The sequence below is a fragment of the Oncorhynchus masou genome, chromosome 8 (genome assembly GCF_036934945.1).
Source record: "Oncorhynchus masou masou isolate Uvic2021 chromosome 8, UVic_Omas_1.1, whole genome shotgun sequence".
Lineage (NCBI taxonomy): Eukaryota > Metazoa > Chordata > Actinopteri > Salmoniformes > Salmonidae > Oncorhynchus > Oncorhynchus masou.
This window is the reverse complement of record NC_088219.1, coordinates 42,116,585-42,187,565: the sequence shown is the minus strand read 5'-3', so window position 1 is coordinate 42,187,565 and position 70,981 is coordinate 42,116,585. Positions and strand designations below refer to the sequence as shown.

Below are 70,981 nucleotides of genomic sequence, written 5' to 3'. Positions count from 1 at the left end.
CAGATTGATTCTGGCCCAAGGCAGGACTCAGACTCAGTGGGGATAGGCTGTAAATGGCCTCGTAACATCCAGCACCTCCTGGAAAAAAATGTGGGTTTCTTTCGACGGAGTGCCAAAATCGATTGTCTCTTTTTGTGACGACAGTGGACATGAAATGCTGTAGAGGTCATGGGGTCACACCGGGGGGATAATGTGCATGTGAGGGAATTGGGATGAGCTCACACACTCTACCCCATAGAAGTAGAACAGGCTTGGAACCTCTAACCCTGGCCATTTGACTGGTAAACACATTGGTACGCTCGCGATGGCTGCCTGATATTGGGACGCAATCATTTTCAAGGTAATGTAGAAATGGCGCTATCTTATGTGGTTCATGCAATGAAATGTATTTTTTGTGATGTCAGTTGAATTGATTCAACAAATTACAGCGCAGATTGATGAGTAGTCTTCCTGCTTTTACTTCCTGCTTTTACTTCCTGCTTTTACTTCCTGCTTTTACTTCCCGCTTTTACTTCCTGCTTTTACTTCCTGCTTTGCTCCTATGTGTACACTCGCAATTGCCGCCGGTCCACCCATTATGCCCATTGAATGGGGACGCCCGTTCTCTACATCCAGCGCTCACCCCTCCTCTTCATCCCCTGCTCTCACGCTTGTATTCTGGAGAATAGATTGGGCTGTTGAGTGCGAGGGAGATGAATAGTGTCACTGGGCGGGCAGCGTTTCAAGGAGTTCGGACGTCTATCACAGTAACCGTTAGCGCAGACGCTAATTACTCAGCCCAGCGCAGGCCTCCACTCCAGCAGGTTAGCGTTTTTCGTGGTGAATATTGTTCTGCAGCTCCGCGGAGTGGTCACTAGCTGGCACCGTCATAAAGTCCCATTTTTAACCTAACCTAACCTTAACCACACTACGAACCCTAATCCCTAACCTTAAATTAAGACCAAAAGCACATATTTGTTTTCATGAATTTTTATAATATGGCCAATTTTGACTTTGACAGCTTAGTTCTGCCTCAAGGACTCGTTCCAATCAAACTGCTCCACTCCACTACCATGGCAAGAGCCCGTAGGCTAGGAGAACGCTGCAGAGACGATGGCGCTCGCCGTGGCGAGGATGGCACTGCCCCGTCTGTCGAACTGTGTCCCCAAGTCTGTGTTTTTGTTTCCTCACCCCTCAGGGGTTGTAGCTGTCATTTGTCATGTTGTGATTATACCAACATATCCTTCTTTCCCCCCAAAACAGCAATACAAACAGAAGGTAAATATGGGTTATGAAAAGTGGTGACTGTGTTTCAACGTGACCTGTATTTTGTCCTCTCTCTCTCCCTGTTTGTCGGACAGGCCAGCCAGCTGGGAGTGTACCGGGCCTTTGTGGACAACTACGAGGTTGCCGTGGAGACGGCGGAGAAGTGCTGCCAGGCAAACACGCAGTTCGCTGAAATCTCTGAGGTAATGTGAACTGGCACGGAGGTAGAGGGGGAGGAGGGAGGGTTTTGTTCTTTCATCTTGACTCTGGGGGCCAGGGGGTACACCTCTTGACTTGGGGGTGGCAAGAAGCAAACATCCCTCCACTGAAAGTACACCGACACGCTCAGCCTCCCGTCTCCGTACTCAAAGGGACGGTTTGAACAAAGATGTTCTGCTTCTCTTCCTGAGAGGAAAGCAGCTCTTTCTCCAGTTCTTAGGAAGCGCCTTTGTGGCCCAGCCCCAGGTCACTCTGCCTCGCTGCGTAGCGAGACCGACTGAGAGGAAGCGTTGTACACTGAAAGTGGGTGAAAGTGGGCCATTAAGCACACAGAGGGAAATCTTTGGGAGAACATTTCACAGCTACCCGGTGTAAAGAGGAGAGTGGGGTATCAAAGGCACCACTCAACAGCTGGGAAGCTTCAACAGCTTTTCTAGGTAGTCTCACCTAACCAGGGAAAGAGCTTTGGGCAGTCTCACCTAACCAAGGAAAGAGCTTTGGGCAGCTTCCCAGCCACCTAATATCCCAGTCATTGCCATTTGAACACATTTGAATACTGTACAACACAGGAGGTTGGTGGTAGCTTAACAGGGGAGGACGGCCTCGTGGTAATGGCTGGAGCGGAGTAGGTGGAATGGTAACAGATACGTCAGACACATGGTTTCTATGTGATTCCATTCCATGAGCTCCGTTCCAGACATTACCCAGAGCCGTCCTCCCCTCACCAGCCTCCACTGCTGTACCCAACCAGAAGGGAGAAGTGTGTGTGTGAGCTGTGTGTTCAGCCGTGATGTGGAACAATGCAGAGGGTGTGGTGGTTAATATTTTGGGTTTCTGGTTGCTTTGTGAGCCCCCCGGCGGCCAGAGGCCCTGAAGTAAGGAAATGCACTCCATCTCACCTATGTGCAGATGAAGCAGGACAGGCTAATATATTCATTAATCCTCCCCCCAAACTGAGCTTCTACAGGTAGCCTGAAGGGCCCAGCCATGCTAGTGGAAGAACGTCTCTCTCAGATAGGATGTGGAATTACTTGAACAGGAAAGCATAATGTCAGGGCAAGGACACTAACTAAACATGCCTGTGGTGCTGTCGTGCTTTGGGAGAAACAGTTTGACAACGGCGTACGAAGCTGAGGTAAGTCTTGGTGTAAGGCTTCATTTCTTGTCAGACTACGGGAGTCCGTGAGATAAACAATCAAATCAAAATTTGACTAAGATCTCTTGACTAGCAGGGGGGCTTGTTTTGGACTAATATTCTGAAGTCCTTGTGTAGCCACGATCGCGGCTACGTAAAATCTTGTGCCAAAGCTACCGGTGAACATTTGAGGATGGTGCCTGGATTTGAGGGAGAGAATCAATCAATCAGTGTTCTTATTGAGATATGCAGTCATGCATTGTCTCTCTCCCATTTGAATGTGACAGTGGGAAAAAATGCTGATGTGTGTTTATTGGTACAGGATGAGACAAATGAGGCTGAGGTAAGTGTCTGTCCTCAGTGCTGGAGGCCTCTCTGCGTTCTCAATGGCACTCTGTTCCATTTATAGAGCCTTACCTTTGGCCAAGCCAAGGGCCAGGCTACTACTACTATTTATCAGCGCCAGAATGATTGTTCATGGATGAGGCATGTTGATTAGTTTCAGGTTTTTACATTTTTCCCACTGTTCACTCATTCTGTGTCCCTACAGAACCTCAAGGTGAGGAGCACCAAGGACTTGAAGGACCAGTCAGCCAAGAACTCTCTGGAGAGTAAGTAGCCCACAGCATTACTGAACCTGGAAGGTACAGTAAGAAAATAGGCCGAAACGAGGAAGGACCTACCTGTTGCAGAGTGTTTTGGTACGGTGCAGAGCGTTTTGATACGGTGTGCACTAATGAAGACAACCCGTGAAATCACTGCCACAGGCTCGTTCACAGGTTCTTGGCCTATCTAGTGGAAACAGCATGGCAGTATTTGACTGGGGTCATGTCATATTGCTCTGACTTCGGTTGTAATGTAATTCATGCTGCTGTCTCTCCTTTCTCTCTTGAAGCTCTCCTGTACAAGCCAGTGGACAGAGTGACCCGAAGCACCCTGGTTCTGCACGTGAGTACAGGGCAGCCAGCAAAGCACGCAGTTTGCCTTTTTGTTTTTTTTATGTCCCGGTAACTCTCTGAACCTCACACCACGAGATTTTGTCTTGGTTTTAACAGCCGATCCCAATACTGTAACATCAAGCTCTGCTTGTCTGTGTCTCTGTCGTTGCACTCTGCAGGACCTGCTCAAGCACACGCCCTGCAGCCACCCGGACCACCCCCTGCTCCAGGACGCGCTTCGCATCTCCCACAACTTCCTGTCCAGCATCAACGAGGAGACCACGCCCAGACGCCAGTCCATGACCGTCAAGAAGGGAGAGGTGAGGAGCAGCGCTGATCTAGGAGCAGTTATTCCTGTTAGGTCATAATGAATAAGATTACATGGACAGGTGACCCTAGATCAGCACTCCTCCTCCGAGACGCTTTATGAATAGAGGCTCGGCTGTATCTCTGTGTTGTTGAATGTTCTTAAGCAAAGCAGAGCTTTATCTTCTTTTGGCTCAGGGCCATTGTGATGTTATGTTATTCTAGGTTTATAGTGAGGGTATGGTATTACATAATTGACCAGTAACCCAACACTGGTAGATTGAACCTTGCCCTGCCCTCATAACGACCTGTAGTGATTCCACTGAAGGGGAGGGTATGGCATGACCTAATATGGTGTCAAACGCAATACATGCCCAAATATGGCAATAATAGAAAGTCCCCTGCACATGCCTGTTAGGAACCCCAGCTCTGTGTGCTGGCTCTCCGTCCCTCCAGCCCCGACATCTCCCCCCCTAGAGACCACCTGAGTTGGAGTTGCACATGAATGGATGTCATTTGATTGACAGCTGGCGTGACACCGGCGTTCATAGAGCCTCTTATCGCTGACGGGGGAGTACAGATTCATTATTCATGTTGAGGCACCTCCGAATGCACATGGGATGTCATTACTGCACCCCAACGTTAGCCCCCCCACCCCCTTATCCTCATAGGCCCCATTCACAGCTCTGCCTGCCCAGACCACACTGATCATCTAATAGTGATCATGGATACATGGAAGGAGTGCATGGAATCAATGGTCCCTGTTATATTGGGCTTTAGCAGCTAGTGTGTGTGTGTGTGTGTGTGTGTGTGTGTGTGTGTGTGTGTGTGTGTGTGTGTGTGTGTGTGTGTGTGTGTGTGTGTGTGTGTGTGTGTGTGTGTGTGTGTGTGTGTGTGTGTGTGTGTGTGTGTGTGTGTGTGTGTGTGTGTGTGTGTGTGTGTGTTTTAACCCCACTATGTTAAGATATACACAAATATAGCATGTGTCCCAAATGGCACCGTGTTCCCTATCTAGTGCACTACTTTTGGCCAGGGCCCATGAGGTTGTGCACTATGTAAGGCATTAGGGTGCCATTGAGGACTCGTTCACAGTCGCCTTGGGATATCTGACAGGAATGTTCAGTCACTACAGTTCATTGAGGCTTCAAGGACCTAATTACATGGTGCTATTTCAGCTTTTTGTTGTTGCTATTTGAGCCTCTTATACACAATGAATTACTATCATTGGCTACTCGGTAGAACGCTAAATCGATAACGCTCTCTGAAAGCTGTTGAGGACTGAATAGCAGTGGTCCTGTGGTTGACTCTGCTTCTGGACCGGCTCTTAAGGTGGTCCTGTGGTTGGCTCTGCTTCTGGACCGGCTCTTTAGGTGGTCCTGTGGTTGGCTCTGCTTCTGGACCGGCTCTTTAGGTGGTCCTGTGGTTGGGCTCTGCTTCTGGACCGGCTCTTTAGGTGGTCCTGTGGTTGGCTCTGCTTCTGGACCGGCTCTTAGGTGGTCCTGTGGTTGGCTCTGCTTCTGGACCGGCTCTTTAGGTGGTCCTGTGGTTGGCTCTGCTTCAGTACTGGCTCTTAAGGTGGTCCTGTGGTTGGCTCTGCTTCTGGACTGGCTCTTTAGGTGGTCCTGTGGTTGGCTCTGCTTCTGGACTGGCTCTTAAGGTGGTCCTGTGGTTGGCTCTGCTTCTGGACCGGCTCTTTAGGTGGTCCTGTGGTTGGCTCTGCTTCTGGACCGGCTCTTAAGGTGGTCCTGTGGTTGGCTCTGCTTCTGGACCGGCTCTTAAGGTGGTCCTGTGGTTGGCTCTGCTTCTGGACCGGCTCTTTAGGTGGTCCTGTGGTTGGCTCTGCTTCTGGACCGGCTCTTTAGGTGGTCCTGTGGTTGGCTCTGCTTCTGGACCGGCTCTTTAGGTGGTCCTGTGGTTGGCTCTGCTTCTGGACCGGCTCTTTAGGTGGTCCTGTGGTTGGCTCTGCTTCTGGACCGGCTCTTTAGGTGGTCCTGTGGTTGGTCCTGACGTGAGTGTCAGCGTGTAACCGTGGTGAAGGAACTGTGTCCACTGATAACCAGCGATAGTAGAGAGGTTGTGATGATGTCATCTGGAGCAGGGCTGGAGAACCTCCAGTGTAGTGGGCAGAACCGTAGGTTTAAAGGGGTTGCTGTCCGGATCTGAGCCACTGAGCCGTTGTGTGACATTCCCTTTAAGAGGGTCCAAAGTGACATGTAAATGTACATTTTTGGACAGGTTCAAATAAAAATGACACGAAAGTATTTCTGTTTTAAGTCTGATGAGGAAATGGAGTTGTACTGACTCAACTAACTGATGGTCCGCTCAAACCAGCGACCTGGCCTTTCTGTTACCGGCCCAACGCTCTTAACCGCTAGGCTCCCTGCCGCCCCTCCACATTACACAGTAGTGTCATGCAGTAGATTGTAACCTGTTGTGCTTTGTTCAGTGGAGGCGTGCAGGAGGAGAGCAGCACAAGTGTCACCCAGGGGCCCTGCCCAGCCAGATGGGGGGTGTAGAGGGGTGGGGGCCATAAAGAAGATGCTTAATTAAAATGCAAATGAGCCTGGTGGCCTCTGAAGCCTGACTCTCTCTCTCTCCCTCTCCGACCTCACCCTCTCCATCTCCGACCTCACCCTCTCTCTCCCTCTCCCTCTCCGACCTCACCCTCTCTCTCCCTCTCCCTCTCCGACCTCACCCTCTCTCTCCCTCTCCCTATCCATCTCCGAACTCCCTCTCTCTCTCTCTCTCTCTCTCTCTCTCCCTCTCCCTCTCCCTCTCCCTCTCCGACCTCTCCCTCTCTCTCTCTCTCTCTCTCTCTCTCTCCCTCTCTCTCTCCCTCTCTCTCTCTCTCTCCCTCTCCCTCTCCGACCTCACCCTCTCTCTCTCTCCCTCTCTCCCTCTCTCTCTCTCCCTCTCCCTCTCCGACCTCACCCTCTCTCTCTCTCTCTCTCTCTCTCTCCCTCTCCCTCTCCCTCTCTGACCTCACCCTCTCTCTCCCTCTCCCTCTCCGACCTCACCCTCTCTCTCTCCCTCTCTCTCTCTCTCTCTCCCTCTCTCTCCCTCTCCCTCTCCGACCTCACCCTCTCTCTCTCTCAGCCAGTGAGGAAGTTATTTATCACAGACCATCATGGCTGCCTTCATTATCTATCTAATGAATAATTAGAGCTGCCATTGGGAATTAGTAAATTAGCAGCGTCTCATCTCCTTGGCAGGGATATCACACTGCATGTCAATCAGGCTGAAGGCTGCACAGAGCAGGTGTCCTGCCGTGCCTCTGTGGTGCCTGTGTGATGTGTGGCTTCCTGGATCTGAGCCATTGTGTGACATACATTTTAAGAGGGTTCCACATCATAGAATTTGGAGTACTAGAATGGACATTACAGGGGGATGAAGGTCAGCCATGTTGGTCAGGGAGCTGTCATCAGATATTGTGTCAAATAATGAATTTGAAGAATTGATCTGCACTGCATGTTTGTTAGCTAGCTAGCCAGACAGTTTTAGAGGAATGATTCCACACATTTTTCTAGTGAACTGCCAATATGCCAACATTCCAGTCAAACGCAGTCAATCCACAGCCACACTGTACGTAGGCTGAAATATATAATAATAATTTAATAGGATCTCTATGGTCTACACATACTGAATGGTACAGTAACGCCCCTGCATTTTGCCGGGGGAGACCCTGTTAGCTGTGTGTGAGCATGGATGACTCACACACACACAGAAGCATATTCTCTTCCTCACCGTTGTTATGTCAGTGGTAATGACTGAGCGTTCAGGAGAGGCACCCTCGGGGGGGGGGGCAGGTTAACATTTATTGTAATGACTCATGTACTGGAGGTAGCTCTGCAGAGTGGTCACTAGCTGGCACACCCACAAAGTCATCAAGTCATTAAACCTCACCCTAATGCCTAACCCTAAATTAAAAAGAATACGTTTTTGTTTTCATGAATTTGTAAGATATAACCAGTGTTGCAGCTGGCCTATCTAGTGGAAACTGCACAGTTCTGCATCCTGGGCAAGACCTATAACAATACATGTCAGAGGGGGAGGGCTACGATTGGCTGGGACTGGCTGTGACATCATGCTTCGCAGGGCCTGCTGCCACGGTGATGTGAGGCTTGGGGATCGCTGGTGCCTTGCCAGTTGGGAGAGGGGTTGAGGGGGCGATGAAGGGTGGGGGGGGGGGTTGCTTGTGTACCTCTACCCTTCCGGTCTCGCACTATAAAACCATTCATTGTAGGGAGTGCAGTAAATCTGTAAAATAGTGATGTGTTTTACCTCTTCAGAAATGCAATCTATATGTCCTCACACGGTCTATAGTAGGTGCTTTGATCAGTTTTGTCCTCTTTATATTATGTTTGAACACAGTATGCTTTACGTAGAACACCCACCTCACGTGCTGTAGACTTTCTGTCCCTGTTCTCAAATGTACCCCCTATAGTCCTTCACGAGTTCAGACAAGGGTGTCATATAGAACACTGCTCTGACGTCGGCCCTCTCCTGATGCTGTTTTATTTCATACCCAGAGCTGTCACTATACAGCTGTGTGGAAAAACAACATCACTGCCCCCTTCTGGTTCATGGTGGCACAACAGGCCACACAGTATCTCAACCAGTGCAGATGAGGACGTTGAGGATATTGATGTGTAGATTTGTTCTGCTGGTGCTTCTGTAGAACCGCCAGCTGCTGAAGGACAGCTTCATGGTGGAGCTGGTGGAGGGAGCCACACAGTATCTCAACCAGTGCAGATGAGGACGTTGAGGATATTGATTGATTAGCTGATGTATAGATTTGTTGGTGGTGTGATTCTGTAGAACCGCCAGCTGCTGAAGGACAGCTTCATGGTGGAGCTGGTGGAGGGAGCCACACAGTATCTCAACCAGTGCAGGACGTTGAGGATATTGATGTATAGATTTGTTCTGCTGGTGTGATTCTGTAGAACCGCCAGCTGCTGAAGGACAGCTTCATGGTGGAGCTGGTGGAGGGAGCCACACAGTATCTCAACCAGTGCAGGACGTTGAGGATATTGATTTGTTCTGGTGGTGTGATTCTGTAGAACCGCCAGCTGCTGAAGGACAGCTTCATGGTGGAGCTGGTGGAGGGAGCCACACAGTATCTCAACCAGTGCAGATGAGGACGTTGAGGATATTGATGTGTAGATTTGTTCTGCTGGTGATTCTGTAGAACCGCCAGCTGCTGAAGGACAGCTTCATGGTGGAGCTGGTGGAGGGAGCCACACAGTATCTCAACCAGTGCAGATGAGGACGTTGAGGATATTGATGTGTAGATTTGTTCTGCTGGTGATTCTGTAGAACCGCCAGCTGCTGAAGGACAGCTTCATGGTGGAGCTGGTGGAGGGAGCCACACAGTATCTCAACCAGTGCAGATGAGGACGTTGAGGATATTGATGTGTAGATTTGTTCTGCTGGTGATTCTGTAGAACCGCCAGCTGCTGAAGGACAGCTTCATGGTGGAGCTGGTGGAGGGAGCCACACAGTATCTCAACCAGTGCAGATGAGGACGTTGAGGATATTGATGTATAGATTTGTTCTGCTGGTGTGATTCTGTAGAACCGCCAGCTGCTGAAGGACAGCTTCATGGTGGAGCTGGTGGAGGGAGCCACACAGTATCTCAACCAGTGCAGATGAGGACGTTGAGGATATTGATGTATAGATTTGTTCTGCTGGTGTGCTTCTGTAGAACCGCCAGCTGCTGAAGGACAGCTTCATGGTGGAGCTGGTGGAGGGAGCCACACAGTATCTCAACCAGTGCAGATGAGGACGTTGAGGATATTGATGTATAGATTTGTTCTGCTGGTGTGCTTCTGTAGAACCGCCAGCTGCTGAAGGACAGCTTCATGGTGGAGCTGGTGGAGGGAGCCACACAGTATCTCAACCAGTGCAGATGAGGACGTTGAGGATATTGATGTATAGATTTGTTCTGCTGGTGTGATTCTGTAGAACCGCCAGCTGCTGAAGGACAGCTTCATGGTGGAGCTGGTGGAGGGAGCCACACAGTATCTCAACCAGTGCAGATGAGGACGTTGAGGATATTGATTTGTTGGTGGTGTGATTCTGTAGAACCGCCAGCTGCTGAAGGACAGCTTCATGGTGGAGCTGGTGGAGGGAGCCAGGAAACTGCGGCATGTTTTCTTCTTCACCGACCTGCTGCTCTGCGCCAAGCTCAAGAAACAGATCGGAGGGTAAAATAGACATCTTTCTGTCTATATTTCACTCTTTTTTCCACTTGTTCTTCTAACATATTCCAGGACATCTATCACAGGACACCTAGTTAAATAAAGGTTAAATACAACATAAAAAAAATGTAAATGCTAGGATTTCATATCTCCATTTCTCCCTGTCTTACTCTGTCTCTCTCTACCCCCCTCTCTCACTCCTCTCTCCCCCCTCTCTTTTTCTCTCTCCCTCTCTTTCTCTGTCTCTCTCTACCCCCCTCTCTCACTCCTCTCCCCCCTCTCTTTTTCTCTCTCCCTCTCTTTCTCTTTCTCTGTCTCTCTCTACCCCCTCTCTCACTCCTCTCTCCCCCTCTCTTTTTCTCTCTCCCTCTCTTTCTCTGTCTCTCTCTACCCCCCTCTCTCACTCCTCTCCCCCCTCTCTTTTTCTCTCTCCCTCTCTCTCTCTTGCTCTGTCTCTCTCTACCCCCTCTCTCACTCCTCTCTCCCCCTCTCTTTTTCTCTCTCCCTCTCTTTCTCTGTCTCTCTCTACCCCCTCTCTCCTCCTCTCCCCCTCTCTTTTTCTCTCCCTCTCTTTCTCTTTCTCTGTCTCTCTCTACCCCCTCTCTCTCACTCCTCTCTCCCCCTCTCTTTTTCTCTCTCCCTCTCTTTCTCTTTCTCTGTCTCTCTCCACCCCCTCTCTCACTCCTCTCTCCCCCCTCTCTTTTTCTCTCTCCCTCTCTTTCTCTGTCTCTCTCTACCCCCTCTCTCACTCCTCTCCCCCTCTCTTTTTCTCTCTCCCTCTCTTTCTCTTTCTCTGTCTCTCTCTACCCCCTCTCTCACTCCTCTCTCCCCCTCTCTTTTTCTCTCTCCCTCTCTTTCTCTGTCTCTCTCTACCCCCCTCTCTCACTCCTCTCCCCCCTCTCGTTTTCTCTCTCCCTCTCTTTCTCTCTCTGTCTCTCTCTACCCCCCTCTCTCACTCCTCTCTCCCCCCTCTCTTTTTCTCTCTCCCTCTCTTTCTCTGTCTCTCTCTACCCCCCTCTCTCACTCCTCTCCCCCCTCTCTTTTTCTCTCTCCCTCTCTTTCTCTTTCTCTGTCTCTCTCTACCCCCCTCTCTCACTCCTCTCTCCCCCCTCTCTTTTTCTCTCTCTCTCTTGCTCTGTCTCTCTCTATCCCCCTCTCTCACTCCTCTCTCCCCCCTCTCTTTTTCTCTCTCTCTCTCTCTTGCTCTGTCTCTCTCTACCCCCCTCTCTCACTCCTCTCCCCCTCTCTTTTTCTCTCTCCCTCTCTTTCTCTTTCTCTGTCTCTCTCTACCCCCCTCTCTCACTCCTCTCTCCCCCCTCTCTTTTTCTCTCTCCCTCTCTTTCTCTTTCTCTGTCTCTCTCCACCCCCTCTCTCACTCCTCTCTCCCCCTCTCTTTTTCTCTCTCCCTCTCTTTCTCTGTCTCTCTCTCTACCCCTCTCTCACTCCTCTCCCCCTCTCTTTTTCTCTCTCCCTCTCTTTCTCTTTCTCTGTCTCTCTCTACCCCCTCTCTCACTCCTCTCTCCCCCTCTCTTTTCTCTCTCCCTCTCTTTCTCTGTCTCTCTCTACCCCCTCTCTCACTCCTCTCCCCCTCTCTTTTTCTCTCTCCCTCTCTTTCTCTTTCTCTGTCTCTCTCTACCCCCTCTCTCACTCCTCTCCCCCTTTTTTCTCTCTCCCTCTCTTTCTCTGTCTCTCTCTACCCCCTCTCTCACTCCTCTCCCCCTCTCTTTTTCTCTCTCCCTCTCTTTCTCTTTCTCTGTCTCTCTCTACCCCCTCTCTCACTCCTCTCTCCCCCTCTCTTTTTCTCTCTCTCTCTCTTGCTCTGTCTCTCTCTATCCCCCTCTCTCACTCCTCTCTCCCCCTCTCTTTTTCTCTCTCTCTCTCTCTTGCTCTGTCTCTCTCTACCCCCTCTCTCACTCCTCTCCCCCCTCTCTTTTTCTCTCTCCCTCTCTTTCTCTTTCTCTGTCTCTCTCTACCCCCCTCTCTCACTCCTCTCCCCCTCTCTTTTTCTCTCTCCTCTCTTTTCTCTTTCTCTGTCTCTCTCTACCCCCTCTCTCACTCCTCTCTCCCCCTCTCTTTTTCTCTCTCCCTCTCTTTCTCTGTCTCTCTCTACCCCCTCTCTCACTCCTCTCCCCCTCTCTTTTTCTCTCTCTCTCTCTTGCTCTGTCTATCTCTACCCCCTCTCTCACTCCTCTCCCCCTCTCTTTTTCTCTCTCCCTCTCTTTCTCTGTCTCTCTCTACCCCCTCTCTCACTCCTCTCTCCCCCTCTCTTTTTGTCTCTCTCTCTCTCTTGCTCTGTCTCTCTCTACCCCCTCTCTCACTCCTCTCCCCCTCTCTTTTTCTCTCTCCCTCTCTTTCTCTTTCTCTGTCTCTCTCTACCCTCCTCTCTCCCCCTTTCTTTTTCTCTCTCTTTCTCTTTCTCTGTCTCTCTCTACCCCCCTCTCTCACTCCTCTCCCCCTCTCTTTTTCTCTCTCCCTCTCTTTCTCTGTCTCTCTCTACCCCCCTCTCTCACTCCTCTCTCCCCCTCTCTTTTTCTCTCTCTTTCTCTTGCTCTGTCTCTCTCTACCCCCCTGTCTCACTCCTCTCTCCCCCTCTCTTTTTCTCTCTCTTTCTCTACCTTCTTTGTCCCTTCCTCTCGGCAGGAAGAGTCAGCAGTATGATTCCAAGTGGTACATCCCTCTGCCGGACCTGACCTTCCAGAACGCAGATGAGTCAGAACCTCTGCACATCCCCCAGGTGCCTGACGAGGAGCTGGACGCCATGAAGGTCAAGATCTCTCACATCAAGAGTGAGATCCAGAGAGAGAAGGTATTTCACATACAGTGTTAATGCACACACACACACACACACACACACACACACTAATCAGTAAAAATTTAGTCGACAGGTCTTTTGCAAATGTGTTGTCTTTGTCTGTGACCTCCAGAGAGCCAACAAAGGGTCAAAGGTGATGGAACGGTTGAGGAAGAAGCTGTCGGAGCAGGAGTCTCTTCTCCTGCTCACCTCCCCCGGTATGGCCCTCCGAGTACACAACAGGAACGGCAAGGTGAGCCCCCTGTCTTCCTCGTGATCATCGTCAACACCAAAGGATCATCACCATCAGCCCTCTTCGGCGTCCATCCTCGTCAACCACACCGTCATCTCTGATAGGCTGTATGTATCGTATCTGTGTTTCAGGGTTACACGTTCCTGGTGTCATCCGACTACGAGCGGGCCGAGTGGAAGGAGACGATCCGGGAACAGCAGAAGAAATGTAGGTGTCCCTCAGCATTCGACTGTTACTGATCTTGCTCTTCACTCTCTAAGCAATAGGTGTTTTGAGTACGATGAGATGAAGAAGATAGACAACAATGTGACCTGTATTCCAGTTGACTTTCTTGATGCATTGAAACCACTCATATTTGCTCACATGCAGCGTTACCTCCCATACTGTACTGTGTGGGTGACTGACCCCTGACCCTTGAGCCTGTGGTTGTATGGCCCCTCTCGCAGGCTTCAAGAGCTTCTCCCTGACCTCCATGGAGCTACAGATGTTGACCAACTCCTGTGTGAAGCTGCAGACTGTCCACCACATCCCGCTCACCATCAACAAAGAAGGTCAAGGTACCAGATGTTCCTCAATGTTCTGCTCTGAGGTTTTCTGTCAGATGCGTGAACTGTAACATTCTCCACATAGGAACAAAACAGACGTTATAACAGCTTGGTTGGTCTGTTTTTAGTTTAGTTTTCTAGAGTAAAGAGAACAGAGTTATATGACGTTCGTTATGGTTTCATTCCCCATTCCAATGTGAACCTTCATCTCTCTGCCTTGTGTTTTTCCAGAAGATGAGTCGCCTGGCCTCCATGGATTCCTGAATGTAATCGTCCACTCTGCCTCGGGCCTCAAACAGAGCCTGAGTGAGTGTCCCTCCTCCTCGGAAGGGCCTTCATACCGGACATAGTGTACAGGAGTAATACCAAAGGCCTTTGCGTTCCAAATGGCACCCTATTCCCTTCATAGGGCACTACTTTTGACCAGGTCTCTATAGGGAATAGGGTGCCATTTGGGACGACACCCCTTACTCTAAGCTTACTGGAGCTACCGCTGTTCTGTAGCACGTAAACATTAAACACACCGGTCCTGGTAAACGTCATAGAATTTGATCGAGGTTACTGATGGCACAGAAGTTTAAAACATATGTTCAACATATATCTAATGTGTTAGTGCGTTGTTCACAGCGACATCAGCAGGCGTAACTATGATGACAGTTCATTTACAGAGCTCACATTGAGAAAAGTCCCTGACCAAAATGGCAGATTTTGCTAGGATGCCAATGTGTTCTATTTAACTCTGTGGGGTATCGTCATAGAGACCACTCCTTGTGCTAGTCTTTTTGGGCGAATCTAACTGTGAATCTGTGTCTCCTCGTCTCCTCTCAGATCTGTACTGCACGTTAGAGGTGGACTCCTTTGGCTACTTTGCGAACAAAGCCAAGACGCGGGTGTATCGGTACACCACAGAGCCCAAATGGAACGAGGTAGGAACTTCTACTGTTATTACCTGCCATGTGCAGAGTACAGCATCGGCATTTATTTTTTACTACCAAGGCCACGACATCTGGTGTTGTGGCGTCAGTGTCTCAATGAGAGAAGGCCTGTATGGCCTCTTCAGTAAGGAGAAGGAGGTAACAGCAGAGAGCCCAACTGGAGCAGATGTTTCGCATCCAGGCACACACACACACACACACACAGTCAGATCTGAACACCGCGAACACAAAGTGCTGGTGCGTCATGAGCTATGTGAACGCGCACGACAGCTTTGAGACACAATCAGCGAATTTGTTCATCTGCAGCAGTTCTGCTCCAGGAACTGCCTCTGCTGCTTAACCCATTTGCTCAGTAAAGTGGAAATAGTGTCAGCTAATGAGGAGCTTCTGATGATGACTCGTGTCTGTGGAAGTGTTCACGGAATGCGCTGCGACCTGAACCATGTGGAAACCATATGCATGGTGTTCTTTCACGTGATTAACGGGAATCTCCATCAGCGGTCCATTCTGCTGTTCACAATGCGCTTACATCTACAGCACTTAACGGCTAACATATACAGACCAACACTATAGAGTATCTCTTGGAAGAGACTTTGGAAGAGACTTTCATGCCAAATACTTAACTACCAATGTAAAAAAAAAAAATGCATCTCTGCTTCTGCCTGCCCCCTTATTAGAGTCCCACATTAGGTGGGTCTCATCTTCACCTGTCCTGAAACCCCTAATTCTTTACATTGGTCCTTTGAGAAAGGACCGTAAAGCCTCTTCAGACTATGTGGTTTTGGTGTGCAGATAGGCCCCATAAATATATGTGATTTCTGTGGCGTTTTCTCTCGCTCTCTTTCTCTCTCGCTCGCTCGTTTTTAACCCTCTCTCTCTCGATCTCTTGCTACTCTTTCTTTTTCTCTCTCTTGCTACTCTTTATCACGTTTCAGGTAAGACCCAAATGCAGACTGTATCAAAGTAACAATGTTTTTTACAGCAACAGGGGCAGGAAAATGACAGGTCAAGGCAGGCAGGGGTCGATAATCCAGAGTAGTGGGGCAAAGGTACAGGACGGCAGGCAGACTCAGGGTCAGGGCAGGCAGAAAAGGTCAAAACCGGGAAAAGCAGGAACAATCAAGAGACAGGAACAGAGGGAAAAACGCTGGTAGGTTGTGACGAAACAAAACAAATTGGCAACAGACAAACAGAGGACACAGGTATAAATACACAGGGGATAATGGGGAAGATGGGCGACACATGGAGGGGGCTGGAGACAGTCACAAAGACAGGTGAAACAGATCAGGTGGTGACACTTTCTCTCTCTCCCATCTCTCTCTCTTCCCTCTCTTTCTCTCTCTCTCCCATCTCTCTCTCTCTTCCCTCTCTTTCTCTCTCTCTCTGTACTCCAGGAGTTTGAGATAGACCTGGAGGGCTCTCAGACCCTGAGGCTGTTGTGTTATGAGAAGAGCTACAACAAGACCAAGCAGATCAAAGAGGACGGAGACAGCACCGACCGCATCATCGGCAAAGGACAGATCCCGGTACGTCTCTGAGTCAAAGTAACGCTGTAGCGTCACCATGGCGACATAGCCAGATAACGTTATGGTTGTGCCAGTGTGGTGTGATTGCTGTCCTAGATGCGGACTGGACACTGCTGAGTGCTGTGCTGATTCGCTTAATGAATTAGCTTATTATGTGAGTAGTAGGATAGACTGTCTACAGTGACTAGATGTGTTTTAGATTAATTTAAAATAGACTTATCTTAGAGGGTAAAATGTCAGTAACCCATCCGGACCCTGTTTGAATCAGGGTCCATAATTCATGTGTTCAACCTGACCTGGTAACCCTGTCACTCCCACTGAGGCTCTCTCACTATCAATAGTAAATGTATGTGTACACACAGGTTTGTTTTGCTTGTGGGTTTTGAGGGATGGAGTACTGTATAGGGGGCCCACTGGTATGGGCTTTGTGTACATAGCCCGTTCTGTTTCAAGGAAAGGCAGGTAGCCTTGGTTAGTGTTTCAGAGCCATGGGGCCTCTGCTTTGATCTGGTCTACTCCTAGGGTGATTTACTGTTCCCTGTTCCCCTCCCCCACTTGGCCAGCTGTGTGTGTGTGTGCGTGTGTGTGTGTGTGTGTGTGTGTGTGTGTGTGTGTGTGTGTGTGTGTGTGTGTGTGTGTGTGTGCGTGTGTGTGTGTGCGTGAGAGAAAACCTTTCGGTATTCAGTGGTGTCCAATAACAAACATACGTTTACCGGACCTGGGGCTTGTAGGGGGAAGTTGACACGAAACACTGATCTTGGGTCAGTTTAGCATTTGCCCCACTAATGGTTAGGTAGCTGAGCCTAGATCTGTACCTATGGGGAATCCATATCCCAGAGGGAGTTATGAGGCCTGAACCGAGGTAGTTCCTCTCTGGTTTGTCGCTTGCTCGTTAAACAAGCAAAGCTAAAAAAAAATGTGGGAATACGGCTCCCTCTAGTGGTTGCCGTGGTAACCGGGATGAGTATCGCCATGCCAACTACGATGGTGGTCCAACACAGAATCGTCCCATACCCCAGTCGGTACCACCCACACCACACGTGTTTGCTTGTGTGGCTCCGGGCTCTCTCCTCCTCGGATCTATGTGCCGTGTTCCTCAGTAGTCTTACATCTGGTTGACACAGAAACACACACAGCGGGACGCCGTGTTGCCCAAGCTGAGCGGATTAGTATGAAAGTCCCAACAGATGATTCATGTATTCATTTAACCTTTATTTCGACATGGAGCCCTGGATGCACATCAATACACACTATTCAGATCAACTTTTCATCCAAACACGCGAACGCGAAGTGGGCATGTTGGTGCACTGGGCTCATCCAATGGAGGGGGGGGGGGGTGTCAAGGGAGAACAGAGGGGAGGAGACAGAGAGGCGCAGAGGGAGGGGCTTGTCATCCTGAAATGCAAATCCACACCTGTGTGTATGAGAACATACTTTAAGCTGGCGATCCTGACACACACACACACACATTCCTCAGAGCGAGCGATTCAGGTGTGTGTTGGGCGAAACAGAGCTTTCCCTGGACCACTGGAGGTCATTGTGGAGGTCATTGTGGATGGGGCTGAGTTAGGCTACACACTGGGACTGGACGCAGAGAGACTGGGACACACACCATGCTGAGGCTGCAGCTCTACTGGCGGAGGAGCAGCAGAGGAAACAAGGAGAAGAGGAGGAGGGAAGAAGAAGAAGAAGGGCAGTATGGGTCTGACAGGAGCATCTACCACCAACTCCCTGAATCTACAGAACTTGCACACTAGACTTTGTCAGTCTCTCGACACAGAAAGCCATGACAGGTGAAGTAGCTGAGGACAGAGGAGATGGGACGTAAGGCCTGCACTCTGTTGGCCAGACACTGCAGCAGGGTCAGTGTGGAGGGCAGTAGGGAGAGGGGAAAGGAGGTCCCCGGCCTGGGGCGAAGGGAGAAGTATACGCAGTGCACTGCTGAGAGGCACAGTAACCCCCCCCTCACTGTACAATGACTAATATCCAATGGTTTGACAGAAACCAATCATGTACGGGGAGGGGAACGGGCAACTGTGTGTGTTTGCTTTTGTGGTCCACATTCAGCCCATGTTAGCCGTACTTCAGGTTTCCCAGTGACATGCTGATGACCTCTGGCTCGACCCCGTACAGGCGAGGATTCCTTGTCCTTTGACGTTTTGGATGTGATCACGCGTGTTTTCCTCTGTTGAACTGATACGGACCGAAAGAGGGACCTTCTCTGTACCCTACCGGTGTACTATTACTGTACTGGCCCAGGAGATTGAAATGATTCAATTAAGTGCTGGGAACATGATCCAGCGCTGCATGTGATCAGATGGAGCTTAGCCAAGATGGGGTTGAGGGAAAAAGGTACACGATGAACTGTGGGTGGGTGTGGTGTGGTATGGTGTGCCCGGCTGAACTCAGTCCAGATGGCTGGGTCTGTTTCTCTGTTTGTCCAGAGTGGACAGGAGGACAGTCAGCTGACTAATGCAGGAGATGCTAGGGGCCAGATTTGCTGACCAACTGAAACCTGAGGTTGCACTTGATAACACGTTATAACGCCACTGTGTGAAGAAAGTTATAAACAATTGGTGTATTCAGTCCTCGGGAAGACGTCAGCTGAAAGGTCTTGTTTGTGTGTATTGGTGTCTGTGTGTATTGGTGTCTGTGTGTAGTGGTGTCTGTGTGTAGTGGTGTTTATGAGTCTTGGTGTCTGTGTGTATTGGTGTCTGTGTATAGTGGTATTTATGAGTCTTGGTGTCTGTGTGTATTGGTGTCTGTGTGTATTGGTGTCTGTGTGTATTGGTGTTTATGAGTCTTGGTGTCTGTGTGTATTGGTGTCTGTGTATAGTGGTGTTTATGAGTCTTGGTGTCTGTGTGTATTGGTGTCTGTGTGTATTGGTGTTTATGAGTCTTGGTGTCTGTGTGTAGTGGTGTCTGTGTGTAGTGGTATTTATGAGTCTTTGTCTGTGTGTAGTGGTGTTTATGAGTCTTGGTGTCTGTGTGTATTGGTGTATTGGTGTTTATGAGTCTTGGTGTCTGTGTAGTGGTGTCTGTGTGTATTGGTGTCTCTGTGTATTGGTATTTATGAGTCTTGGTGTCTGTGTGTAGTGGTGTCTGTGTGTAGTGGTGTCTGTGTGTATTGGTGTTTATGAGTCTTGGTGTCTGTGTGTATTGGTGTCTGTGTGTAGTGGTGTTTATGAGTCTTGGTGTCTGTGTGTAGTGGTGTCTGTGTGTATTGGCATTTATGAGTCTTGGTGTCTGTGTGTATTGGTGTCTGTGTGTATTGGTGTCTGTGTGTATTGGTGTCTGTGTGTATTGGTGTCTGTGTGTATTGGTGTTTATGAGTCTTGGTGTCTGTGTGTATTGGTGTCTGTGTGTAGTGGTATTTATGAGTCTTGGTGTCTGTGTGTATTGGTGTCTGTGTGTAGTGGTGTTTATGATTATTGGTGTCTGTGTGTATTGGTGTCTGTGTGTATTGGTGTCTGTGTGTATTGGTGTTTATGAGTCTTGGTGTCTGTGTGTATTGGTGTCTGTGTATAGTGGTGTTTATGAGTCTTGGTGTCTGTGTGTAGTGGTGTTTATGAGTCTTGGTGTCTGTGTGTATTGGTGTCTGTGTGTATTGGTGTTTATGAGTCTTGGTGTCTGTGTGTATTGGTGTCTGTGTATAGTGGTGTTTATGAGTCTTGGTGTCTGTGTGTATTGGTGTCTGTGTGTATTGGTGTTTATGAGTCTTGGTGTCTGTGTGTAGTGGTGTCTGTGTGTAGTGGTATTTATGAGTCTTGGTGTCTGTGTGTAGTGGTGTTTATGAGTCTTGGTGTCTGTGTAGTGGTGTCTGTGTGTATTGGTGTCTCTGTGTATTGGTATTTATGAGTCTTGGTGTCTGTGTGTAGTGGTGTCTGTGTGTATTGGTGTTTATGAGTCTTGGTGTCTGTGTGTATTGGTGTCTGTGTGTAGTGGTGTTTATGAGTCTTGGTGTCTGTGTGTATTGGTGTCTGTGTATAGTGGTATTTATGAGTCTTGGTGTCTGTGTGTATTGGTGTCTGTGTGTATTGGTGTTTATGAGTCTTGGTGTCTGTGTGTATTGGTGTCTGTGTATAGTGGTGTTTATGAGTCTTGGTGTCTGTGTGTATTAGTGTCTGTGTGTATTGGTGTTTATGAGTCTTGGTGTCTGTGTGTAGTGGTGTCTGTGTGTAGTGGTATTTATGAGTCTTGGTGTCTGTGTGTAGTGGTGTTTATGAGTCTTGGTGTCTGTGTAGTGGTGTCTGTGTGTATTGGTGTCTCTGTGTATTGGTATTTATGAGTCTTGGTGTCTGTGTGTAGTGGTGTCTGTGTGTATTGGTGTTTATGAGTCTTGGTGTCTGTGTGTAGTGGTGTCTGTGTGTAGTGGTGTCTGTGTGTATTGGTGTCTGTGTGTATTGGTGTCTGTGTGTATTGGTGTCTGTGTGTATTGGTGTCTGTGTGTATTGGTGTCTGTGTGTATTGGTGTCTGTGTGTATTGGTGTTTATGAGTCTTGGTGTCTGTGTGTATTGGTGTCTGTGTGTAGTGGTATTTATGAGTCTTGGTGTCTGTGTGTATTGGTGTCTGTGTGTAGTGGTGTTTATGAGTCTTGGTGTCTGTGTGTAGTGGTGTTTATGAGTCTTGGTGTCTGTGTGTATTGGTGTCTGTGTGTAGTGGTGTCTGTGTGTAGTGGTGTCTGTGTGTATTGGCATTTATGAGTCTTGGTGTCTGTGTGTAGTGGTGTCTGTGTGTATTGGTGTCTGTGTGTATTGGTGTCTGTGTGTATTGGTGTCTGTGTGTATTGGTGTCTGTGTGTATTGGTGTTTATGAGTCTTGGTGTCTGTGTGGATTGGTATTTATGAGTCTTGGTGTCTGTGTGTAGTGGTGTTTATGAGTCTTGGTGTCTGTGTGTATTGGTGTTTATGAGTCTTGGTGTCTGTGTGTAGTGGTGTCTGTGTGTATTGGTATTTATGAGTCTTGGTGTCTGTGTGTATTGGTGTCTGTGTGTATTGGTATTTATGAGTCTTGGTGTCTGTGTGTATTGGTATTTATGAGTCTTGGTGTCTGTGTGTAGTGGTATTTATTAGTCTTGGTGTCTGTGTGTATTGGTGTCTGTGTGTAGTGGTGTTTATGAGTCTTGGTGTCTGTGTGTAGTGGTGTCTATGTGTATTGGTATTTATGAGTCTTGGTGTCTGTTTGTAGTGGTGTCTGTGTGTATTGGTATTTATGAGTCTTGGTGTCTGTGTGTAGTGGTATTTATGAGTCTTGGTGTCTGTGTGTAGTGGTATTTATGAGTCTTGGTGTCTGTGTGTAGTGGTATTTATGAGTCTTGGTGTCTGTGTGTAGTGGTGTCTGTGTGTAGTGGTGTTTATGAGTCTTGGTGTCTGTGTGTAGTGGTATTTATGAGTCTTGGTGCCTGTGTGTATTGGTGTCTGTGTGTAGTGGTGTTTATGAGTCTTGATGTCTGTGTGTAGTGGTATTTATGAGTCTTGGTGTCTGTGTGTATTGGTGTTTATGAGTCTTGGTGTCTGTGTGTAGTGGTGTTTATGAGTCTTGGTGTCTGTGTGTAGTGGTGTTCATGAGTCTTGGTGTCTGTGTGTATTGGTGTCTGTGTATAGTGGTATTTATGAGTCTTGGTGTCTGTGTGTATTGGTGTCTCTGTGTATTGGTATTTATGAGTCTTGGTGTCTGTGTGTAGTGGTGTTTATGAGTCTTGATGTCTGTGTGTAGTGGTATTTATGAGTCTTGGTGTCTGTGTGTATTGGTGTTTATGAGTCTTGGTGTCTGTGTGTATTGGTGTTTATGAGTCTTGGTGTCTGTGTGTAGTGGTGTTCATGAGTCTTGGTGTCTGTGTGTATTGGTGTCTGTGTATAGTGGTATTTATGAGTCTTGGTGTCTGTGTGTAGTGGTGTCTGTGTGTATTGGTGTTTATGAGTCTTGGTGTCTGTGTGTAGTGGTGTCTGTGTGTAGTGGTGTCTGTGTGTAGTGGTGTCTGTGTGTATTGGTGTCTGTGTGTATTGGTGTCTGTGTGTATTGGTGTTTATGAGTCTTGGTGTCTGTGTGTATTGGTGTCTGTGTAGTGGTATTTATGAGTCTTGGTGTCTGTGTGTATTGGTGTCTGTGTGTAGTGGTGTTTATGAGTCTTGGTGTCTGTGTGTAGTGGTGTTTATGAGTCTTGGTGTCTGTGTGTATTGGTGTCTGTGTGTATTGGTGTCTGTGTGTAGTGGTGTCTGTGTGTAGTGGTGTCTGTGTGTATTGGCATTTATGAGTCTTGGTGTCTGTGTGTAGTGGTGTCTGTGTGTATTGGTGTCTGTGTGTATTGGTGTCTGTGTGTATTGGTGTCTGTGTGTATTGGTGTCTGTGTGTATTGGTGTTTATGAGTCTTGGTGTCTGTGTGGATTGGTATTTATGAGTCTTGGTGTCTGTGTGTAGTGGTGTTTATGAGTCTTGGTGTCTGTGTGTATTGGTGTTTATGAGTCTTGGTGTCTGTGTGTAGTGGTGTCTGTGTGTATTGGTATTTATGAGTCTTGGTGTCTGTGTGTATTGGTGTCTGTGTGTATTGGTATTTATGAGTCTTGGTGTCTGTGTGTATTGGTATTTATGAGTCTTGGTGTCTGTGTGTAGTGGTATTTATTAGTCTTGGTGTCTGTGTGTATTGGTGTCTGTGTGTAGTGGTGTTTATGAGTCTTGGTGTCTGTGTGTAGTGGTGTCTATGTGTATTGGTATTTATGAGTCTTGGTGTCTGTTTGTAGTGGTGTCTGTGTGTATTGGTATTTATGAGTCTTGGTGTCTGTGTGTATTGGTATTTATGAGTCTTGGTGTCTGTGTGTAGTGGTATTTATGAGTCTTGGTGTCTGTGTGTAGTGGTATTTATGAGTCTTGGTGTCTGTGTGTAGTGGTGTCTGTGTGTAGTGGTGTTTATGAGTCTTGGTGTCTGTGTGTAGTGGTATTTATGAGTATTGGTGTCTGTGTGTATTGGTGTCTGTGTGTAGTGGTGTTTATGAGTCTTGATGTCTGTGTGTAGTGGTATTTATGAGTCTTGGTGTCTGTGTGTATTGGTGTTTATGAGTCTTGGTGTCTGTGTGTAGTGGTGTTCATGAGTCTTGGTGTCTGTGTGTAGTGGTGTTTATGAGTCTTGGTGTCTGTGTGTAGTGGTGTTTATGAGTCTTGGTGTCTGTGTGTAGTGGTATTTATGAGTCTTGGTGTCTGTGTGTAGTGGTATTTATGAGTCTTGGTGTCTGTGTGTAGTGGTATTTATGAGTCTTGGTGTCTGTGTGTAGTGGTGTTTATGAGTCTTGGTGTCTGTGTGTATTGGTGTTTATGAGTCTTGGTGTCTGTGTGTAGTGGTATTTATGAGTCTTGGTGTCTGTGTGTAGTGGTATTTATGAGTCTTGGTGTCTGTGTGTAGTGGTGTTTATGAGTCTTGGTGTCTGTGTGTAGTGGTGTTTATGAGTCTTGGTGTCTGTGTGTAGTGGTGTTTATGAGTCTTGGTGTCTGTGTGTAGTGGTGTTTATGAGTCTTGGTGTCTGTGTGTAGTGGTATTTAGGAGTCTTGGTGTCTGTGTGTAGTGGTGTTTATGAGTCTTGGTGTCTGTGTGTAGTGGTGTTTATGAGTCTTGGTGTCTGTGTGTAGTGGTGTTTATGAGTCTTGGTGTCTGTGTGTAGTGGTGTTTATGAGTCTTGGTGTCTGTGTGTAGTGGTGTCTGTGTGTAGTGGTGTCTGTGTGTAGTGGTGTTTATGAGTCTTGGTGTCTGTGTGTAGTGGTGTCTGTGTGTAGTGGTATTTATGAGTCTTGGTGTCTGTGTGTAGTGGTGTTTATGAGTCTTAGTGTCTGTGTGTAGTGGTATATATGAGTCTTGGTGTCTGTGTGTAGTGGTGTCTGTGTGTATTGGTGTCTGTGTGTAGTGGTGTTTATGAGTCTTGGTGTCTGTGTGTAGTGGTATTTATGAGTCTTGGTGTCTGTGTGTAGTGGTGTTTATGAGTCTTGGTGTCTGTGTGTAGTGGTGTTTATGAGTCTTGGTGTCATGTGTGTAGTGGTGTTTATGAGTCTTGGTGTCTGTGTGTAGTGGTGTTTATGAGTCTTGGTGTCTGTGTGTAGTGGTATTTATGAGTCTTGGTGTCTGTGTGTAGTGGTGTTTCTGAGTCTTGGTGTCTGTGTGTAGTGGTGTTTATGAGTCTTGGTGTCTGTGTGTAGTGGTGTTTATGAGTCTTGGTGTCTGTGTGTAGTGGTATTTATGAGTCTTGGTGTCTGTGTGTAGTGGTGTTTATGAGTCTTGGTGTCTGTGTGTAGTGGTGTTTATGAGTCTTGGTGTCTGTGTGTAGTGGTGTTTATGAGTCTTGGTGTCTGTGTGTAGTGTTATTTATGAGTCTTGGTGTCTGTGTGTAGTGGTGTTTATGAGTCTTGGTGTCTGTGTGTAGTGGTGTTTATGAGTCTTGGTGTCTGTGTGTAGTGGTGTTTATGAGTCTTGGTGTCTGTGTGTAGTGGTGTTTATGAGTCTTGGTGTCTGTGTGTAGTGGTGTTTATGAGTCTTGGTGTCTGTGTGTAGTGGTGTCTGTGTGTATTGGTGTCTGTGTGTAGTGGTGTTTATGAGTCTTGGTGTCTGTGTGTAGTGGTATTTATGAGTCTTGGTGTCTGTGTGTAGTGGTGTTTATGAGTCTTGGTGTCTGTGTGTAGTGGTGTTTATGAGTCTTGGTGTCTGTGTGTAGTGGTATTTATGAGTCTTGTTGTCTGTGTGTAGTGGTGTTTATGAGTCTTGGTGTCTGTGTGTAGTGGTGTCTGTGTGTATTGGTGTCTGTGTGTAGTGGTGTTTATGAGTCTTGGTGTCTGTGTGTAGTGGTATTTATGAGTCTTGGTGTCTGTGTGTAGTGGTGTTTATGAGTCTTGGTGTCTGTGTGTAGTGATGTTTATGAGTCTTGGTGTCTGTGTGTAGTGGTGTTTATGAGTCTTGGTGTCTGTGTGTAGTGGTGTTTATGAGTCTTGGTGTCTGTGTGTAGTGGTGTTTATGAGTCTTGGTGTCTGTGTGTAGTGGTGTTTATGAGTCTTGGTGTCTGTGTGTAGTGGTGTTTATGAGTCTTGGTGTCTGTGTGTAGTGGTGTCTGTGTGTATTGGTGTCTGTGTGTAGTGGTGTTTATGAGTCTTGGTGTCTGTGTGTAGTGGTATTTATGAGTCTTGGTGTCTGTGTGTAGTAGTGTTTATGAGTCTTTGTGTCTGTGTGTAGTGGTGTTTATGAGTCTTGGTGTCTGTGTGTAGTGGTATTTATGAGTCTTGGTGTCTGTGTGTAGTGGTGTTTATGAGTCTTGGTGTCTGTGTGTAGTGGTGTCTGTGTGTATTGGTGTCTGTGTGTAGTGGTGTCTGTGTGTAGTGGTGTCTGTGTGTATTGGAGTCTGTGTGTAGTGGTGTTTATGAGTCTTGGTGTCTGTGTGTAGTGGTATTTATGAGTCTTGGTGTCTGTGTGTAGTGGTGTTTATGAGTCTTGGTGTCTGTGTGTAGTGGTATGTATGAGTCTTGGTGTCTGTGTGTAGTGGTGTTTATGAGTCTTGGTGTCTGTGTGTAGTGGTGTTTATGAGTCTTGGTGTCTGTGTGTAGTGGTGTTTATGAGTCTTGGTGTCTGTGTGTAGTGGTGTTTTAGAGTCTTGGTGTCTGTGTGTATTGGTGTTTATGAGTCTTGGTGTCTGTGTGTAGTGGTATTTATGAGTCTTGGTGTCTGTGTGTAGTGGTGTTTATGAGTCTTGGTGTCTGTGTGTAGTGGTGTTTATGAGTCTTGGTGTCTGTGTGTAGTGGTGTTTATGAGTCTTGGTGTCTGTGTGTAGTGGTGTTTATGAGTCTTGGTGTCTGTGTGTAGTGGTGTTTATGAGTCTTGGTGTCTGTGTGTAGTGGTGTTTATGAGTCTTGGTGTCTGTGTGTAGTGGTGTCTGTGTGTATTGGTGTCTGTGTGTAGTGGTGTTTATGAGTCTTGGTGTCTGTGTGTAGTGGTATTTATGAGTCTTGGTGTCTGTGTGTAGTAGTGTTTATGAGTCTTTGTGTCTGTGTGTAGTGGTGTTTATGAGTCTTGGTGTCTGTGTGTAGTGGTATTTATGAGTCTTGGTGTCTGTGTGTAGTGGTGTTTATGAGTCTTGGTGTCTGTGTGTAGTGGTGTCTGTGTGTATTGGTGTCTGTGTGTAGTGGTGTCTGTGTGTAGTGGTGTCTGTGTGTATTGGAGTCTGTGTGTAGTGGTGTTTATGAGTCTTGGTGTCTGTGTGTAGTGGTATTTATGAGTCTTGGTGTCTGTGTGTAGTGGTGTTTATGAGTCTTGGTGTCTGTGTGTAGTGGTATGTATGAGTCTTGGTGTCTGTGTGTAGTGGTGTTTATGAGTCTTGGTGTCTGTGTGTAGTGGTGTTTATGAGTCTTGGTGTCTGTGTGTAGTGGTGTTTTAGAGTCTTGGTGTCTGTGTGTATTGGTGTTTATGAGTCTTGGTGTCTGTGTGTAGTGGTGTTTATGAGTCTTGGTGTCTGTGTGTAGTGGTGTTTATGAGTCTTGGTGTCTGTGTGTAGTGGTGTTTATGAGTCTTGGTGTCTGTGTGTAGTGGTGTTTATGAGTTTTGGTGTCTGTGTGTAGTGGTGTCTGTGTGTATTGGTGTCTGTGTGTAGTGGTGTTTATGAGTCTTGGTGTCTGTGTGTAGTGGTGTCTGTGTGTAGTGGTGTTTATGAGTCTTGGTGTCTGTGTGTATTGGTGTTTATGAGTCTTGGTGTCTGTGTGTATTGGTGTTTATGAGTCTTGGTGTCTGTGTGTAGTGGTGTTTATGAGTCTTGGTGTCTGTGTGTAGTGGTGTTTATGAGTCTTGGTGTCTGTGTGTATTGGTGTTTATGAGTCTTGGTGTCTGTGTGTAGTGGTGTTTATGAGTCTTGGTGTCTGTGTGTAGTGGTGTTTATGAGTCTTGGTGTCTGTGTGTAGTGGTGTTTATGAGTCTTGGTGTCTGTGTGTATTGGTGTTTATGAGTCTTGGTGTCTGTGTGTAGTGGTGTTTATGAGTCTTGGTGTCTGTGTGTAGTGGTATTTATGAGTCTTGGTGTCTGTGTGTAGTGGTGTTTATGAGTCTTGGTGTCTGTGTGTAGTGGTATTTATGATTCTTGGTGTCTGTGTGTAGTGGTGTTTATGAGTCTTGGTGTCTGTGTGTAGTGGTGTTTATGAGTCTTGGTGTCTGTGTGTAGTGGTGGACTAACCGAGGATCTTCTTCTGGCTTTTCTCCATCCAGCTGGATCCGCAGACACTCCAAGGCAAAGACTGGCAGAGGACGCTTATCCCCATGAACGGGGTGAGTGTGTCAGCGCCGTTAAACGGATGAGTCTGTGTTTGTGCCATGCCATGTGATCCTTTAAATGTGTGCTTCTTGTCATACTTAGCCATCTCTTGTCAGTGTAAACGGGTTTAGACTGTCATTTAATCTCCTTCGGCTCCAGATGGAGGTGAAGCTCTCTATGAAGTTCACCAGCCGGGAGTTCAGTCTGAAGAGGATGCCGTCACGGAAACCCATGGGCGTGTTCGGAATCAAGATCTCCACGGTGACCAAGTGAGTTCAATAGTACCCTCATATAAATACACCCCCGGAACACACTCCCTGGCCATCTATACAGTAACCATGGAGAAAGCCTGCCGTAAGACAGCTGGTGAACGCAAGTGACCCAAGTGAATGTCACAGCCTAATCTAAGAGAACCAGAGAATCTCTCTGAAAGGAGGAGGGAGAGGAGGGAGTGGGGGGGGGTGACAGATGGACAGGACTCCATGTTGAGATGGTAAGCCTCTCATCCCAGATAATCCAAACTACATTTCCGTGTCACTATTCACTCCCCCGGGTACAAGCCCTGGGCTACCAGACCCGTTCCCCTTCTCCTTTAGTCTACTCAGAGAACAAAAACATTGTTTCTGGTGTACAGCTGGCAAAGCTTCTGTCAAGCCACTGATTAGAGTGGTCTCTGTCTGCGTCCCACCTCCTCCTTATACAGTGTACTACTGTTGACCTGGTCAAAGGAGGGAGACTGATTTTAGGGATGGTAAATGTTATTGACAAGATGTCAACTCACATAGTCTCCCATAGATGGAAAAAAACGATTTTCCTACTTGCATTTCTGCTTGTGGACACTGAGGTTGTCAACAGAGAAAACAGAGAGGGAGAGGGGTAAATAGGGACCATGAAAGAGGGGGTGAAGGGACGTTCAGATAGAGTGCAATGTGTAGTTCAACAGTAAAGGGCAGTTGAGGCATAGCAGCTGGGTCTGGTCTACTTAGTTCATTGACTTCCATTGAAACAGAAACAATTAGGGAGTGGGATATCTCGCTTCCTCTTCCGTCTCTGGCTGAGGCCAGGCTTGTGGCCAATGTTGGTGAGTGACGCTAATTGGATTGCTGGTAACGAGCGGACTAATAAGGTTTAACAGCAGAACCAATTAAGGTTGTAGAGACAACAGGCCCCCAATAACACCAACAGAGAACCACCACCATCACTAAGAACAACTACATAGTCACACAAGGCTGCCTGCCAGCTCAACCTGCTCATTTGTAGTACATGAAGCCACAACAAAACACACAGTGGTAATTGTGTATTTTGTATCCATAATAATTAATGAACATGATAAAGTACACAGCCGAAGTGTTTTTATTTTGGGTTCACAGCCTACAACAATGCAGCGAGAGCCAGCAGTACAGTACAGTACACACGTTATTGTCAGTGGGAACATACAGTACCAGTCAAAGGTTTGGACACAGCTACTCATTCAAGAGTTTTTCTTTGTTTGTACTATTTTCTACATTGTAGAATAATAGTGAAGACATCAAAACTATGAAATAACACATATGGAATCATGTAGTAACCAAAAAAGTGTAAAACAAATAAAATATAGTTTAGATTTTAGATTCTTCAGAGTAGCCACCCTTTCTTTGCCTTGATGACAGCTTTGCACACTCTTGGCATTCTCTCAACCAGCTTCACCTGGATTGCTTTTCCAACAGTCTTGAAGGAGATTCCACCTATGCTGAGCACTTGTTGGCTGCTTTTCCTTCACTTTGCGGTACAACTCATCCTAAACCCTCTCAATTTGGTTATATACATATAGCCCTTACACAGCCTGGAGGTATGTTGGATCATTGTCCTGTTGAAAAACAAACCAGATGGGATGGGGTATCGCTGCAGAATGCTGTGGTAGCCATGCTGGTTAAATGTGCTTTGAATTCAAAATAAATCACAGACAGTGTCACTGGCAAAGCACCCCCACACCATCACATCTCCTCCTCCATGCTTCACAGTGGGAACCACACATGCGGAGATCATCCGTTCACCTACTCAACGTCTCACAAAGACGCAGCGGTTGGAGCCAGAATTCTCTCATTTGGACTCATCAGATCAAAGGACAGATTTCCGCCGGTCTAATGTCCGACCCTGCTGTCTCCCCTCACCTTACTTTCCCCGGTCTAATGTCCGACCCTGCTGTCTCCCCTCACCTTACTTTCCCCGGTCTAATGTCCGACCCTGCTGTCTCCCCTCACCTTACTTTCCCGGTTCAATGTCCGACCCTGCTGTCTCCCCTCACCTTACTTTCCCCGGTCTAATGTCCGACCCTGCTGTCTCCCCTCACCTTACTTTCCCCGGTCTAATGTCCGACCCTGCTGTCTCCCCTCACCTTACTTTCCCCGGTCTAATGTCCGACCCTGCTGTCTCCCCTCACCTTACTTTCCCCGGTGTAATGTCCGACCCTGCTGTCTCCCCTCACCTTACTTTCCCCGGTCTAATGTCCGACCCTGCTGTCTCCCCTCACCTTACTTTCCCCGGTCTAATGTCCGACCCTGCTGTCTCCCCTCACCTTACTTTCCCCGGTGTAATGTCCGTCCCTGCTGTCTCCCCTCACCTTACTTTCCTCGGTGTAATGTCCGACCCTGCTGTCTCCCCTCACCTTACTTTCCCCGGTGTAATGTCCGACCCTGCTGTCTCCCCTCACCTTACTTTCCCCGGTCTAATGTCCGACCCTGCTGTCTCCCCTCACCTTACTTTCCCCAGTCTAATGTCCATTGCTCATGTTTCTTTGCCCAAACAAGTCTCTTCTTATTATTGGTGTCCTTTAGTAATGGTTTCTTTGCAGCAAATCAACCATGAAGGCCTGATTCACGCTGTCGCCTCTGAACAGTTGATGTTCAGATGTGTCTGTTACTTGAACTCTGTGAAGTGATAGTATTTGTTTTCTTTCAAATAATTGCCTGGTGCAATGGAACCCAATGTAATAGTCCCCAAAGTGCAACCCCCACTCAGGCTCAGTCAAACGCTCAGCGCATTTGATGAGGTAGGTAAATTGGGTGGGCTATTTACCGATAGACTATGTACAGCTGCAGCGATCGGTTAGCTGCTCAGATAGCAGATGTTTGAAGTTGGTGAGGGAGATAAAAGTCTCCAACTTCAGCGATTTTTACAATTCGTTCCCAGTCACAGGCAGCAGAGAACTGGAACGAAAAGCGGCCAAATTAAGTGTTGGCTTTAGGGATGATCAGTGAGATACACCTGCTGGAGCGCATGCTACGGGTGGGTGTTGCCATCGTGACCAGTGAACTGAGATAAGGCGGAGCTTTACCTAGCATGGACTTGTAGATGACCTGGAGCCAGTGGGTCTGGCGACGAATATGTAGCAAGGGCCAGCCGACTGTAGCATACAGGTCGCAGTGGTGGGTGTTATAAGGTGTTTTAGTAACAAAACGGATGGCACTGTGATAAACTGCATCCAGTTTGCTGAGTAGAGTATTGGAAGCTATTTTGTAGATGACATCGCCAAAGTCGAGGATCGGTAGGATAGTCAGTTTTACTAGGGTAAGTTTGGCGGCGTGAGTGAAGGAGGCTTTGTTGCGGAATAGAAAGCCGATTCTAGATTTGATTTTAGATTGGAGATGTTTGATATGAGTCTGGAAGGAGAGTTTACAGTCTAGCCAGACACCTAGGTACTTATAGATGTCCACATATTCTAGGTCGGAACCATCCAGGGTGGTGATGCTAGTCGGGCGTGCGGGTGCAGGCAGCGAACGGTTGAAAAGCATGCATTTGGTTTTACTAGCGTTTAAGAGCAGTTGGAGGCCACGGAAGGAGTGTTGTATGGCATTGAAGCTCGTTTGGAGGTTAGATAGCACAGTGTCCAAGGATACCACCCCTACCTTGTCACAACACAACTGATTGGCTCAAATGCATTAACTTTTAACAGGGCACACCTATTCATTGAAATGTATTCCAGGTGACTACCTCATGAAGCTGGTTGGGAGAATGCCAAGAGTGTGCAAAGCTGTCATCAAGGCAAACGTGGCTACTTTGAAGAATCTCAATTGTTTAACACTTTTTTGGGTTACTACTTTATTCCGTATGTGTTATTTCATAGTTTTGATGTCTTCACTATTGTTCTACAATATAGAAAATAGTACAAATAAAGACAAACCCTGGAATGAGTAGATGTCCAAACTTTTGACTGGTACTGTATGTTGTTATTGTTTTAATAATTGCACACACATTTTTGGATACGAACACAGTTAAAGATGCAATTTGTGTGCATCCAACAGAAAAACTCTTCGGTGTGTGTGTGTCATTGTATATGTATCCCCATGCCCTCTGGTATGCCATTCCTTAATTGTGTGTTTCCCCATGCCAGACGGGAGCACTCCAAGGTGCCCTACATCGTCAGACAGTGTCTGGAGGAGATTGAGCGGCGGGGGATGGAGGAGGTGGGCATCTACCGGGTCTCAGGGGTGGCTACAGACATCCAGGCCCTGAAGGCTGCCTTTGACACCAGTGAGTACCAACACCTTACTTTCCCCTGACGCTCCCTCTCAGTGGAGCCCTGGATGTGAGAATAGGCTACAGTATAGCATTCTCTGTGGACGTTCTGGAGCTTGGTGGAACCAACCTTGATACGTGAAGCGAGATAGAGCGATGAATGCAGCCGTCCGTCTGGTTCCGTCAGACTAGCCTCCTGTCCCATGTAAATTCAAGTCTGTTGGACTGACTACTATTAAATCCATGTGTCCTACCCTGCTGTCTCCCCTCAGGTGAACTTCTGATTTATGCCGCTCCGTTTTTGGGAATCATGGGTACATTTTCTGGTTTTGCAACAACAACAAAAAAAAGACTAAAAGAGTTTGTGCTTAAGTCAGTTTTCTTTCTTCATTTAGACATACTAATTCCTATGTGTGGGTGAGCTTGCGCGTCTGTGCGTTTCTTCATTTAGACGTACTAATTCCTATGTGTGGGTGAGCTTGCGCGTCTGTGCGTTTGTGTGAGTGGTGATTTCTCTGATTACGACACATACAGCTTGCTTTGGGGAGCATGTTGTGTCCTCGGCCTCTCTGTCAACGGACTGAGGCGCAGTGTGATTTTAGTGAATGGCAGAAATGACCGAGGCTATCCGTCAACCCTGCTCCGCTATTGCCATGGCTACACTTTCTGCCCGTCTTTCTGAGCTCTGCCCCCCGTCTTTCCCACAGACAACAAAGACGTGTCTGTGATGATGAGTGAGATGGATGTGAACGCCATCGCCGGGACTCTGAAGCTGTACTTCAGAGAGCTGCCAGAACCCCTCTTCACCGATGACCTGTACCCCAACTTCGCAGGAGGCATTGGTCAGTCACATGGCTTTGACCGGGCCAACAGCCACATCTACCATTTATCACGTTATCGTGGTATAACTCAGCACTCAGGTTAATGTGTGAATGACGGTCTCTCTTTCTGCAGCCCTGTCTGACAGCGTTGCCAAAGAGAGCTGCATGCTGAATCTACTGTTGTCGCTGCCAGAACCCAACCTGGTCACGTTCCTTTTCCTGCTGGATCACTTGAAGAGGTACACACAGACATACACACAGACATCGAGCCACACTTAGACAAGCGCAGGCATTTAGAGACAAGCCGATCCCAAGCAAGCAAGCAGATGCTCAACTCCTTATGTGTTTGAGTAACAGAGGGATTGTTATGTTCTTTCACATGGTGTGTTACCACGAGCCACCATTCACCCTCGGTCTCTGCCCGCTCCCCAGGGTGGCTGACAAGGAGAGCATCAACAAGATGTCCCTCCACAACCTGGCCACGGTGTTTGGCCCCACCCTGCTGCGTCCTGCAGAGAAAGACAGCATGATCCCCACCAACCCCACGCAGCCTATCAGCATGGGAGACAGCTGGTCCCTGGAGGTCATGTCACAGGTAGTCTGTCTCTCTCTCTCTCTCCCCACCCCTCGTCTTTGGTATGATCGTCCCTCTCACTGCCCGTCTGTCCCCCCAGGTCCAGGTGTTGCTGTACTTCCTCCAGCTGGAGACCATCCCCACGCCGGACAGTAAGCGTCAGAGCATCCTGTTCTCCACCGAAGTGTAGAGGGCTCCACAGGGAGATAGAGACTCAAACCCGAGTCTACAGTACAGTATGTCCATTTGGGAAGGCCACTGAGGGTGAGAATGGCCCTAGCTGGACTGGACTGCAGCAGGAGATTTCTTCGCCGTTGATTCTGGACACATCCTGCAGAGGGCGCCACCACCCCCCTCCGAGAACAAGAGGTTGACACCAGTACCACACATCTGATGATGATAATGCATTATTACGTCACACCCAATAGCCAGTGTGACTCTCTGACACAACATATTCTCCTCTCCTCCTCGCTCTGTCTTTTCGCTCTCATGTCAAAGCTCCACAGCTTGTGTACGGTGTCTGGAATGACTGGACATGCCCGCTGTAACCACAAATTAAACACTTCAATTTGATACTGATAAGCATGTAGGGGAAAAAGAGTGTCCCAGATTAGTTTTGAGGGTTTTTTTTGGTATCGGCTCCTGCTTGGTAAGCAGAGAAACAGCTATTGTGTAACTTATGACAGATTCTGTGATTTCTCATCACACTTTTTGGGCTTCTCCACTTTAAGTTATTGTTGTGGAAGGGCATTCTCAGTTCTTCTCGATTAAGTTTGAAGACTTATACAGGCAGAGCAGTAATCCAATGCTTTTGTTGTTTTCGTTTTGTACTGTATGCCTCTTCAGAAATAGCCAGATTGTGATGGACATCACATACATAGTATATATTTTTTGGGGACAATTATGAAGGCAAGAGCCTGCGCTGCGTTTTGTTTAGCCATCTCAAATGTTTGATTTATTTCTTAATCCACCGCTGGAGAGGTTCAATCCGTATGTTTTACACGTGATACACTGGGACCACAATGCCAAGGGTACGTTGAAAAGGAACCATCTGGGTCCTCTGAAGAGGTTCTGATAGGAGCATCCAGAACTGCCAGGATCACCATACAGTTGTCCCAGGAATCCAAAACTCTCACACACACACACACACACACACACACACACAGCGTATACAAGGTAAACAAGCCTTGGACAAACACAGAGAGAAAGAAAAGGGACAGTTGACAGAAACGGGTGATCTTTCTATAGATTATAAAAGGACAGTTTGGACCATAAAGCAATTCTATCTAGTTGTGTTGTTTGTGTCTCCTTATTTTACATTTCTGGGAAGCAATGTATTTTCTAACATAGGATTATGTCTGCGTTCATATCTTTCATCCGGAGATGTCATAGGAGATCTAGCAAAAATGTTGTTTGGCTTTCTTTCTTTTTTTAACACAATTGTATTTACAGATAAATTATTTACATAATCGTAAAGCTGTAATTTTTGTATGTTACTTATTTTAACAGTGTAATAATCATTGATATGAGCATAATTTATTTTGGGGGTGGGGGCCAGATACAACATCTCTTTTTTTCCCCGATTTGATGAAGAAAGTGGTAAAGGTTTCAGTCTTGAGTCCTGAGTTGATGGCAGATCATATCCCGCCTATGTAACCCGGATGGAGCCTTGTTGTGGGAATAACTGCAGTTTTGTCCAGCCATTTATCCATCATGAAGGTACCACTCCCTCTATGATTTTGAATGCTGCTGTGGAAATGACCCAACCTCTCTTCATCTGTTGAGTAACCTTCCCGGTGATTGTCCTCGTCCACCACCACCGGCCCTGAAATCTTGCTGTGTTACTGCAGTAGTAAACAAAACGATACATTTAGTAGTATACAGTACATACAATAACGTGTTTCCTCTTGTCAACTGTCTCAGTGGTCTTGTAAAAGTAATTATCATGTAAATGAAGGTAATTTGCCTATTTCAAATTGGTTGTTTTGATTGGCAGGCGCTCTACATTTTTGTCTAAAGTGGACCAAACTGTTGCTTTTCTGAAAGAATACTTGTTTATCCTATTTTCTCCAATATTTTGGTGGGTGTTTGGACAGCTGTCTTAAACCGTCCCCTACACCCCTCCCCCATTGTCTGCCTGATAGTAACCCACAAAAAGGACCTGGAAAAGAAAATGCTCTTCGAATATTTTGTTCAGAAAAAAAAAGAGAAGATTATATTAGTAGGGTTTTAATTTCAGTACCTTGGTTTGATGTTTGATCACATGTGTTTTCTTCACTGTGTTGTCATCTATAGTGAGTTCGCAAAGCATTGGGACAGCGACACATTTGTTGTTGTTATGGCTCTGTACTCCAGTACGTTAGATTTGAAATGATACAATGACCATGAGGTTAAAGTGCAGACTGTCAGCATAGATTTGAGGGTATTTTCATCCATATCAGGTGAACCGTATAGAAATTACTGCACTCATTTTAGGGGACAAAAATATTGGGACAAATTCACTTATGTGTATTTCAAGTAGTCAAATGTTAAGTATATATTTAGTCCCATATTCATTGGATTACATCAAGCTTGTGACTCAAAACATATGTTGGATGCATTTGCTGTTTGTTTTGGTTGTTTCAGATTATTTTGTGACCAATAGAAATGAATGGTAAATAATGTATTGTGTCATTTTGGAGTTGCTTTTATTGTAAATAAGAATAGAATGTTCTGAACACTTCTACATTAATGTGAATGTAGTAGTGTTTAGAAACATATTCTATTCTTATTTACAATAAAAGTGACTCCAAAATCACACTACATGATATACTATTCATTTCTATCGGGCACAAAATGTCTTGTAATTACTAAACAGTTCAGCCGATATGGATGAAAATAACCTCAAATTAAAGCTGACAGCCTGCACTTTAACTTCATAGTCATTGTATCATTTCAAATCCAAAGTGCTGGGAGTACAGAGCCAAAACAATGACAAAAAGCTCACTGTACTTGTTGTTGTCGTCATGTTGGGCCACAGGATGTGCTTTGGTTCTGATAAAGAAGCTTAAAATAGGTTATAATGTTTCATGCTGGCTGACAAATTGTTAACAAGAAAGGTGTTTATAGTTTACTAACTCAGAGACTGTACTACTCTCTACTCTACTGACATTTCATGAAGGACTCCGGCATTTTGAAGTTACAAAGAGACATTTCTGGCAGTTTTGACTGTAGTCAGTACAGTAGGTAGTGTAAAATCTGGCATTTGTGAGTGTGTGAGTGGGTGTGTATGCAAGCATTCATGCCCACAAATGTGTGAATGAATTAATGGGACAATTATTTACTGTATAAAAAAGGAAATTAAGACATGTTTCAAATCCTGACTTAACCATATATCAACTAACTCAGTTCCGGTTAATAGCCATCGCCATCATTTTTAACAACACATTTTTGGCCTAATGTATCCTCACATATCCCACACACATGTAACTGTACATGAAGCAAGCCATTAGCTATGAGAGAGAAAGGCAGTGCATTGACCAGTCATTTGGATCGCTTTGATCTCCATAATTAGTGCTTAATGTGCACTGTTCTGCTCCATTGTGCCTCCACGCTATAGCTTTTATTCAGGATGTATGCCGTGGGTTTCAATATGTCATTGGAATTGCTGTTAGGAGACTTACTGGGTGCTTTAGTCTCCTTTGCCTTTTGAAAAAACCGATATGTCATTCTGGCACATATTTTGAGACCAATACATGACCGTAGAGTTTGGTATCTCCATTCATGGTACTAGCCTGTGTTGGAGATCTCGTCTGAATATTATGATACCAAACTGAGTCCAGTTCATTTTTGGAATAAATACGATGCTGACAATGGACAAATGCTTAGTCAATAACCCTCACTCTGCCTTAGCTCTGTCTACAATAGCAAAATATCTCATTTTCAGCTTTTCTGTTCCAGTTCTGTGTAAAATGAAGTCTACTGTATTTACAGAGTTGAATACCCTCATCTGAAGGAAATGATATTAGTAGTAACTAAGTGCTATCTATACTTGTAGGAGGACACTTTCAAAAATCACTGTCAGTTATATGACTCATATCTAGATCATATCGCTCAAGGCTCTATGCTATGCTGTGTATCGTTCATTTGTAAGATGTCCTTTGTTTGTTTTCCAATAACAACCAAACAGTCTGTAACCACCTGTTGTCCTATCTGTTGCTACTGTATGTATGTATGTGTGTATCAACATGTCACTCATCCAGAACATAACCTACTTTGAATGGGCACTTTCATTAACTTTTGTTTTTACTCCAGACTGCCCACTGTGATGCATTAGGTCATGTTCTGTGTGTAGAAAACCATTGCATGGAAAGAGGAAGGTTCTTTGAGTTTATATGGGTTAGTTATCGCTCTAACCTCGTCTTATGGTTGTACAATACGTACTGCGTCATGCTAGAGACAGTGCTTACTTTGAGTTCTTAGGTTTATTTATTGTGGTGTTCATCAAAGTGTGGCCAATAACATTTAGGATGAAACAGTTGAACAATTGGGCCTTCAACTGAAAGAGAACGTGGTTATTGATTGTCAGTGTGATACATATCATTTCCTTTATAGGGCTCGTCGCTTCCCTTCTTTCATGAAAAATTAATATATGGCAACTTAAGATACATTGTAAATATGTGGAATGGATTTTAAAGTCTAAAAATCTGGAATATATTACTCTATGTATGACTTTAGCATTTCAGTGTATGCATAATGTATGTGGAATGAGTATAATTTCAGTACTTGTAAGGTGACATGAGCCTGGCAATAGTTTATCATAATTCATGTATTACTCTTTCTTCTTGGGAATATGTTAGATTTATTCCATGTTTTCTAGTTAACTGTATGAGGCTAAAATGGGACTTGCTGGTCATCCACTGAAACATTTGACCTTTGTCTCTTTTTCAAATTAGATGTATTTTCTTCTGGTGAACATACATGTTTTGTTTGAGCTGTGAAAGGGATACTGTATTCTGAGGACAATACATGTTTGGAAGGCATTTGCAGCCTCTGTTTGTACAAAAAAAATGTTAAATAAAATCTCCAGTATCTATGTAAGAAATGTGTCAATGCCTTATATCTTCAAGGCCTAACTGTTGATCCATATTACTAGATTTGAAAGATTGCAGACAGATCACCAGTGTCACCACATCACAGATTCACTACATGTCATTACTTTATAAAATGAGAAATGTTTGTATTTAGATGATATGGCTCTGGCTGGCACACTACTTTGTATAATTTCTGCTACCTACCAAAAAGGACAGGGAGGGATCTGTCAGGCGACATCTCACAATTCGAAGCCGTAATCGGTTTACTATGGTGCTCTATGGACCAGGGTTTATTCGTTACGGTCTCCAGGAAGAGTAACGTTAGCTGCTGCTTCTGCAAAAGGTAATGGGGATCCCAAAAAACAAACCGTTTACGGTTTAAGAACCATACGGAAGCGAACAGAGCTAATGGGATGAAGCGAGGCGGGACCTACCTTACTTTGTCCAATAGAAACTCTCGTTTTCAGTTGGGCGTAAACGCGTTGGTGTGACAACACAATCGGCGTAATGATGACCTCGGTGCTGTCAAAGACAAGAGACAGAGGTGGGACGCCGGGGATGGAGTGTATGAAATTAACAATATTTGGAAACCGATTATCGCTGGTGTGAACGAACGAATTCCAGGTAAAACGGGTTGGACGTGTTTTATATTCTAATGTTGCTTGTGGTAGCTAGGTTATTAGCTAGCTAGTTAACTTCATCGAGCCAGCAGTGTCTCTGATAATTAGCTAGCTAACGTTACAATGTAACAGTATCGAAACAATACACCACACGTATCTAGCTAACTAACGTTAATTAGCTAACGTCAGCTAACCTAATAGAACATAAATTACCTTTGTCTTTGCTCTCTTTGATTTCGTGAGCTAGCTAACGCTAACTAAGTCAGCTAGCTAACGTCACTTGAGGAGCTAACGCTAGTTGTCATAATTTCCAGTTGGGACACTTAACAAATTCCGCAGTGTTTATAGCTATAGCGTCGTTGACTCTGTCAGCTCCAGTAGTTCCGAATGACATAACGTTATAATGACCGATGGTTTTGTTTTCTTTATTCAGTGGCATTTTTATAACAACTTAATCTCAGTTTTACCCAATATATCTTGTCCGTGAGTGCACTGCCAGTGACTTGTGTGTTGTGATCCATTATACGACAACCAACCTTCGTTATTGCATTAAGTAACCTAACCATATGTCTAATGTAACCATACTAAACGTAACATATCATACTAATTTGTGACCGACCGCCTCGATTCGGTCTTACGTTGCAAAATGTGTAATTTCGTTTTTTACATTGGATAAAAGTAGAGACTCCGAACTAGAAGATGCTACATCGTACACAGGAACAATGGGGAAAGTAATTTTGCTTTGAAAGTTGATGAACTTGTAACCCCACTTTTGATGAAATGGCCCAGCACACCTACTCGAGAACTCTTCTTTGTCTACACCCATTCAGCATTGTTCACACCCTCTTAAACCTTAGGTGGGACGATCTCTTTAAGGATACACATGTGAGGCCATGTGCCTAAACCGAGTGAGTAGTTTAGTAAACAACCAAAGATTTCAAGACTAAAAGTAGTAGCCTACAATAAGGATAAAGTACAAATACACTTTATCTAGTCCTTGACCTATATCCTAATCTGATGTTGGTGCAGGTCATGTTGTTATTCACATTACCATTACTGTAAACACACACTATATCAAATAAGATGTGTTTATTTGTCACATTCACAGGAAACAGAAGGTGTAAACAGTACAGTGAAATGGTTACTTGCATAATAGCAATATCAAAAACAGTGTCCAGATAAATGTTTTATACATTTAAAAATAATAATTATTAGATGCATACCTGACAGACTTGTCTAAATTGATTGGTCATGTGAACGAAATGCTATAACCACCCCCCAGCCACATCTGCAATCAACCCCAGACACACCTGGCTAATTTGATGGGTTATGTAAACATCTGACAAAGTGGAGTCTTTTGTTTAGACATGTAGCTAGCTAGCTAAACAATGACCTGGCATCATCCAAACTCCTCCTACTATCAATACAAACATCGTCATAGCTGTAGTATGAATCTGCAGGTAGCTAAAGAGCTAACCAACTAGGTTCCTTGTCAGCTAGCTAACATTAGGCTGTAACTAGCAATACAAATTCATTTCTGACTCAAATGATATCACTGCACAGATCATGCACGTAATGTTTGCTAGCGAGCCAGCAAGCTAACATTCGCTAACTAGCGAACAGTATGCTTTAACTTGCAAAGAAAATGACTTTTTGACAAAATTAGAAATGTATATTATCTGAAAATGTAGCTAGACTCTTACCCGAATACATGGATGGCAGACTGGAACCATTTAACTCTGTTTTGTTTGTAGCTACATCTTGTTTGGCCAGCGTTGTCAAGTCACTCCAGTTCACACTGACCATGGTGTGTGCAGAAAGTAGCCCATCACTTTTTCCAACTGATCTGTCGATAGTACCTGCTAAATTCAGTGCATAAATGTTGTTGAGAAAGGTAGCAAAACTTTTTTTGTAGTTCTCGATGGCTAACGTTATATCTTTCAAAAACAGCGCGGTAGATAGGACTATTAGCACATACTGAGCAGCTCTCGCTATAGACAGAAGCATTTTACATGGCAGACCAATCCAAACTCATTTCCCGGCAGGTCCAGCCCATCCATTAACTCAGCCAATCATGGCTAGCAGGAAAGTTCCTGTCTTTTTCCATGGCTAAACCAACTAGGCTCATAATTTAACTTTTCTTTGTGTTTACGGATGGAGTGCAAGTTTGTTATTAAAGCACATGCAAGTTCACATGTTCCAGAAGGCATTTCTGGGGGGGAAAGCGCTATTTGTATACGTCTAGTCTATGAGTCCAGGCTGGCCAGGCAGCACTCTTATAGGGCATGGGTTGTAGGAGGGGGGGAAAACGCTATTTGTATACGTCTAGTCTATGAGTCCAGGCTGGCCAGGCAGCACTCTTATAGGGCATAGGTTGTAGGAGGGGGGAAAACGCTATTTGTATACGTCTAGTCTATGAGTCCAGGCTGGCCAGGCAGCACTCTTATAGGGCATGGGTTGTAGGAGGGGGGGAAAACGCTATTTGTATACGTCTAGTCTATGAGTCCAGGCTGGCCAGGCAGCACTCTTATAGGGCATGGGTTGTAGGAGCAAGATGAGGAATTTGAAGCGATAGACATAGCCTATCGAGTGTATGATTTTTATTCTCGCTCTGTTTATACATTGAAAGAGTGCAGCTTAAATACATTGTGGAGCAGCACATGTGGGCCTATTCTCTATATAAGCATGGACAGTGAATCATGTTCTGGGTTTTGTGACAGCATTCCTTCTGCATTCCTCTTCTGAGATGCTCAACTCGGGTGTTCTTGATATGATAGGGTACATGACAGGAGCCATCTGGTGCTGCAAATAATGGTGCAGGTGGCCTCTTAGAAGACAGCAGTGTTTTGAAAACCTGCCGCATATTCATTTGAGGTCCGTTTGTGGGATTCAGCAGTGTTACCGTCCTGTGTGAGAGACCGAGTCGTACTCAAACAATGCTCACTTAGTCTAACTGGTAGTCATCAACCAACATGATCGTTTCATTCAGCTGATCTCCAATTTCCTTCCATCAACAATCCCCCCCTCCCCCGTACAACCCTTTGTCCTCTACACCTTTGTCTATCTCTACTCTCTTAGTTATCAGCATTGTTTCCTGGTGATTGTGTCGAAACTCTGTCCGTTCTCAAGCCTCAGCAGCACCAATCTATATAGGCCTAGTACAAACCATACTATGCATAGTCCCTGCTCACTTCCTCCAGTAACTATCTGGTCTGCTTTAGTATTGGCTTTAATTAGGTTGATAGGAAATTACAGTAGTCACTTTTACCTTACCTACATGTAGAAACGACCTCAACTAACCTGTACCCCCAAGCATTGACTCGGTACCAGCACCCCCTGTTTATAGCCTTGTTATTGTTATGTCATTATATTGTTACTTTTTTCTTTTTTACTTTAGTTTATTTTGTCAATATTTTCTTATTTCTTGGAACTGCATTGCTTGTAAGTAAGCACTTCACGCTAAGGTCTACACCTGTTGTTCAGCGCATGTGACAAATACAATTTGAGTTGAGTAAGCCATGCTCAGTGGGGATCTCAAGACTACGCTCAGCTGACTTTCACCCATTCAGTGGCTCACTTAAGGTTAGGCTCGATCATTAGACTCTGGCTCGCCCTTGGCCTGTCCACTAATTGCATTACCATTCAATTAGATTTTAATCATAGGCAACTGATTCAAGTTGTAAGCTAAGAGTGCATTAAGAAAGCTTTTAAATTATAGGCTATTTCAGATCAGTCAAATTTTAATGTCTCCTTTTTTATTTTTTTTAAATGGGCGAAGCTATTTAACATGTGGACTTGAAACAACAGAAATACATCTGCTGACTGCCCTACCATTTGAAATTCCTGAGGTGTGTGTGTGTGTGTGTGTGTGTGTGTGAGACTAAATGTGAAATGAGGGAGTATATCCTATTCTCACACACCGCTGAGTTAAGAGTTGGTGGAAACCTCTAGCTGCTAGTGGCTATTACCATGTCGTCCCATCCCCCTCTCCTCTTGAAGTCCAGAATACCAGCTAGGTTATGTTAGGATTTCGTAGTCTGTTATTGTCCGGTCCATCTTCAGGGAAGAATGTCTACCCTGACCCCCTGGTAATAATATCATGAAGCTCACCATGACCAGCCTATGTTTATTTACTGTATTTTAGGCTATTTTTAAATAGCTAAATTCTTCTGGTAGTGGTTGTAAATAATTTAGCATAATGCTTCACTCTACAGAAGGATCTAGATTAGGTCATTTCTTCACCACTGTCACTCATTCTGTGTCTGACTGGTCTTGTTGGGTTGTTTGAAGTAAGCCTTTCTAGAAACTGTCTGACTCAGGGTGGTGTTGACGTCTACTAGCCTCTTGTTTGAACATGATGCGCTACAAGGATTTTCCCTGTTACTGGAGGCCCTATCTCAGCCAGTGATCCATGTTGGTGGGCTGCTGTCTAAGGAGCGTCTCCAGGCGTCTTTGTCTTGTCTGTCCAGGGTGCGTCTCCAGGCGTCTTTGTCTTGTCCGTCCAGGGTGCGTCTTTGTCTTGTCTGTCCAGGGTGCGTCTCCAGGCGTCTTTGTCTTGTCCGTCCAGGGTGCGTCTTTGTCTTGTCTGTCCAGGGTGCGTTGGCGTCTTTGTCTTGTCTGTCCAGGGTGCGTCTCCAGGCGTCTTTGTCTTGTCTGTCCAGGGTGCGTCTCCAGGCGTCTTTGTCTTGTCTGTCCAGGGTGCGTCTCCAGGGTTTGTCGTCTCCAGGCGTCTTTGTCTTGTCTGTCCAGGGTGCGTCTCCAGGCGTCTTTGTCTTGTCTGTCCAGGGTGCGTCTCCAGGCGTCTTTGTCTTGTCTGTCCAGGGTGCGTCTCCAGGCGTCTTTGTCTTGTCCGTCCAGGGTGCGTCTTTGTCTTGTCTGTCCAGGGTGCTTCTCCAGGCGTCTTTGTCTTGTCTGTCCAGGGTGCGTCTTCAGGCGTCTTTGTCTTGTCCGTCCAGGGTGCTCTCCAGGCGTCTTTGTCTTGTCTGTCCAGGGTGCGTCTCCAGGCATCTTTGTCTTGTCCGTCCAGGGTGCGTCTTCAGGCGTCTTTGTCTTGTCTGTCCAGGGTGCGGCGTCTTTGTCTTGTCGTCCAGGGTTTTTGTCTTGTCTGTCCAGGGTGCGTCTCCAGGCGTCTTTGTGTCTGTCCAGGGTCTGGCGTCCTTGTCCGTCCAGGGTGCGTGGCGTCTTTGTCTTGTCTGTCCAGGGTGCGTCTCCAGGCGTCTTTGTCTTGTCTGTCCAGGGTGCCAGGGTCTTGTCTGTCCAGGGTGCGTCTCCAGGCGTCTTTGTCTTGTCCAGGGTGCGTCTCCAGGCGTCTTTGTCTTGTCTGTCCAGGGTGCGTCTCCAGGCGTCTTTGTCTTGTCTGTCCAGGGTGCGTCTCCAGGCGTCTTTGTCTTGTCTGTCCAGGGTGCGTCTCCAGGCGTCTTTGTCTTGTCTGTCCAGGGTGCGTCTCCAGGTGTCTTTGTTTTGTCTGCAGTACAAACAGGTCAAGTTCAAAGACAAGGGGGCTGGGAAAAGTAAATGTTTAGTAGTGGTCATTAGTAGTGGTCAAGATTTATCTTGTTATTTAGATTGACTGATCTGTGAGGGGACTTAGACTTCATCAGGCAGGCAATATGTGATTCATTCTAGGTGGTGGCGAGTAGCCTGTTCAATTTGAATAATCAGTCTTCAAGAAGAAGAGGGTCGCCATCTCAGACAGGTCGACATGTAGTAGAATACTTCCAAAGGCCAGCTACTGTACTGAAAGTGAAATGTTATGACTAAAGTCAGTGATTTTTTTTTTCATTGCCTGGGCACCGTTATAGGCCTGCACACAAAGGCTCCTCATGCCTTTTTAAGGCAAGGCCCAGCTGGCCTGCCCAGACCACAGTTACTGCAGCCGCAGTTCAACCCACCTCATGATGATGTGATGAGAGAGGCAGCTCGCTACACGCTTGAGACGTCCAATCACACGCTTTGCTTTGTGTGCTTTCAAACCTGCATCCAATGACCGTTCTCACCATGTGGTCTGTGTTTGTGTCTGAGAAGGAGGTAGTGCTGCCTGGCGTTTGAACATAAATAGACCGCAGCACGGGAGAATTGTAGTCATTTAGTCTCTCCTCCAGATTAAACAGCAACTCCTTAGCTAATGCCTAGCCTCTAGATCACAGGCCATGTCTTCTCCCAAGAAAACTACTACCGTAGGCATCAGGTAACTAACAGGATTTTCAAATGGCAATCGAGGCTAATTGAGTGTTCTTGCAATAGATTTAAAACTAATGATTTACAAACTAGTTTTCAGAGGGGCTGAATTCTATAACACTTGTAGTTTTTAGGCGTTTGTCAGTCTTGTTCTTTCGTATTTATAGTAGCTGTAAGAGGTTGTTGACTGAGGTTAATTATGGTGCAAAAAATATGACATTTTTTTTTCTTCCTCTGGCTAAGAAACAAGAAACCCTCTGATACATGCATGTGTTACCGCATCTCCCTCTTATTAACTCATCCCGCGTGCTTGTGTGTTTTTGTTCCACACAGACTACGCTGTAAATGTCCGAGAAACCGAGAGCCCAGTATGAGGAAAGCAACCAGGGCAGTGGCAGGCGTCTCCAAAGCGACAGTCACCAAGGCCCAGACCGTTGAGAAAGTCACAGTCACCAAGGCCCAGACCGTTGAGAAAGTCAAGCCTGAGGGCACCACCACCACCATGGGCACAGCCGGCAAGATTACAGCCAAGACCTCTGCCACCGCGCCACTGTCTAAGGTACGAAGGCAGAAGACAAAAGCACTGGCTTCATACTGCAACGACAACCACGGAAGCCTCTTTTTATCTTTATAGGTCCAATAGCTGGTATGATAACTGTCATGTTTGTCTTTGGCCAGGCGAAGAGCAATGATGACCTTCCATCAGTAACAACAGCTGGGAGCAGCACTATTCCCAAGGCGAAGAAGACGAGCTCTGTCCACTCTTCAAACTCCTCCACTTCAGGTACCAGTAACCCAGAGGGCAAGACAAAGACCAACTCCGGTACATCATCAACACATAGAGCTACTTACAGACTATGCTCTGTTTGTGATTAGCTCTGACCCATATAAAAATGCCAACTTCTTGACCTTCAATAATGTTCTGTATTGTACTCCTCAGGCAAGCGTGGGACCTCCTCCGTGGTGAAGGAGCTTGGTTCATCCCGGGAGGGACTGCGGGAACGCTCCAGAACTTGCACCACCAGCAGGAAGCTCTCCGGACCCTCCGATGCCTTGTCACTGCCCAAGAGAGTCCGCTGCCGGACTGTGACTGAATCTGAGTCCCGTATGAGCAAGTCCAGGTCGAACGGGCAGCTCAGCGACAAGACGGTCCTGGAGAGCAGGGTGAAGGACCTGCTGGGCCTGGCCAAGAGCAAAGACGTGGAGATCCTCCACCTGCGCACAGAGCTCCGGGGCATCCGTGTCCAGCTAGGCCTGCCCGAGGAGGAGGAGGAAGAGGATGGGGGGAGCAGAGCCAGAGAGGAAGGCGAGGGAGAGGAGACTGCTGAGGTTAAGCCTCCACAGGACCAGTCGAAGGAAGCCCCTCCTCCTCTCATCTCTGCAGACGTGGAATCCACCCTGCTCTTGCTACAGGACCAGAACCAGGGGATCCGCGGAGAGCTGAACATGCTGAAGAGTGAGAACCGCATGCTAAAGGACCGGCTCAACGCCCTGGGTTTCTCCCTGGAGCAGAGGCTGGACAGCCCCCTAAAGACCCTGCAAGGCCCCTGCCTTAGCTCGGACCTTCCCCCAGGCCGCGATGGCAGTTATGGAGATGGAGGGTGCCCACGGGCCTCTTTTTTACATGAGGTCTCCCCTCACAGCTCTGCCTGCGGCTCTACTGAAGACCTTCTTGACCCCCGGCGAGTCATCTCCCCTGAGGCGGCCGACAGCGAATGCAGCGAAGCCTACCAGCCAATCACCTACCAGCCAATCACCTACCAGCCAATCACCTCCAGCGATGATGCCCTGGATGCCCCCTCTGGTTCTGCCTCTGCCTGCGGCTCCTCCTCCGAGTCAGAGGGCGGGCCACCGAGTCACGGCGAACGCTCCCGTAGAGGCAGTAGTGGCAACACCAGCGAGGTGTCGGTGGCCTGTCTAACGGAGCGCATTCACCAGATGGAGGAGAACCAGCACTGCACCTCTGAGGAGCTCCAGGCCACACTACAGGAGCTGGCTGATCTGCAGCAGATTACCCAGGAACTGAGCACAGAGAATGAGCGACTGGGCGAGGAGCGGACCATCCTGGTGGATTCCCTGTGCCAGCAGGGCGACCGGCTGGAGCTTTACTGCCGGCAGATGGACTACTTCCGGGGCCTGCTGGATGAGCACCGCGTGGCGTACGCCCCGGCCGACGAGGAGGACACTAAGAGCGGGCGCTACCTGGAGCTGGAGCACTGCTACGTGGACCTGACGCAGGGCGCCCACTTCGAGAGGGAGCAGCTGCTGGGGGTGCAGCAGCACCTGAGCGGGGCGCTGAAAATGGCAGAGCAGGACAACGCCGAGGCCCAGGGCCTCATCTCAGCGCTGAAGGAACGGGTGCACATGGCAGAGCGGCAGGCTGATATGGAGCGCAGGGAAAGAGCGATGGCGGCCGCAGAGCTGGAGGCCACGAGGGAGGCGGCTGGGGGGGAGCAGGCGGAGCTGGCTCGGTGCAGAGTCCAGCTGGAGCAGGAGAGGCAGAGGGTGGCTGAGCTCTACTCCATCCACAATGCCGGGGACAAGACGGACATCCGCCACCTGCTGGAGAGCGAGAGGAGGGACAAGGAGAGGGCAGAGGCTGAGTCTGTTCAGCTGCAGGAGGACCTGGACCATACCCACGATGAGGCCGCCAGGCTACAGGACGGCATCCGCAAGGTGACACATTCTCATAGTTAAAACGCTTTCCATTCAGATTATCCATCAGTCCGGGATATTTTTTACGTGCTGGTATTTCTCCCAATTCATATCTTCGTATGTTTATGACGCGTGTGCTCACACACACACATCTATGTTTCTCCCGTTCTCCCGTCAGCTGGAGGAGGACTTCCGTGCGTTCCGTGGCGAGGTGCAGAAGCAGTTGGCTGAGCAGAAGCGGGCCCTGGCCCAGCAGTGTTCTGAGCTGGAGGAAAGGGACACAGAGGTCTCTGACATGAAGGAGACCATTTTTGAGCTGGAGGACGAGGTGGAGCAACACCGAGCCCTCAAACTCCACGATAACCTCATGATCACAGACCTGGAGAGTGAGTGTTGGATGGACGCTAGGTTACATCCCCAAATGGCACCCTACCCTATTCCATTTGTAGTGCACTACTTTTAACCAAGGCCAAAAATGTGTGAACTATTTAGGGAATAGGGTGCTATTTGGGATGTGGTAGCGCTCAGGTAAATGGACTAGGGGGAAACCTGATGTGTGGCCACAAGGTGGGGATGTGGGACCATTATAACACATCCAAGTAAGCCAGTTTATCCCATCTCCATTAATTTAATCATTAATCATTTTTTCTTTCAGACTCCGTCAAAAAACTACAGGACCAAAAACATGACATGGAGCGTGAGATCAAGATTCTGCACCGAAAGCTACGGGTAATTTGGGGAAGCGGGAGGAATACTGTGCCTCATCCATATCGGAGTTAAATGTTGCTCTTGTATGGAACATAACAGGAAGATATTTAACACAGATGTAATAAACATGGGTGTGAAGGCCCTTAGTGTTAGCCCATGGCTGCATCCCTACTCCCTATATAGCGCACTACTTTTGACTAGGGCCCATAGGGACCCATGTGATGTGTGTCCATATGTGTTCACACCTCCCGTTGCAGGAGGAGTCTATGGAGTGGCGTCAGTTCCAGGCCGACCTGCAGACGGCGGTGGTCATCGCCAACGACATCAAGTCCGAGGCTCAGGAGGAGATCGGGGACCTGCGTCGCCGCCTACTGGACACACAGGAGAAGAACGAGAAGATGAGCAAAGAGCTGGAGGAGCTCAAGAAGTATGCTGTCGTTGTTGTTGCGTGTGTCTGTGTGTTCCAATCTCCCTGTGTCAAAGATATTGACCATCTGTTATGTCTCTAGGCAGGATGAAGAGAGGGGCAGGGTGTATAACTACATGAATGCAGTTGAGAGGGACCTAGCTGCCCTGAGGCAGGGCATGGGTCTCAGTCGACTCTCCTCTACCTCCTCTGAGCCCTCTCCAACCGTTAAGACCCTCATCAAAAACTTTGACAACGCCTCCACTGCAGGCCCTGTCCCAACCTCCCCCACAGCAGCCGTGCCAGCAGTTACCACGATGGTTGCCCGTACACCCCTCAGCCCCAGTCCTCTGAAAACCCCACCTGCTGCTGCTATCTCTCCCATACAGGTAAGAAAAGCCCATAAACAGCATTCTGAACCAGGTCACCAGGCAGCACAGGTCACCCCTGAGAAGGAGGAAGCTGTAGGTCTCTAACCCCATCCTGATTGGTTTGTTAGATGTCAGCCCCTCTATCGTTCCTTTGTCCTTGTCTTTGTAGAACTACTGAGAATTCCAGACCCATGCAAGACCTGATGGTCTCTACCCTAACAGTCAAGATGTCCTCTTCAAGTTAACTTGAGATTTATGCTCTGAATAGGTGGCACATGACCATTATGTCACAAAACAGGATCTTTGTGTGTCAAGTCGGGTTGGATGGAGAATGAGGAAGGGTGATTCTTGAACATTAACATCTTAACTTCTAATGGGTTCAGTTTAATGTCTTGGCCAACCTTTGGTTAGAACAGGCCCAAAGGCATTTCAACTATCACAAGACCAGTGAATTAAGGCAGGCTTTCAGAGCTAGCACTGCAGCATGTTGTTTGAGTTAAGCTCCCGTGTTGGTTGCCAGTGCCAGCTATGTTAGCCTTGCTCATTCTAAACTGGACTTGACACTCAGGGCCTTTTGGGGAATAGAGCATCTGAAAGCTCTAGATATCAGAGAGATCTGTCTCCACAGAAATAGAGCCATGTGTCTTGAATTAGGCATTATTTTACTGGCTAAGTTTATGTGCAATTGATAGATTTCTTTTTTCTTGTAGGCTACATGTTCACAATTATACACTGGCTTCTAAAAAGAAGCCTTAAACCTCTCTGGGACGGTAGCGTCCCACCTCGCCAACAGCCAGTGAAATTGCAGGGCGCCAAATTCAAAACTACAGAAATCCCATAATTAAAATTCCTCAAAAATAGAAGTATTTTACACCATTTTAAAGGTAAGCTTGTTGTAAAACCAGCCACAGTGTCCGATTTCAAAAAGGCTTTACGACAAAAGCACACCAAACGATTATGTTAGGTCAGTACCTAGTCACAGAAAAACACAGCCATTTTTCCAGCCAAAGAGAGGAAATATAGATAAAATTCATCACTAAACTTTGATGATCTTCATCAGATGACACTCATAGGACTTCATGTTACACAATACATGTATGTTTTGTTCCATAAGGTTCATATTTATATAAAGAAATCTCAGTTTACATTGGCGCGTTACATTCAGTAATGTTTTGCTTCCAAAACATCCGGTGATTTTGCAGAGAGCCACATCAATTTACAGAAATACTCATCATAAATGTTGATGAAAATACAAGTGGTATGCATGGAACTTTAGATCAACTTAATGCAACCGCTGTGTCAGATTTAAAAAAAGCTTTACCGAATAAGCACACCATGCAATAATCTGAGTACAGTGTTCAGACAACAAAACAAGCCATACAGATATTCGCCATGTTGTGGAGTCAACAGAAGTCAGAAATAGCATTATAAATATTCACTTACCTTTATGTTTTTATCATAAATCTTCAATAATGTTTCAACTGGAGAATTCCTTTGTCTGTAGAAATGCGATGGAACGCAGCTATCTCTCACGTGAGCAGGTGTGATCAGCTCATGCCACTCTACCAGACCTCTGACTCATTCAGCTCTCATTCACCCCTCCTTCACAGTAGAAGCATCAAACAAGGTTCTAAAGACTGTTGACATCTAGTGGAAGCCTTAGGAAGTGCAATATGGCCCCATAGACACTGTATATTCGATAGGCAATGAGTTGAAAAACTACAAACCTCAGATTTCCCACTTCCTGGTTGGATTTTTTCTCAGGTTTTTACCTGCCATATGAGTTCTGTTATTCTCACAGCCATCATTCAAAGTTTTAGAAACTTCATAGTGTTTTCTATCCAAATCTACTAATAATATGCATATATTAGCAACTGGGCCTGAGTAGCAGGCAGTTTACTCTGGGCACCTTATTCATCCAAGCTACTCAATACTGCCCCACAGTCCCAAAGAAGTTAAACCAAAATACCTTTGGTTGGTCTTCATATTGCCACCACCAAAGTGTAAATCAACATACACAGGGAGCCTATTCACTCAATCACTCTGTAACATTGTTCATTTGGATCAGTGGGTTCTGTCTGTTTGGCTCGCAGCCAATCTTTTCAGTGAATTGGAAGGTCGCTGCGTTATTTTTGGTTCAAGCTATAGGAAAATGTCTTCCGAGAAACAAAGCTCTGTATAGCAGAGCAGACAGACAAAGCTCTGTATAGCAGAGCAGACAGACAAAGCTCTGTATAGCAGAGCAGACAGACAAAGCTCTGTATAGCAGAGCAGACAGACAAAGCTCTGTATAGCAGAGCAGACAGACAAAGCTCTGTATAGCAGAGCAGACAGACAAAGCTCTGTATAGCAGAGCAGACAGACAAAGCTCTGTATAGCAGAGCAGACAGACAAAGCTCTGTATAGCAGAGCAGACAGACAAAGCTCTGTATAGCAGAGCAGACAGACAAAGCTCTGTATAGCAGAGCAGACAGACAAAGCTCTGTATAGCAGAGCAGACAGACAAAGCTCTGTATAGCAGAGCAGACAGACAAAGCTCTGTATAGCAGAGCAGACAGACAAAGCTCTGTATAGCAGAGCAGACAGACAAAGCTCTGTATAGCAGAGCAGACAGACAAAGCTCTGTATAGCAGAGCAGACAGACAAAGCTCTGTATAGAGCAGAGACAAAGCTCTGTACAGACAAAAAGCTCTGTATAGCAGAGCAGACAGACAAAGCTCTGTATAGCAGAGCAGACAGACAAAGCTCTGTATAGCAGAGCAGACAGACAAAGCTCTGTATAGCAGAGCAGACAGACACAGCTCTGTATAGCAGAGCAGACAGACACAGCTCTGTATAGCAGAGCAGACAGACACAGCTCTGTATAGCAGAGCAGACAGACACAGCTCTGTATAGCAGAGCAGACAGACACAGCTCTGTATAGCAGAGCAGACAGACACAGCTCTGTATAGCAGAGCAGACAGACACAGCTCTGTATAGCAGAGCAGAGCAGACAGACGATGGTCATGAAACATTCATTTACCCTGTGGGGTTTATTTTGAGAGCGGTCAATATCGCAGGCGCCAGGGAGATGCCCGTCCCTCACTCTGAGGGACTCACTCCCATTTTAATTGAAGATCAGGTCTGAGTGGTCAGATGGAAACAATATAGCTAGGTTGGTGTAGAATAAATTAAGCACTTTACAACATGATGATATTTATTTATTCTACAATGATCGTACAAAACATTAGGGACACCTAAGGCTGTTACGGTGACCGTATTACCGCCGGCAGTCACGAGTCATGACCGCAGTCAAATTCCACATGACCGTTGAGTCACAGTAACTAGGCTTCTCCCAAACTGCGCTCTGTTGCCTCTGTCATTTGTAGCCAACCAAACTTGCTAACGGCCGTCTCTAATGACCGGTACTCAGTGCTTTATTGTTCCTCTAAATCACTCTGACGCAAATGCAATCGTAAATATAATCAAACAGTTCATGAGAGGCCTGAAATTCAGAGTTTGAGTACAATAGGATCACCTGTTGCCCAGTGAGAGCCAGCTGTTCCTATAAGCTCATGTTACGCAACATTTCTATAGGCTATGCATTTGCGTGAGAACAGTTGTAGTGGCCTCTATTAAAAAGAGGAGGATTCCATCAGCTTTCTTAGGCTAGGCCTACTATATTTGTTTCTCAACTGTCCTAATATTAGCACATTGCTTTGCTTTATAAACGGGTAACCTATCTGGCTGGAATGAAAATGAACTACGGGAAAAGCCCATAATGCCCATTTCGAAATAAAACATTATTTTACACATACACTACATGACCAAAAGTATGTGAACACAGATTTATGGTTTAAAAAGGGTATAAAATCGAGCATACAGCCATGCCATCTCAATAGACAAACATTCGCAGTAGAATGGCCCGTATTAAAGGGCTCAGTGACTTTCAACGTGGCACTGTCATAGGATGCCACCTTTCCAACAAGTCAGTTGGTCCAATTTCTGCCCTACTAGAGCTGCCCCAGTCAACTGTAAGTGCTGATATTGTGAAGTGGAAACGTCTAGGAGCAATAACAGCTCAGCCGCGAAGTGGTAGGCCACACAAGCTCACAGAACGGGACCACCGAGTGCTGAAGCGCGTAGCGCATAAATACTGTCTGTCTTCGGTTGCAACACTCACCACCAAGATCCAAACTGCCTCTGGATGCGATGTTAGTGCAAGAACTGTTTGACGTGAGTTTCATGAAATGGCCGAGCAGCCGCACACAAGCCTAAGATCACCATGCGCAATGCAAAGCATCGTCTGGAGTGGTGTAAAGCTCGCCACCATTGGACTCTGGAGCAGTGGAAACGCGTTCTCTGGAGTGATGAATCACACTTCACCATCTGGCAGTCCGATGGATGAATCTAGATTTGGAGGATGCCAGGAGAACACGACCTGCCTGAATGCATAGTGCCGACTGTAAAGTTTGGTGCAGGAGGAATTATGGTCTGGGGCTGTTTTTTCATGGTTTGGGCTTGGCTCCTTAGTTCCAGTGAAGGGAAATCTTAATGCTGCAGCATACACTGACATTCTAGACGATTCTGTGCTTCCAACTTGGCAACAGTTTGGGAAGGACCTTTCCTGTTTCAGCATGACAATGGCCCAGTGCATAAAGCGAGGTTCATACAGAAATTATTTATCGATCGGTCTGGAAGAGCTTGACTGGCCTGCAAAGAGCCCTGACCTCAACCCCAGGAAGAGTAGCTGCTGCTTTTACAACAGGCAATGGGGATCATAATAAAATACCAAATGCCCTTTGGGATGAATTGGAATGCCGACTGCGAGCCAGGCCTAATCGACCAACATCCATTCCCGACCTCACTAATGCTTTTGTGGCTGAATGGAAGCAAGTCCCTGCAGCAATGATCCAACATCTAGTGGATAGCCTTCCCAGAAGCGTGGAGGCTGTTATAGCAGCAATGATCCAACATCTAGTGGATAGCCTTCCCAGAAGAGTGGAAGTTGTTATTGCAGCAAAGAGGGGACCAATTCCATATTAATGCCCATTATTTTGGAATGAGATGTTTGATGAGCAGGTGTCCACATACCTTTGGCCGTGTAGTGTGTTATTTAGTATTTGTAAAGACAAGATTAAATTGAGAATAGTGTGATTATTGAGAATATTATTACTTGTGAATAATTCCCAGTGTACAATCAGGCAAGAGACAACGCATGCATTTTTTTTTGCGACCTTTTTTTAATCATAGTTTCATGCATCATGTAGCGCATATGTTTTGCTAAGGTTTCTATTGCAACTAAAGTGGCCAAATTATTACATAAGGATGGTACACTTCACCTTAATCAACCAACCCCAAAGTTCACTGATCAATTCATTTATAATTAGTAGGTTTTGTTGACTTTTCCCCCCCTTCTTTTTCAATTTGTTTTCATATAAGCCCTTGGGCTTCCAACCACAACTGTACTCTGTCACTTTTCTTTAGTGCGACTAAACTATTAGGAAGATCAGTACTTTATGAGTAGTACAGCTATCCTGTCCTCATTAATAAATAATATTTGTGTGTGTGTGTGTCTAATTCTCCTCTGTTGCAATGTTAGAGGCACACTGCGTCGGCCCCCAAACCCCTGTCCTCCATGGTGGATAAAAGGTCCAGCTACACAGACCTCAATATGCCAGGTGGGTACAACAGTCTTCATTCATATCAACTATATTCTGTTGGACAACCGTTATGACTCCAATTAGTCGACTGGTTGTTTGTTTGATCAGTAGGCCATTGGTCGAGAAAGATTCATTTTTTTGTCGAGCAGTAGAAAATATATAGTACCAGTCAAATGTTTGTACACCTACTAATTTCAAGGGTGTTTCTTTATTTTTACTATTTTCTACATTGTAGAACAATAGTGAAAACATTAAAACTATGAAATAACACACATGGACTCATGTAGTAACCAAAAAAGTGTTAAACAAATCAAAATATATTTGAGATTCTTCAAAGTAGCCACCCTTTGCCTTAATGACAGCTTTGCACACTCTTGGCATTCTCTCAACCAGCTTCACCTGGATTGCTTTTCCAACAGTCTTGAAGAAGTTCCCACATATGCTGAGCACTTGTTGGCTGCTTTTCCTTCACTCTGCTGTCCAACTCATCCCAAACCATCTCATTTGGGTTGAGGTCAGGTGATTGTGGAGGCCAAGTCATCTGATGCAGCACTCCATCACTCTCCTTCTTGGTCAAATGGCCCTTACACAGCCTGGATGTGTGTTTTGGGTCATTGTCCTGTTGAAAAACAAAAGATAGTGGGACTAAGCGCAAACCAGATGGGATGGTGTATCGCTGCAAAATGCTGTGGTAGCAATGCTGGTTAAATGTGCCTTTTTGAATTCTAAATAAGTCAGACAGTGTCACTAGCAATGCACCATCACACCACACATGCGGAAATCATCCGTTCACCTACTCTCTGTCTCACAAAGACGCGGCGGTTGGAACTAAAAATCTCTAATTTGAACTCATCAGACCAAAGGACAGATTTCCACCGGTCTAATGTTCATTGCTCGTGTTTCTTGGCCCGAGCAAGTCTCTTCTTATTATTGGTGTCCTTTAGTAGTGGTTTCTTTGCAGCAATTCGACCATGAAGGCCTGATTCATGCTGTCTCCTCTGAACAGTTGATGTTGAGATGTCTGTTACTTGAACTCTGTGAAGCATTTATCTGGGCTCCAATCTGAGGCTGGTAACTCTAATGAACTGATCCTCTGCAGCAGAGGTTTCTCTGGGTCTTCCTTTCCTGTGGCGGTCCTCATAAGAGCCAGTTTCATCCTAGCGCTTGATGGTTTTTGCGACTGCACTTGAAGACACTTTGTTCTTGACATTTTCCAGATTGACTGACCTTCATGTCTTAAAGTAATGATGGACTGTCGTTTCTCTTTGCTTATTTGAGCTGTTCTTGTCATAATATGGACTTGGTCTTTTACCAAATACGGCTATCTTCTGTATACCACCCCTACCTTGTCACAACACAACTGATTGGCTCAAACGCATTAAGAAGGAAGAAATTCCACAAATTAACTTTTAACAAGGCATTCCTGTTAATTGAAATGCATTCCAGGTGACTACCTCATGAAGCTGTTTGAGAGAATGGCAGGAGTGTGCAAAGCTGTCTACATGATTCCATATGTGTTATTTCATAGTTTTGATGCCTTCACTGGTATTCTACGATGTAGAAAATAGTCTAGATAAATAAAAACCCTTAAATGAGTAGGTGTGTCTACTGCACAAATAGCCTACTGCACAAATAGACTACAGCTGTGTCTGTGCAGGAAACTCTGAGGCCCAGAATAGTTTATACAAAGTTGCAAGATTGCTGGAATCAGCTTCAGGCCTGACCCAAGTTAATAGGTGATACAATGTTTCAAGTTCGTTGCAGACCATGTGTAGCCAATGGGATTTATAGGATATTTATTTTTATCAGGATATTTTCTACAATGTTTTTATTTGTTGGCTTTACGTAGGCATTTTTTACATAGTTGGCAATAGAAGTTACTTTTTAGGTTTATCATTTGAATATAGATTTGGATAGAGTTCTGATTAACCACGTGACAATGATTTTGCGATATGAAGACATTATTATAAATGAAATGAAACTGTTCCACAATTTTTTTAAATTTTTTTTTGAAAACCATAACTGACAGATCGGTAGAAATGGTAAGATAAATTGGCATTCCACATGAGAAATGTTTCTGACTCCTGTAGCCTATTACCGGCAACTTCAGGAGAGTAACGGCAGAATCACCGAAACAAAGCATGTGCATTTTTAATTGTGTTTCTTCTGGTTATCTTGATCTCTGGCTCTCTTGAATCAATTGTGTTTCTTCTGGTTATCTTGATCTCTGGCTCTCTTGAATCAATTGTGTTTCTTCTGGTTATCTTGATCTCTGGCTCTCTTGAATCATTTGTGTTCTATTTCTTCAAACAGTGTGCTTAAAGCATCAGACAAGCTCAATGCATATAGTTGTTTTCATGAAAACTCTGGGTGTTTTTAATAAATCATTTGAATTGGAATATTTTGACTAATTTGATTGGTCGAAAGAACAGACGACTACGATTTCGGGCAATCACATGACACTTTAGTCATTTAGTAGATGCTCTTCTCCACTTAGTCAGGGCCTTCAACTAGTTTAGTAGGTTTCCTCACTGCGCCGTGACATCTCAGGCTAAGAACTCCGCAAGACAAGACTGCCGTCTAGGAGGTATCGCTTGGACAGTGGTGGTTGTAATGGTAGGGCAGTGTGAAGCAGACGGGTAGGGGATTGGATAACTCCGACCCACCAGGACTGTGAGATTGACCTCAATCTTGAGTGTCAGGTGTAATAATGGAAGAAGCCCCCCCCCCATCAGCCTCAGACCCTTAACACCATTTCAAATTGAGGTTCATATAGCAGGCAGCCCTCAGTGGGGAGGCCACAGGCCCAGACAACAGGGCTCGGGGAAAATGGAATCCTATTCCCTGTATAGTGCACCACTTTAATGACTAGTGCCCTATAGGCCCTGGTCAAAAGTAGTGCATTTAATAGGGGGCCATTTGTGCTGCGGACCAGGAGGAATGGGAGTAGGCCACGGCGGTGGATTTAGCCCCCTGTTCACACGCTAATTTAGAGCCACCCCTGCTAGCTCAGCTCACACTGTTTTTCCACTAAGCTTGGCACAAAAGCAGCCCACTGCTTTTGTATTTTGGGGAAAAAGTCTGCTTGCATTAACAGGTATTAATGAAGGTTTTAACTTGGGCTCTGAAGTTAGCTTATTTTACTGGTAGGGCTCTTAGTTCCCCTATGGGTTAATTTTAGAGTAATAGGGACTGATGTGTGTTCTCCATCCCCAACAGCAGATCACCTGTTCCGGTCCTCCTCTGGGACCCGCACCCCCTCTGCCCTTCAGAGGGCCCCCAACATGGACTCCTCCTCCAAGTCCCTCTCAGGTGTGTGTTTACGCCACCATATGTACCTGTGTCAGGGGCTGTAACATAAATCTGTGCCTGTGTGCTCCAAATGACCTGATGTGCGGCTTGATACTTAAAAGTAATGTGATTGTGGTACTGATGACACTGTGGTAAGCTACTACTAAAACAGTGACCTGTGTCCCCAGTGTCTCGCAGGAGCAGTGAGGAGCTGAAGAGAGACATGTCTTCCTTAGAGAACACCTCCTCCCCTGCAGCCTCCTCCCCCACCGCCTCAGTCCCCCCCTCCACAAGGGGACGCTTACGGTATGCTCTCTCTTGCTCTCCGTCTGTGTGCGTCAGTATCTGTGTGGCGTGCACGTCACTATCTGTTTGTGTCTGTGTCCCATGTCCCCATGGCTCCTCTGCCCTGTAGATGAACAAATAAGTAGATGAGAAAAGTGACAGATTGATTGTCCAGTCTAACAGAGGGACACAGGGGGCGAACTGGAAATGCCAAGTAATTCGGGAGGCGTTGACTGGAAATCTAATTGACTGCAACTTGATAACCATATATTGACCGCTGACAACACACGCTGCTCTGATTGGCTGAGGGGCTCGATTGAAAGGACACATTTTCTCCTTTCACTATCTTCCTCTCGTTCCTGAGCTCTATCTCTGTATCCCCCTCTCTCTGAATTATTCAATCTCATGGAATGATTCTATTGTTCACCGTCTTGACATGCTGGTTGGTGAATGCAAGGGGCTGGGAGAGTATAGTTACATAGGATGACAGACAAAAAGACATGTTTTTCAATGCCCCCCCCCCCTGACGTGTTGTAGATGATCAGCTTCTGAAAGAGACACGACGAGACTGTTTCCTGGACACAGATAAAGCCCAGTGCTGGACAAAAAAAAGTCAAGCTCAATGGGGAATCTCAATAGAAAATGCATTTTTAGTCCAAGATCAGGCTTACTCTGTGTCTGTAAAACACCCCTTTGTGTAGGATCATTCTTTCTGTCCGTGTACTCTTTAATTTCTGGTGTGTGTCCATAGGGAGGGGAGAAAAGACGCCCTGTCTGCACTGGCCAGGGAGTACGGGGGATCCAAGAGGAACGCCCTGCTCAAGTGGTGCCAGAAGAAGACTGAAGGATACCAGGTACGAACTACCAGGGTGGGGAATGGGTCGAGGGTACAGGCACACCCCAACTAGCGCACCGTACTTATTCCATCCCATTGGACAATGCTTTGATTTCTCAACAGGTTTAGATGCAGGAAAGAATATCAGATCATGACCATTACTCTGTTTTAATCAATAGGGCCATTGCCTTATGCGCTTTCTCCAAAAGCTGCAAACACAGACGTGAACACCGTTTCCTTCCTGTTCGTTTCCAACCGGAGCCCCTTCTTCCTCCTTCCAGGCTTTTAAGATGTTTACCCACCAGGAAGCATTAAGCCCTGTCTAGTTACCATGGTAGCAGTTAGGCTTTACCCTCTCCAGGAAGTGTGCCAGACTTCACCGACGTCCCCGGCCCTTCCTCTGCCCTCTCCCTTTCTCTGAATCTCTCCACGGCACGGGCTGGGGCACGTTGGTACAAATGGGCATTTTGTGCTACAACAGAGACGGTCGTGGCCAAAAGTTTTGAGAATGACGCAAATATTAATTTTCACGACGTCTGCTGCCTCAGTTTGTATGATGGCAATTTGCATATACTCCAGAATGTTATGAAGAGTGATCAAATGAATTGCAATTAATTGCAAAGTCCCTCTTTGACATGCAAATGAACTGAATCCCCCAAAAAACATTTCCACTGCATTTCAGCCCTGCCACAAAAGGACCAGCTGACATCATGTCAGTGATTCTCTCATTAACACAGGTGTGAGTGTTGGTGATGACAAGGCTGGAGATCACTCTGTCATGCTGATTGAGTTCGAATAACAGACTGGAAGCTTCAAAAGGAGGGTGGTGCTTGGAATCATTGTTCTTCCTCTATCAACCATGGTTACCTGCAAGGAAACACATGCCGTCATCATTGCTTTGCACAAAACGGGCTTCACAGGCAAGAAATCAACCATTTATCGGATAATCAAGAACTTCAAGAAGAGCGGTTCAGTTGTTGTGAAGACGGCTTCAGGGCGCCCAAGAAAGTCCAGCAAGCGGCAAGACCGTCTCCTAAAGTTGATTCAGCTGCGGGATCAGGGCACCACCAGTACAGAGCTTGCTCAGGAATGGCAGCAGGCAGGTGTGAGTGCATCTGCACGAACAGTGAGGCGCATATTTTTGGAGGATGGCCTGGTGTCAAGAAGGGCAGTAAAGAAGCCACTTTTCTCCAGGAAAAACATCAGGGACAGACCGATTATTCTGCAAAAGGTACAGGGATTGGACTGCTGTGGACTGGGGTCATTTTCATTTTCTCTGATGAATCCCCTTTCTGATTGTTTGGGCATCCTGAAAAAAGCTTGTCTGGAGAAGACAAGGTGAGCGCTACCATCAGTCCTGTGTCATGCCAACAGTAAAGCATCCTGAGACCATTCATGTGTGGGGTTGCTTCTCAGCCAAGGGAGTGGGCTCACCCATAATTTTGCCCAAGAACACAGCCATGAATAAAGACTGGTACCAACACATCCACCGAGAGCAACTTCTCCCAACCATCCAGGAACAGTTTGGTGACGAACAATGCCTTTTCCAGCATGATGGAGCACCTTGCCATAAATAGGCAATATATTTTGTGATAAACTAAACCTTAATCCCATTGAGAACTGGCAATCTGGGAACAAAACACTGATATTTTGTGTCCATCAGTCATGGCCAGAAACTCCCAGACCTTAATCCCATTGAGAACTTGTGGTCAATCCTCAAGAGGCCCAGAATGGGCTGACAAACAAAAACTCACAAATTCTGACAAATGGGCTCCAAGCATTGATTATGCCCAAGAATGGGCTGCCATCAGTCAGGATGTGGCAGTCAGGATGTGGCCCAGTGGGCTGCCATCAGTCAGGATGTGGCCCAGAATGGGCTGCCATCAGTCAGATGTGGCCCAGAATGGGCTTAATTGGCAGAATCAGTCCAGGGGCTGGATGGGCTGCCATCAGAGGTCTTGAAAAAGAAGGGTCAACACATCAAATATTGACTCTTTGCATTAACTTCATGTAATTGTCAATAAAATCCTTTGACACTTATGAAATGCTTGTAATTATACTTCAGTATTCCATAGTAACATCTGACAAAAATATCTAGACACTGAAGCAGCAGATTTTGTGAAAATTAATATTTGTGTCATTCTCAACTTTTGGCCATGTCTGTATAAACCTCTTTTTTGGGGGGGGGGGTGCCTTACGGAGTTGCCCACGACTTTTTAGCTGTTCAGTCTGGGAAATGGAACGACGAGGCCTTTGATACAATGCTAAATAGCCTCTAGTTTGTATTTTCTATTGGTCCCCTGGCTCCCTTCTAAGTCGTACATTTTCTTTCCACAAACAGTGTTCTCGCTTGTTCTCTGTTATATATACGGTATATAGGCCCATGTGGCATTGTTTTCATGAGACCCATAGTTAATGTGTTCATTACCTGCTCTGTTGCTGCTCGGAGTGCTTTGTGCCAGTTGACTCACTGTAAACACACTGCTACCAGCCAAGCCTTTCCTAACGTAGCTCAGCCCTGTTTTTCCACAGATTATACTTTAATGCTCTCTGCTGGGATCCTCCTGTCGCGTGAACTCTACTATGCGTCGTTGCTTCATATACTCCTCTGGTGAAAGGGATGCATAGAGAATACATGCCGTAAACATGCCTCATTGTTATGTTCCTTGTTTCTATGTATGTCAGCGGTTTGAGAGTCCTTTCTCAATAGTTGTCCGGTTTGTAGGTGGAAGATTGCGAGGAAAAAACGAGTTGGCAAAGCTACGCAAGCAGCGTGCCTCCCCATAGTTAGTGACTAGAGTGCCTTTGTCTGCAGTCCTGGTTAACACCAATGAGACGGGTGCTGTGATCCCGGGGAGCCAGTGAATTGGGGTCCCACAGAGAGCAGCGACCTCTTGGCGGAGTAAGCAGCCACCCCCTTCCTCTTCCATGCTCCACACTGCGGTGTCCCTTGTGTGATGGCGCCCTGGGATCTGTACCATTTTCTTCTCCCCGTGTCCCTTGACACGCAACATCTCTGATAACTGACAGAGGTTCCCTGTGACCCTTAGAAGACATGTGAGGGCTGCCTTGCTGTAGACAGGGTCCCAAATGGCACCCTATTTCTTATATCGTGCACTACTTTTGACCAGGGCTCATTGGGCACGCAGAAGGGGGTGGCGGAAGGTTGAAGTCAAACTCTCTCGCTCGAGTGCAAGGCAGTGTGAGTAACCACTAGTGTGCTAAAACATGTTCCTTCTTCCACTTCTTCCACTTCCCTTGAAAGACCACGGTCTGCGTAATCTACTGTTGTTGCTGGTGGTTTGGGATGACATGGTCAAACATCAGGATAGCCTATGACTGGGGTTGTTGATCCCTTACTGTTGTTGCTGGTGGTTTGGGATGACATGGTCAAACATCAGGATAGCCTATGACTGGGGTTGTTGATCCCTTATGGTTGTTGCTGGTGGTTTGGGATGACATGGTCAAACATCAGGATAGCCTATGACTGGGTTGTGTTGATCCCTTACTGTTGTTGCTGGTGGTTTGGGATGACATGGTCAAACATCAGGATAGCCTATGACTGGGGTTGTGTTGATCCCTTACTGTTGTTGCTGGTGGTTTGGGATGACATGGTCAAACATCAGGATAGCCTATGTCTGGGTTGTGTTGATCCCTTACTGTTGTGCTCCTTCGCTGCAGAACGTTGACATCACCAACTTCAGCAGCAGCTGGAACGACGGGCTGGCCTTCTGTGCTGTTCTCCACACCTACCTGCCTGCCCACATCCCCTACCTGGAGCTCTCCAGCCAGGACAAGGTGAGATCGAGGCTCCCACTGTCAGCTAAGGCAGTCATGGTGGAGTCCCTGGACACAGATTAAGTCTAATCGTGGACTTAAAAGCATTTTCAATTAATATTCTCCATTGAGCTTGCCTGCCGGGGCGGCAGGGTAGCCTAGTGGTTAGAGCGTTGGACTAGTTCAAATCCCCGAGCTGACAAGGTACAAATCTGTTGTTCTGCCCCTGAACAGGCAGTTAACCCACTGTTCCTAGGCCGTCATTGAAAATAAGAATTTGTTCTTAACTGACTTGCCTAGTTAAATAAAGGTAAAATAATAAAAAATAATTGTCCATAGCTCGGCCTAAGCTGTGTCCAGGAATCCGCCCCTACAAGTGTTTGGAAATGTTGTGTCATGTATGCACTTTGTTGTTTGTTTATCAAAAAACGTTTATTTTCTCCCTTTTCTTTCAGAAGGAGAATTTCACACTGGCTTTCCAGGCCGCGGAAAGTGTCGGGATCAAGTCCACGTTGGTAGGTGTCCGAGCTGAGAGGAACCCAGACGGCTCCACCGTTTGAACTAAAGGATATTCGACTACCACGAAAAGCGTAGAATGAAATGAGGGGGATGAGAGAGACATTCCACGTGACTTCCTCCCCTTTGTAAGGCTTGACTGGGCAACAGGAAGACGGGGCTGATGTATAGTTGCACCTACAGCAGCAATGCACACCAACATCACATAGTTTGGCCGGCTGTAGCCTGTGACGCCTTAGAAGATGTGTTCATGTCAATAACAAGCAGCTCCAGTTTATTTAGGAGCGGTGTCACACCGAGGCCAGTTGACTTCAGTGTCACAAGAGAAGGGCTGGGTTTCCTCTGTGTGTGTGATCCACTGTTTTCCCCAATACACACTCGAGAGAGCTGACAGAGGGAGGGGGGGGGGGGATTTGCTATTAAAACAAAAGAGACGCTCTCTGTGTTCTTGAGAATTATATGACCATTTAGATATTAAGTAGAGGCAGGAACACCTCTCCACCTTTCTCTGGTGGAAAGTATTGTGACTTCTTACTCAAAGGCCAAACGAGGGGTGCTTGCTTATTCCTCACCATCTCTTACTCAGAGAATATTCTGCACGTACAATTTGCAGCGAAATAAACTATGCAGTGTGTTACGCATTTGTATTGCAACCCATATTATCTCTCTCTGACTCACTCTCTCAGGACATTGGAGAGATGGTGTACACAGAGAGACCTGACTGGCAGAGTGTGATGACCTACGTCACGGCCATCTACAAGTACTTTGAGACGTGACCCATCTTCAAGCCTGAACACCTCGCTGCCCCGCCCACCCCAGACCACATTTCCAGCCAGGGCTGTCATCGCAACACTGGACAACCTTAGAGCAACATCAGCTAATGCTACCTGCAAAGACTTCTGGGACCCTGAGTTGTACATTTTAAGAGCTATCACTTAACTCCATCCAGTATGTTCCATGTGTACGCTGCAATGTTCCACAAATTCTTGGCTTGGGACGCTCATGTGGTTTCTCAGCGAGACTGAAACCCTCGAAGACTATGTTATGGATAGACTGAGGCACTGGGTATTGGACAATGTGTTGACCAGGCCCCCCATCTGTCATTCAAATTCCCTTGGATCAGTGACTTCCTGTATACTCAAGTCTTTTGACCTCTTGACCCCAGCCCTATGTGAACTCTGCGCTGTCTGCAGTAGCCTATAATAACACCATGATCACCTCCAACACTACACTTCAAGTTGGGTAGTACATGTTTAGCGAGCTGAAAAATAATGTGGGTATAGTTTTTATGATTTGGAATACTGCAGAGAACAGCGTTTTAAACATTGGTTTGCCCATTTTGTCCGAGCAATGACTTTAATGGTAAGTGTGCCTTACCTGATAGAGGGTCCAGCTTAACTGTCACGGTAGGTGTTGTCTATTGTTTTAGCCTGATGCTTTGCTGTGATATATTTATATATATATATTCCAAAGAGATAATGTACACATTTGGCAGATGATATCTTGAACTTCACAATAATCAGTGCCATGTTAGTCTCTTGTTTGCCATAATTGGCCAATACAATAAGCATTGACCATTAGTAACAGACGCCAATCGCCTTTGACACCATTTACATTTTGTTATGTTTTCTCAGTCGAGCAGTCTGTTGTGTCCAAACTCTGCAAAACTGATGGTTGGCCATCATGGCCAGTCTCTGGGTGTATAGTGAGGTCAGTTGCCCTGTAGCACACCAATCCATAAATAGGCTGAACAACACAGGGAGCTGACCTGCTAAGCTAACAGTTTTGTCATTACGGTAAAGGCAACCCTTACTGGTCCACAAATCCTCACTGGTTTCAAAGCACAACGAGGGGAGGCTCTTTACTCAAATGGAATGTGTTTAAACCTTCATCATTGCCATGAAAAACACTTTGATGTTTTCAAAGGGTGATTCCTCATGAAACCAGGACAAAACAATAGACTGCTTTTGGGGATTTTCATGACATGTGTTCCATAGAATGGTCCTTTGGAGGAAAGTATTCAGACCCCTTCACTTTTTCCACATTTTGTTACGTTACAGCCTCATTCTAAATTGATTTAAATAGTTGTTTATTTCTACACACAATACTCCATAATTACAATGCAAAAACTGGTGTTGTAGAAATTTTTGCTAGTTTGTTAAAAAATAAAAACTGATCACATTTACAGAAGTATTCAGACCCTTTACTCAGTATTTTGTTGAAGTATGTTTGGCAGCGATTACAGCCTTGAGTCTTCTTGGGTATGACGTGACAAGCTTGGCACACCTGTATTTGAGGAGTTTCTCCCATTCTTCTCTGCAGATCCTCTCAAGCTCTGTCAGCTTGGATAGGGAGCATCGCTGCCCAGCTATTTTCAGGTCTCCAGAGATGTTAGATCGGGTTCAAGTCCGGGCTCTGGCTGGGCCACTCAAGGACATTCAGAGACTTGTCCCAAAGCCACTCCTGCGTTGTCTTGGCTGCGTGCTTAGGGTCATTGTCCTGTTGGAAGGTGAACCTTCGCCACAGTCTGAGGTCCTGAGCCATCTGGAGCAGGTTTTCATCAAGGATCTCTCTGTGCTTTGCTCCGTTCATCTTTGCCTCTGTCCTGACTAGTCTCCCAGTCCCTGCCGCGGAAAAACATCCCCACAGCATGATAGGGATGGTGCCAGGTTTCCTCCAGACACTTGCATTCAGGCCAAAGAGTTTAATCTTGGTTTCATCTGACCAGAGAATCTTGTTTCCTTTTTAGGTGCCTTTTTGGCAAACTCCAAGTGGGCTGTCATGTGCTTTTTACTGAGGAGTGGCTTCCGTCTGGCCACTACCATCTTCACAGAGGAACTCTTGGGCTCTGTCAGAGTGACCATTGGGTTCTTCGTCACCTTCCTGACCAAGGCCCTTCTCCCCCGATTGCTCAGTTTAGCGCTAGGATGAGGCTTGTTGGTTCCAAACTTCTTCCATTTTTAAGAATGATTGAGGCCACTGTTCTTGGGGACCAGAAATGTTTTTATAACTTTCCCTAGATTTGTGCCTCGATTACAATCATGTCTCGGAGCTCTACGGACAATTCCCTCGACCTCATGGCTTGGTGTTTGCGTTGACATGCACTGTCAACTGTGGGACCTTTTATATTGTGTTCAATCAATTGAATTTACCACAGGTGGACTCCAATGAAGTTGTAGAAACATCTCAATGATGATCAATGGAAACAGGATGCACCTGAACTATATTTTTGGGTCTCATAGCAAAGGGTCTGAATACTTATGTAAAGGTATTTTTGATAAATTAGCAAACAAGTCTAAACTTGTTTTTGCTTTGTCATTATGGGATATTGTGTGTAGATTTCTGAGGGTATTGTTTTTATCTATTTTATAAAGGCTGTAACATAACAAAATGTTGAAGTCAAGGGGTCTGAATACTTTGAAGACACTGTCATTTAGCATCTAAAAGCATAATTGAGAAATAATTAATCAAAGTTGTCCTATTTCTGGCATGTTGGCCTTACCCAGGCCTCCAAGTCTCCATGATGTTTGATCTGTAGGTGCTACAAAGCAAACATTTGTCATATGAAGCTTTACTGCTTGCTCTGTAATATGAGTAGTATTTTGAATTCAATAATTTCTTACATTATTTATGAATATTTAAAAATGTAAACATGAAAATATAAAAAATGTGATTTGCCTATTACCTGCGCATATCAAAGTCCCAGAGTGGGATCGCTGCTGCTTTTAGGGTTGCAGGATTTTCAATGATACAAGTAAAAGGAGGGCTGTGATTGGTTATATTGCCCACTGTGCCAATTTCTCTGTTTAAAATGGGCCATTACATTTTTACATTTGTTTTATATTCATTAAATTAAAATTGTTATTGAAATCAAAACACATTTCAGAGCAAGCTGTATTTTTTAAAATATATTTTTTAAAACATTTATTGAACTCGGCAAGTCAGTTAAGAACAAATTCTTATTTACAATGCTGGCCAAACCCGGACAACGCTGGGCCAATTGTGCGCCGGCCTATGGGACTCCAAAACACGGCCCGTTGTGATAGCGGTAAAGCTTCATTTGTGTCACCTACATATGAAACATTATGGAGTCTTAAAAGAGGCCTGCCTGGGTAAGGCTAAAATGCCAACTTTGATAAATGATTTTCTCAATTATAGTTTTACAATACATTTCATGAAAATCCCCAAAAAATCATGGTAGCTTTTTGTTCTGGTTTCGTGAGGAATTACCCCAAAAACATTTGGTATCGTACACAGTAAATCTCTTTCCTCCAGCACAGTGAAATCAAATTAGCTAGGTATGTTCCCATGCATTGGGAAATCTTCAATTGTTTTGAGGTTGGAAAGTATACAACTGTGTGTGTGTGTGTGTGTGTGTGTGTGTGTGTGTGTGTGTGTGTGTGTGTGTGTGTTTTAGTTTACATACACCTTAGCCAAATACATTTAAACTCAGTTTTTCACAATTCCTGACACTTAATCCTTGTAAAAATTCCCTGTCTTAGGTCAGTTAGGATCACCACTTTATTTTAAGAATGTGAAATGTCAGAATAATAGTATAGAGATTTATTTAAGCTTTTCAGAAGTTTACATACACTCAATTAGTATTTGGTAGCGTTGCCTTTCAATTGTTTAACTTGGATCAAATGTTTTGGGGAGCCTTCCACAAGCTTCCCACAATAAGTTGGGTGAATTTTGGCCCATTCCTCCTGAGCTGGTGTAACTGAGTCAGGTTTGTAGGCCTCCTTCCTTGCACTTGCTTTTTCACTTCTACCCACACAGTTTCTATAGGATTGAGGTCAGGGCTTTGTGATGGCCACTCCAATACCTTGACTTTGTTGTCCTAAAGCCATTTTGCCACAACTTTGGAAGTATGTTTGGGGTCATTGTCCATTTGGAAGACCCATTTGCGACCAAGCTTTAACTTCCTGGCTGATGTCAAGAGATGTTGCTTCAATATATCCACATAATTTTCCTACCTCATGATGCCATCTATTTTGTGAAGTGCACCCTCCTGCAGCAAAGCACCCCCACAACATGATGCTGCCACCCCCGTGCTTCACGGTTGGGATGGTGTTCTTCGGCTTGCAAGCATCCCCCTTTTTCCTCCAAACATAACAATGGTCATTAAGGCCAAAGAGTTCTATTTTTGTTTCATCAGACCAGAAGACATTTCTCCAAAAAGTGCAGTTGCAAACCGTAGTCTGGCTTTTTTATGGCAGTTTTGGAGCAGTGGCTTCTTCCTTACTGTGCGGCCTTTCAGGTTATGTCGATATAGGACTCATTTTTACTGTGGATATAGAAAATGTTGTACCGGTTTCCTCCAGCATTTTCACAAGGTCCTTTGCTGTTGTTCTGGGATTGATTTGCAATTTTTGTACCAAAGTACATTCATCTCTAGGAGACAGAATGCGTCTCCTTCCTGAGCGGTATGACGGCTGCGTGGTCCCATGGTGTTTATACTTGAGTACTATTGTTTGTACAGATGAACGTGGTTCCTTCAGGTACCACCATTTGGAAATTGCTCCCAAGGATGAACCAGACTTGTGGAGGTCTACCATTATTTTTCTGAGGTCTTGGCTGATTTCTTTTGATTTTCCCATGATGTCAAGCAAAGAGGGACTGAGTTTGAAGGTACACCTCCAATTGACTCAAATTATGTCAATTAGCCTATCAGAAGCTTCCAAAGCCATGACATAATTTTCTGGAATTTTCCAAGCTGTTTAAAGGCACAGTCAACTTAGTGTATGTAAACTTCTGACCCACTGGAATTGTGATACAGTGAATTATAAGTGAAATCTGTCTAAATTATTGTTAGAAAAATAACTTGTGTCATACATAAAGTAGATGTCCTAACCGACTTGCCAAAACGATAGTTTGTTAACAAGACATTTTTTGGAGTGGTTGAAAAACGATGACGCATTTAGTTTGGAATGTGAACTTCTGACTTCAAATGTGTGTGAGAGAACTTATGAGTGGTGTTTTTGGTACATTCCAATAGTCTCCTTATCCTAAGATTCCATGTGAATAATTCACAACATTCTGTCGTTGCTCATAAAGGCGTCTGTTAAGGTTGCCTGACTCCTGCTAAGATGAGCTACACTCATTGAATAGGTACTGGTCATTGCAAGGATTCAAGGATAATATATTTAAATATATTAGGTACCAGTCAAAAGTTTGGACACACCTACTCATTCAAGGTTTTTTATTTATTTGTACTATTTTCTACATTGTAGAATAATAGTGGTCAAAATAGCCCTTACACAACCTGGAGGTGTGTTGGGTCATTGTCCTGTTGAAAAACTCATTCTAGTCCCACTAAGCGCAAACCAGATGGGAAGGCGTATCGCTGCAGAACGTTGTGATAGCTATGCTGGTTAATCAAATCAAATGTATTTATAAAGCTTCTCTTACATCAGGTGATATCTCAAAGTGCTGTACAGAAACCCAGCCTAAAACCCCAAACAGCAAGCAATGCAGGTGGAGAAGAACGGTGGCTAGGGAAAAACTCCTTAGAAAGACCAAAACATAGAGAGGAACCAAGCTATAAGGGGTGGCCAGTCCTCTTCTTGTTGTGGCGGGTGGAGATTATAACAGAACATGGCCAAGATGTTCAAATGTTCATAAATGACCAGCAGGGTAAAATAATAATAATCACAGTAGTTGTCGAGGATACAGCAGGTCAGCACCTCAGGAGTAAATGTCAGTTGGCTTTTCATAGCCGATCATTAAGAGTATCTCTACAGCTCCTGCTGTCTCTAGGGAGTTGAAAACAGCAGGTCTGGGACAGGTAGCACGTCCGGTGAACAGGTCAGGGTTCCATAGCCGCAGGCAGAACAGTACGTTTTTCTTGAATCTAAAATAATCACAACAGGGTCACCAGCAAAGCACCATCACACCTCCTCCTCCATGCTTCAAAGGTACACCTGTTAATTGAATTGCATTCCAGCTCATGATGCTGGTTGAGAGAATGCCAAGGGTCTGAAAAGCTGTTATTAAGGCAAAGTGTGGCAACTTTTTGAAGAATCTCAAATATAAAATGTGTTTTGATTTGTTTAACATTTTTGTTTGTTACTACATGATTCCATATGTGTTATTACATAGTTTTGATGTCTTCACTATCATTCTACAATGTATAAAATAGTACAAATAAAGAAAACCCTTGAATGAGTAGGTGTGTCCAAGCCTTTGACTTGTAGTGTGTATATACAGTGGGGCAAAAAAGGTATGGAGTCAGCCACCAATTGTGCAAGTTCTCCCACTTCAAAAGATGGAGAGGCCTGTAATTTTCATAATCGGTACACTTCAACTATGACAGACAAAATGAGAAAAATCCAGAAAATCATATTGTAGGATTTTTTTATGATTTTATTTGCAAATTATGGT

The 70,981-nt window shown here is 45.8% G+C and overlaps 1 protein-coding gene and 1 pseudogene across 3 annotated transcripts; both read left to right on the top strand.

The window, feature by feature from the left end:
* Positions 1 to 35,088, top strand: part of LOC135544684 (breakpoint cluster region protein-like) — a 160,762-nt pseudogene extending 125,674 nt beyond the window's left edge.
* A 3,740-nt stretch (positions 35,089 to 38,828) lies between these two features.
* Positions 38,829 to 70,766, top strand: LOC135544683 (cytospin-A-like). Of its 3 annotated transcripts, none has more exons than XM_064972487.1 (15): positions 38,829 to 38,939; positions 45,446 to 45,671; positions 45,791 to 45,896; positions 46,053 to 47,788; positions 47,946 to 48,153; positions 48,423 to 48,496; positions 48,733 to 48,902; positions 48,985 to 49,270; positions 54,834 to 54,912; positions 58,114 to 58,206; positions 58,374 to 58,491; positions 59,222 to 59,324; positions 62,987 to 63,103; positions 63,538 to 63,597; positions 64,285 to 70,766. In XM_064972487.1, the coding sequence occupies exons 2-15, from the start codon at positions 45,483 to 45,485 to the stop codon at positions 64,372 to 64,374; spliced, it is 3,429 nt and encodes a 1,142-aa protein (XP_064828559.1). In that variant the 5' UTR covers positions 38,829 to 38,939; positions 45,446 to 45,482; the 3' UTR covers positions 64,375 to 70,766. The 3 variants fall into 3 exon arrangements, with proteins under 3 accessions (XP_064828559.1, XP_064828558.1, XP_064828557.1); XM_064972486.1 differs by having other exon boundaries at positions 45,791 to 45,935; positions 58,117 to 58,206; XM_064972485.1 differs by having other exon boundaries at positions 45,791 to 45,935.
* Positions 70,767 to 70,981: the final 215 nt, after the last annotated feature.

What these genes read in the sequence shown, in the direction of transcription:
- LOC135544683 (XM_064972485.1), top strand. Translation starts at nt 45,483, where the DNA reads ATGAGGAAAGCAACCAGGGCAGTGGCAGGCGTCTCCAAAGCGACAGTC. An exon ending in CAAGACAAAGACCAACTCCG is followed by an intron (nt 45,936 to 46,052) that starts GTACATCATCAA and finishes TGTACTCCTCAG; the next exon opens with GCAAGCGTGGGACCTCCTCC. An exon ending in TCGGGATCAAGTCCACGTTG is followed by an intron (nt 63,598 to 64,284) that starts GTAGGTGTCCGA and finishes TCACTCTCTCAG; the next exon opens with GACATTGGAGAGATGGTGTA.